A 72,089-nucleotide genomic window follows, 5' to 3' on the forward strand; every position below is an offset into this window, starting at 1 on the left:
TGTCTTTGCCAAAAAAAGTAGTTAAAAGTGTTTTATAATAGATTTATAATCTATACCTATAGTAGACTAGTTATTTTTTCCTTAATTTAAATTAGGCACAATTGTTTTTAAAGAATATACAATGTATCTACAATATATAAGGCACTCAGCCACAGGTTATACAGAGGTATTTAAGTCATAACTCCTCCCTCAAAGGCCTTGTGCCCTGGCCGGTTGGCTCAGCGGTAGAGCTTCGGCCTGGAGTGCGGGGGACCCGGGTTCGATTCCCGGCCAGGGCACATAGGAGAAGCGCCCATTTGCTTCTCCACCCCCCCTCCTTCCTCTCTGTCTCTCTCTTCCCCTCCCGCAGCGAGGCTCCATTGGAGCAAAGATGGCCCGGGCGCTGGGGATGGCTCCTTGGCCTCTGCCCCAGGCGCTAGAGTGGCTCTGGTCGCGGCAGAGCGACGCCCCGGAGGGGCAGAGCATCGCCCCCTGGTGGGCAGAGCGTCGCCCCTGGTGGACGTGCTGGGTGGATCCCAGTCGGGCGCATGCGGGAGTCTGTCTGACTGTCTCTCCCCGTTTCCAGCTTCAGAAAAATACAAAAAAAAAAAAAAAAAAAAGGCCTTACAGTCTAGCTTGGGGCTAAGATAATAGATTAATACCTATAATAAAAAGCCCAGATATTACATATTTCCAGAACATGCAAAGTATTATGGGGCCTCAAAGGAGGGTAGAATTTCGTAAGATGGAATGACAGTAAATTACAAAGGGTTTCATGGAGAAGTCTTAAAAGTTTCAGATTGGGGCCATGGCTGGGTAGTCAGTTGGTTCAGAGCATTTCTCCACATGCAGAGGTTGTGGGTTCTATCCCCAGTCAGGGCACATACAAGAACCAACCAATGAGGCATGAATAGTGGAACAACAAATCGATGTTTCTCTCTTTTTGTCTCTTTCCCTTCCTCTCGCCCTCTAAAATTCAAAAATAATAAAAAAGGTTGAGATCGGGAGTGGGATGGGCATTCAAAGGGAAAGAAATACTGTGTGAAAATAGGTCAGTGGACCAGTGAGAAGCAGTGACAAATGTAGTTGAAGCATGTAGGATTCCTAAGCAAGAAGAGGAGGTGGAACTATGCAGAACATTTAGCTAACTTGTGAATAACCTTGACTTGGGCTGTGCAGGAAGTGGGGCAAATTAGCAGAATTTGGGAATATGGCCATAGTAAAACTATAATTTTTTTAAAATTAGCCATATGCATAGAGATGTGTTGTAGAATTGGGCACCTGAAACCTATATAATTATATTATCCAGTGTCACACCAATGAATTGAATTAAAAAATAAAGATTGTAAAAAAATTAGATGTATGTCTAAATTGAGGACATTGATGGGCATTTATGCCCATTCACCAAGTGCTCAAGAAGCTATTTTTTTTTTTTCTCTAAGATGTAAGAAGAAAAACACCATCTCTACCCTTTAGGAACTTCCAGCTGTGGTGTGTGTGTGTGTGTGTGTGTGTGTGTGTGTGTGTGAGAGAGAGAGAGAGAGAGAGAGAGAGAGAGAGAGAGAAATTATGTGCAGGGAAGGGGTAAAAGTAAAGGGTTGATGAAATGGAATCTGAAGCCCTCTCCCCAGATACTGGTCTCTGCTACTGTTGCAATATTTAAAAACAGGTAATTAGTCTCGTAGATTATTTCAACCTCATTTTTGTACTTTACAGCTCAGGCCAAAGATTATGATGTTGCCATCAATTCACAGCACAGTTTTTGAGGAGAGGCACTTGGCATGTCCGTAACCATACCCATCTGCATCTGCGCTGTCCCCTTGAACCTATACTAGGAACTGAGTCAGAAAAGGTGTTGACAGATTTTCAGGCCAACATAGGAAGTGTGTGCCGAGTTGTCTGGATTCTTGCCTAACTTTTCTCCTTCTGAAACCGGGATGACATATGACCACAAATATATTTAAGAAAAATATATTAAATTAATAAATTAAGTGAATGTGGTTAAAAACCAAAAATAAATGATCAAGCTGTGTTCTAGTTAGCTTTTACAATTGGAATAATTAGGAAATAGACAAGAGGGTGGAGCGCTCAAAGTGAATTCTTTCCACATCCTTTTTTAGTAACACACTCCTTCCCTGAGCCTACACGTTGTAATTTATAAATGTGCCTCCCTACCCCCTGATCATTAATCATAGCTGTCTTTGGCTGGTCTGATCACCAAAGTTCAGAGCTGACATTTCCTGTAGCACCTGGAAGTCTCTGTTAATTTCTTTTTATATTATTTCACTGGAATATCATTCCTGGGAGAACGGGAGCATGTGCGAACAGAGCCCTTTAAGTACAGCATTAGCACTGCCTTTGGAATAATGTAGCTAAAGCTCGCACTTCTAGCCAATCAGTGAAAAAGGGAGAAGCGTGTCACAGAGACATACAAACAGCACAGCTGGCTGTGTCTATGCTGAGAGGGTAACCTGACAAAGGAAGTGATTAATTTAAAATAGATCTGGTTTAAAAGCTTTCATTGGCTTTGGGAATTTCAAAAATTTTGGGAATAATGTCTCTAAATTTTTTTTTTTTTTTTTTTTTGCTTGTAATGGAAAGTCCAGCACTTTGCTGTGGGAGGGTTAAAAGATGATGAAGAATGAATGACTTTAGACAGGGTGATGCGTCTGTGTGGAGAAAAAGACGCGTGCACTGTGTGTATTCGTGTGCGCAGGACCTGGACTTTCTCAGTGTAGCAGTTACGTTTAAGTGGGCAGGGACAGAGGAGGATTTAGCTCAGAATCAAGTCCCAGAAATACAGAAAGTGGAAACCGCTGAACCTCTTGAAGCAGGTGATTGAAGTCCATGGTTAGCATAGCCTTTCTTTTTTCTCTCCTTCCTTCCTTCCTTCCTTCCTTCCTTCCTTCCTTCCTTCCTTCCTTCCTTCCTTCCTTCCTTCCTTCCTTCCTTCTTTCCTTCCTTCCTTCCTTCCTTCCTTCCTTCCTTCCTTCCTTCCTTCCTTCCTTCCTTCCTTCCTTCCTTCCTTCCTTCCTTTCTCCCTTCCTCCCTCCCTCCCTCCCTCCCTCCCTCCCTTCCTTCCTTCCTTCCTTCCTTCCTTCCTTCCTTCCTTCCTTCCTTCCTTCCTTCTCTTCCTTTCTTTCCTTCTTTCTTCTCTCCTCCCTTCCTCTATCCCTGCCTTCTTTTGTTCTTCCTTCTTTCTCTTTTTTTCTTGTGTGTTGAAGAAATTAACAAATAAAAATTGTTTATATTTAAAATATACAGTATGATGATCTGATATACGTATATATTGTAAAATGATTACCACAATCAAGCAAATGATCATATTCACCACCTCGCACAGCTACCTATCATTTAACATAGTCTTCCAAAAGGCCTGATATCTCTCTCCAACACACTGTGATATATTTAAAAGAGAAGGTGTTAGTAGATTAACTTGGGAACTGTCAGTTGTAGAGTTATGGCATTGAATGAATTGATATCGTTAAGAATATTTTTTATGACTTAGAGATTAAATTACTAGATATTATATTTATTAAATGTTTATGTAGTTGATGTTATAAAGAACAAATGCAAACTTCTCCCAATACAATGATTAGAGATTTTCTCCAAAACAATGGGTTATAAATTTTGGTGGGGTTCTGTTCTACTCCAGGGTTGAGAAAGCACATACATTTTGATAGAAACAGTAAATAGTATGTCTCTAATGATTTTCTAGTTTCTAATCATTTTTTATTTTTTTCTTCACAAAATAAAAATTGGGTACATCTTTGTGTAAAAAATTATGTTTTGATTCCTTTGACTTGTGAAAAGGATTTGTTTTGCTTTTTCCTCAGTTTACTTCTGTGATTAGCATTATGCCAAAACTTTCTAGCTTTGGCATACCAAAAATGTGTTGTTCTCTCTGGACCATGAGACTTCACTCTTCACTTTGATACTGAAAATCATGCCAAGACCACTTTGGAAGTAGGGTCTGCCTCTCTTAGGTCAGTAATGGGCAATCTTTTGAGCTTGGTGTGTCAAAATTTGCCAAAAAACTGAGCATAACTCGGGTGGTGTGTTACTTCTAGAAAAACGGTCTAACCGGAAGTCCCAGAACTAGACGCTCTGTGCCGGAGTTCTGTTGTTTTGGCCTACAGACCTCCGGCACAGAGTGTCTACACTACAGCAAATGTTTTATCCTTGGCTACTGCACCTGGCCGTGCAGGAGCTGAGGATGAAATGTCCTTCTCGCATGCGGCCCCATACTTCTCTGGTATGCGGCTGCATGCGGCCACGTGTCATTGAAAATGGCTACGTGTGTCAGTGCTGACACATGTGTCATAGATTCGCCATCAGGGTCTTAGGTGGAAAATAATCTAGTATTTGGGATGCGGTGGCTCCAAAGTATACTTTTGCAATCCAGCATTTTTAGTTTGGGTGAGATAAAGAATTTTAAAAACTATATTATTTAGGATTCAAAAAAATGTCTAAAGTGGATGAACAAAGGCTATATTTGATTGAGCCAGGAGCAGGAGAGAAGAAGGAAGATCATTAAGTAACAGAAATGGAGGAAGAAGATTAGAAAGCAAATGCAGTATCCTGTTGACTGCAGGTGTGAGAAGAGATTCCGGGGACAGAAGGAGGCTGCTCATGTGGGAGGCTGACTTGGTGGAGGGACTAGATAGTGAGCTGATCATATTATATTATAAATAACAGGATTCCTTCTGTCTTTGATCTGGATCACTTCTAGAACCAAAGGTCTAGAATGACAGAAGTCAAGTGTAAAGGGGAAGGCAAGAACACAAACACCCATGCCATCCTCTACAGGAAAGTGGCATGTATCGGTACTGTTCTCAAGTGCTCTATAAGCAGTCACAAAGTTTTTATCAGACCCGTCTTATACAGCACCTCAAGATATAGCTCAAAAATTTCCCCACAACCTGATTGGGTAGGTACTATTACCTCTCCATTTTAAAGATGAGGGCATCAAAGCTTAAAGAATTTAAGTAACTTAGACATAGCTTCATTATTAAAAACGGTAGGGATGGGGTTTGAATATAGATCTATAAGAGAAGAAGGCTCTTAATTATTATTCTGAATTGCTAGGACACTAACAGTATAAAGCATTTTTAAAAGAAAATTTCCATTAAATATGTACTATTTACACCTTAAAATGAGATTTTAAAGAAGAGCAACAGGCATCCAGATGCTATATTTTATGCACTTAATAATTTGTGCCTTCTGGTTGCTATCAGTGCCCATACAATTAACCAGGCATTATTGAAGCAGTTTTGAAATTTACAGATGTGTTGGCAAGCAATTATATGAGAGTCTGTAGTAAAAGTCAGCAGTTTTTTTAGCAGAACAGAAAAGATTTAGAAAGAAAACTCCATTATAAAATCATCAGCTTCTCTTGCTTAAGGTAAAAATCTTACAATACACTGGGAGAATATATTAAAAATAAATGCAAACCATCATTTAAACTTTTGCTCTTGTTGTGTTTATGCCTGAGGCCTTTTAATTTGATCATTGTTTTATTAATGGACTTGAACCAATGAACAAGCTGTTGCAAGCTGCAGTACCTGTCTTTTCTTTTTCCTTACATCCAGATGTAATACATTGCAGAAAGCAGCTTAGCATGGGTCATGTTACTATATGGTTGAGAGCTAGAAAATTTTTCAGGGATATAGCAAAGCCAAATTAATCCACATTGGAAGAATAATCCACCAGATTGGAGAGCCCTTCTCCAATGCATATTTGGTTACATTATTTTTTTTTCTGTGGGAAAGACAGAGAGAGTCAGAGAGAGGGACAGATTGGGACAGACAGACAGGAAGGGAGAGAATTACATCAATTCTTCATTGCGGTTTCTTAGTTATTCATTGATTGATTTCTCATATGTGCCTTAACCAGGATGCTACAGCAGACCAAGTGACCCCTTGCTCGAGCCAGCGACCTTGGGCTCAAGCTGGTGAGCCTTGTTCAAACCAGATGAGCTCGCGCTCAAGCTGGCGACCTCGGGGTCTCAAACCTGGGTCCTCTTCATCCCAGTCCGATGCTCTATCCACTGTGCCACTGCCTGGTTAGGCTGGTTACATTATTATGTCCAAACTTTTATTTTCAAAGACTTCTGCTGTATAAAGGGAAAATTAGACATCATTTATGTAATACATAATAGACTGTGCATTCAAGTTCAAGAAATAATTTATCGTGTTAACTCTAGGATGGTTAGACTTTGAAACTTCTGAAAATACAGGTACTATGGTGCCAGAATGAGGTCCCTTGTTGAAGATAGGGATGTAGAGGAAATCTGGTTTGTTTCTTTAAATCTCCTATGGACCTGGCACATACAGAGCAAGCGTTCAGTAACTAGTGAGTGCATCAAAGAGCGGCAAGGAAGTGAAGATGAGAGAACTATGTAAGGGATGGTGCCGGGGGTCAGAAATCATGTGCATAATATGTGACTGTAGAGCAATTATTTTACATCAGGATTTTAATATATTAACTGTCTGTATTTTAGACACCATGCTTTGTTATAAACCAAACCCACATAATTTATATCTTAATGAAAATTTTTGAACATCAACCACGTTAGTCCCCATATTTCACAGATGAGAAAATAAAGGCTCAGAAAAGCTAATATCATATAAGTTTACCTTTTAGAAAATAGAAGAGCTGAAATTAGAATAAAGATTTTCTGGCCTTCCCTTTAGTACACAGATTTCTCCACCTCCAATAATTTGAGCCCATAGAATAGAATAAAATAGAATGTAGTTTTTCTCCAATTTTGATGACACGTGAAAAGACAACTCACAGTGTGGGATAAAATCTCTGCAAAGTGTCACACACGAGGGACTTGTACCCAGAATGTATAATCCTTACAACTCTATAGTGAAAAGACATATAACTCAAATTAAAACTGGAGGATGGATTTGAATAGATATAACTCCATTAAGGATATACAGATGGCTGAAAAGCACAAAAGAAGATGCTTATATGATTAGTCATTAGGGAAATGCAAATAAAAACCACAAGCCACCAGTTCACACATGCTGGGATGGCTAAAATAAAAACAGACAATAACAAGTGTTGACAATGATGTAGAGATATTGAAACCCCATACCTTGTTGGTGGAATTCTAATATGGTGCAGCCACTTTGGAAAGTAGTTTGCCAATTGCTTAAAATGTTAAATATAAAGTTATTATATGATCCAGCAGTTCTACCCCTACGTCTATACCCAAGAGAAATGAAAACCTGTGTCCACACAAAAACTTGTACAAAAATTAGAAGCTTTAGTCATAACAAGAAAAAGTAGAAATAACCCAAATGCCCATGAACTGATGAATGGATAAATAAAATGTTGTATATCCATATACTGGGATTTTTTTCAGCCATGATAAGGATGAAGTACCAATATGTGATACAACATGGATGATCTTTGAAACATTATACCAAGTGAAAGAAGCCAGACACAAAATATCACATCTTGTATGATTCTGTGAAAAAGAAACAAAACCCACTCAAATGAGAATAAGTAAAAGCTATTTTTGTAGAGCTTGCTATAGCAAGGAAAGTAGCCCCCATCACTTACATTTGGCAGAGAATGAAAGGCAAGGAGAGGAGTGGAGAATCTTTATGGTGAAAAAAGGGAGGGCTTCAGCTATGCACTAATTGATACTGTAGACCAGGGGTCCCCAAACTACAGCCCACGGGCCATATGCGGCCCCCTGAGGCCAATTATTCAGCCCCCGCCGCACTTTCAGAAGGGGCACCTCTTTCATTGGTGGTCAGTGAGAGGAGCATAGTTCCCATTGAAATACTGGTCAGTTTGTTGATTTAAATTTACTTGTTCTTTTTTCTTTTTTTTTTTTTTTTTAGTTTTTTTTTTTTTTTTTTTAATAAATTTTTATTAATGGTAATGGGATGACATTAATAAATCAGGGTACATATATTCAAAGAAAACATGTCTAGGTTATTTTGTCATTAAATTATGTTGCATACCCCTCGCCCAAAGTCAGATTGTCCTCCGCCACCCTCTATCTAGTTCTCTGTGCCCCTCCCCCTCCCCCTAACTCTCTCCCTCCCTCCCTCCCATGTCCTCCCTCCCCCCACCCCTGGTAACCACCACACTCTTGTCCATGTCTCTTAGTCTCGTTTTTTATGTTCCACCAATGTATGGAATCATGTAGTTCTTGTTTTTTTCTGATTTACTTATTTCACTCCGTATAATGTTATCAAGATCCCACCATTTTGCTGTAAATGATCTGATGTCATCATTTCTTATGGCTGAGTAGTATTCCATAGTGTATATGTGCCACATCTTCTTTATCCAGTCTTCTATTGAAGGGATTTTTGGTTGTTTCCATGTCTTGGCCACTGTGAACAGTGCTGCAATGAACATGGGGCTACATGTGTCTTTACGTATCAATGTTTCTGAGGTTTTGGGGTATATACCCAGTAGAGGGATTGCTGGGTCATAAGGTAGTTCTATTTGCAGTTTTTTGAGGAACCACCATACTTTCCTCCATAATGGTTGTACTACTTTACAGTCCCACCAACAGTGGATGAGAGTTCCCTTTTCTCCGCAGCCTCTCCAACATTTGCTATTACCCGTCTTGTTGATAATAGCTAATCTAACAGGGGTGAGGTGGTATCTCATTGTAGTTTTGATTTGCATTTCTCTAATAACTAATGAAGCTGAGCATCTTTTCATATATCTGTTGGCCATTTGTATCTCTTCCTGGGAGAAGTGTCTGTTCATGTCCTCTTCCCATTTTTTTATTGGATTGTTTGTTTGTTTGTTGTTGAGTTTTATGAGTTCTTTGTAAATTTTGGATATTAGGCCCTTATCTGAGCTGTTGTTTGAAAATATCATTTCCCATTTAGTTGGCTGTCTGTTTATTTTGATATCAGTTTCTCTTGCTGAGCAAAAATTTTTATTCTGATGTAGTTCCATTCATTTATCTTTGCCTTCACTTCTCTTGCCATTGGAGTCAAGTTCATAAAATGTTCTTTAAAACCCAGGTCCATGATTTTAGTACCTATGTCTTCTTCTATGTACTTTATTGTTTCAGGTCTTATATTTAGGTCTTTGATCCATTTTGAATTAATTTTTGTACACGGGGACAGGCTGTAGTCGAGTTTCATTCTTTTGCATGTGGCTTTCCAGTTTTCCCAACACCATTTGTTGAAGAGGCTTTCTTTTCTCCATTGTGTGTTGTTGGCCCCTTTATCAAAGATTATTTGACCATATATATGTGGTTTTATTTCTGGGCTTTCTATTCTGTTCCATTGGTCTGAGTGTCTAATTTTCTGCCAATACCATGCTATTTTGATTATCGTGGCCTTATAATATAGTTTAAAGTCAGGTATTGTAATGCCCCCAGCTTCATTCTTTTTCCTTAGGATTGTTTTGGCTATTCGGGGTTTTTTATAGTTCCATATAAATCTGATGATTTTTTGTTCCATTTCTTTAAAAAATCTCATAGGAATTTTGATGGGAATTGCATTAAATTTATATATTGCTTTGGGTAATATGGCCATTTTAATTATATTTATTCTTCCTATCCAAGAACAAGGAATATTTTTCCATCTCATTGTGTCTTTTTCTATTTCTCTTAATAATGCCTTGTAGTTTTCGTTATATAGGTCCTTTACATTCTTTGTTATGTTTATTCCTAGGTATTTTATTTTTTTTGTTGCAATCGTGAAGGGGATTATTTTTTTGAGTTCGTTTTCTAATATTTCATTGTTGGCATATAGAAAGGCTATGGACTTTTGTATGTTAATTTTGTATCCTGCGACCTTACTGTATTGGTTTATTGTTTCTAATAATCTTTTTGTGGAGTCCTTCGGGTTTTCGATGTATAGGATCATATCATCAGCAAAAAGTGATACCTTTACTTCTTCTTTTCTGATATGGATGCCTTTTATTTCTTTGTCTTGTCTGATTGCTCTGGCCAGAACTTCTAGCACCACGTTAAATAAGAGTGGAGAGAGTGGACAACCCTGTTGTGTTCCTGATTTAAGGTAGAAAGTCCTCAGTTTTATGCCGTTTAATATGATGTTGGCTGATGGTTTATCATATATGGCCTTTATCATGTTAAGATATTTTCCTTCTATACCCATTTTGTTGAGAGTCTTAAACATAAAATTGTGTTGTATTTTATCAAAAGCCTTTTCTGCATCTATTGATAATATCATGTGGTTTTTGTTCTTTGTTTTGTTGATATGGTGTATTACGTTAACCGTTTTGTGTATGTTGAACCATCCTTGAGATTCTGGGATGAATCCCACTTGATCATGATGTATTATTTTTTTAATATGTTGTTGTATTCGGTTTGCCAGTATTTTGTTTAGTATTTTAGCATCTGTATTCATTAGAGATATTGGTCTGTAGTTTTCTTTCTTTGTGCCATCCTTGCCAGGTTTTGGTATGAGGGTTATGTTGGCCTCATAAAATGTGTTTGGAAGTATTGCTTCTTCTTCAATTTTTTGGAAGACTTTGAGTAGAATAGGAACCAAGTCTTCTTTGAATGTTTGATAGAATTCACTAGTATAACCGTCTGGGCCTGGACTTTTATTTTTGGGGAGGTTTTTAATAGTTTTTTCTATTTCCTCCCTGCTGATTGGTCTGTTTAGGCTTTCCGCTTCTTCATGACTCAGTCTAGGAAGGTTGTATTGTTCTAGGAATTTATCCATTTCTTCTAGATCGTTGTATTTGGTGGCATATAATTTTTCATAGTATTCTACAATAATTCTTTGTATATCTATGATGTCTGTGGTGATCTCTCCTCTTTCATTTTGGATTTTATTTATTTGAGTCCTGTGCCTTTTTTCCTTGGTGAGTCTTGCCAAGGGTTTGTCAATTTTGTTAATCTTTTCAAAGAACCAGCTCCTTGTTTTATTGATTTTTTCTATAGTTTTTCTGTTCTCTATTTCATTTATTTCTGCTCTGATTTTTATTATCTCCTTTCTTCGGCTGGTTTTGGGTTGTCTTTGTTCTTCTTTTTCTAGTTCCTTAAGATGTGAAGTTAAGTGGTTTACTTCGGCTCTCTCTTGTTTGTTCATATAGGCCTGAAGTGATATGAACTTTCCTCTTATTACTGCTTTTGCTGCATCCCAGAGATTCTGATATGTCGTATTGTCCTTTTCATTTGTCTGTATATATCTTTTGATCTCTGCGTTTATTTCTTCTTTGACCCATTCATTTTTAGAAGTATGTTGTTTAGTTTCCACATTTTTGTGGGTTTTTCTCCCTCTTTTTTGCAGTTGAATTCTAGTTTCAAGGCTTTATGATCAGAAAATATGCTTGGTACAATTTCAATTTTTCTAAATTTGCTGATATTGTCTTTGTGGCCCAACATATGGTCAATTCTTGAGAATGTTCCATGTACACTAGAGAAAAATGTATACTCTATCGCTTTGGGATGAAGTGTCCTGTAGATGTCTATCATATCCAGGTGTTCTAGTATTTCGTTTAAGGCCACTATATCTTTATTTATTCTCTGTTTGGATGACCGATCTAGAGCCGTCAGCGGTGTATTGAGGTCTCCAAGTATGATTGTATTTTTGTCAGTTTTTGTTTTAAGGTCAATAAGTAGCTGTCTTATATATTTTGGTGCTCCTTGGTTTGGTGCATATATATTAAGGATTGTTATGTCTTCTTGATTCAACTTCCCCTTAATCATTATGAAATGACCATTTTTGTCTCTGAGTACTTTTTCTGTCTTGTAGTCAGCATTATTAGATATGAGTATTGCTACACCTGCTTTTTTTTGGATGTTATTTGCTTGGAGTATTGTTTTCCAGCCTTTCACTTTGAATTTGTTTTTATCCTTGTTGCTTAGATGTGCTTCTTGTAGGCAGCATATAGTTGGATTTTCTTTTTTAATCCATTCTGCTACTCTGTGTCTTTTTATTGGTAAGTTTAATCCATTTACATTTAGTGTAATTATTGACACTTGTGGGTTCCCTACTGCCATTTTATAAATTGCTTTCTGTTAGTTTTGTATCTTGTTTGATTCTTCTCTTTTGTTTTTCTATCATTTGTTTTTGTTTGTTTGTGTTCCATACTTCTTTCCTCTGTTGCTACCTTTTTTAAGTCAAGTGTTTTTGTGGTGGTTTTTTCAAGGGTGGTTACCATTAAGTAATGAAAAGGGTACCTACCATATTCATTGTAGTACCCTATCTTATGAGTATTTCTGCACTTCATCGTCCTTTGCTACTGTTAATCTCCATCCTCTCCCCCCTTTTTTTCCTTTGTTGTCACAGTTTAAGTTTGGTTTTATTGTGTTCTTGGTGGAGCTGTTACTTGTGGTGTTGTTTTCTTTTGTTCTTTGAATTTGGTTGGAAAACCCCCTTTAGTATTTCCTGGAGTGGGGGCTTTCTGATGATAAATTCTCTCATCTTTTCTGTATTTGTGAATGTTTTTATATCTCCTTCGTACTTGAAGGATAGCTTTGATGGGTATAGTAATCTTGGCTGAAAGTTCCTCTCTTTCAGGGCTTTAAATATTGGGGTCCACTCTCTTCTAGCTTGTAGACTTTCTGCTGAGAAATCTGATGATAATCTAATAGGCCTTCCTTTATATGTTGTACTCTTCTTTTCCCTGGCTGCCTTGAGAAGTTTTTCTTTGTCATTGGTTTGTGTCATCTTTATTATGATGTGCCTTGGAGTGGGTTTGTTGGGGTTAAGAAAACTCGGTGTTCTGTTTTCTTCTTGAATTTGAGGCTTTAGTTCTTTCCACAGGCTTGGGAAGTTCTCGTCTATTATTTGTTTGAGTATATTCTCCATTCCATTTTCTTTCTCTTCTCCCTCTGATATACCTATTATTCTTATGTTATTCTTTCTGATGGAGTCAGACAATTCCTGTAGAGCTTTCTCGTTTTTTATTATTTTTGAGTCTCTTTCTTCTTCTCTCTGTTGTGCCTCAAGTTGTTTGTCTTCTATTTCACTAATCCTATCTTCTATCTGGGCTGTTCTGTTAGCTAAGCTTGTTACCTCCTTTTTCAGCTCGTGAATTGAGTTTTTCATTTCTGTTTGATTTGTTTTTATAGTTTCAATTTCCTTGGTAATATATTCTTTGTGTTCATTGAGTTGTTTTCTGATCTCCCTAAATTGCCTTTCTGTGTTTTCTTGTATATCTCTGAGTATTTTTAAGATTTCTATTTTAAATTCTCTGTCATTTAGCTCCAAGGCTTCCAATATGTTAACTCTTTTCTCCATAGATTTTTCCACATCTATTTGTGTTACCTCTCTTTCTTTTGTATCCATAATATTCGATTTCCTCTTTCTTATTGGCATCTGAGGGTAGTCTTGTTGATAGCACTAATTACAATTAATAAAGAGTAAAAAGTAAAAAAAAAAAAAAAAAAAAAGGTAAAACACCCCACAAAAAAACCCAGTAATAATTTATTATTTCCCCCTTTTTTCTTTCTTCTCTTTCCCTCCTCTCCCCTCCTCAGGGAAATATCGTGATGACCTGTGAATTATATTATGCTAAATGGAACAAAAACTGCCTATAATGGAGGGCCTGATTTGGGGTGAAGAGTTCAAGGGGCAAAAAAAGGGAGTAGGGACCTACTAAATGCAAAAAAAAAAAAAAAAAAGGAAGAAAATCTTAGACAAGCATAAGATGATTTGCTTGTAAGTGATGGTCAACTAAGAGATATAATGAGAGGGATAAGAGGGAACCAGAAAAAAGGAGAAAAAAAAAGAATAATAAAGAAGAAAAAAATAAAAATAATAAGTAAAAATCTGTTGTATTAAGTGGAGCGAAGACTAAATACAATGGAGACCTTGGGTTGGGAGGAATGCTAGTGAGTTAAAAAGCAAGGTAAAAAGTACCCTAATGCCACAAAAATAAACAAACAAACAAACAAAAAACAAAAGCGAAAAAGAAAAATAAAACCAAAAAAAACCCCTTGAGTCCCAAATTAACTAATTTGTTCGTGATTGAGGATTAAATGGGAGGAAAAGTAAAACGAGAAAAAAAAAATGAATAGAAAGGAAAAAATAAGAAAAGAGAAAAACAAAGGAAGAAAAAAAAAGGAAGAGAAAAAAAAACAAAATAAAGCAAAACAAAAAAAAACAAAAGAGGAGAGAGTGAGAGTTAAGTGTTTTGGAGTAAAACCTTAAAGGAGGGTGAGGATGAAGAAAAGAAATAAAATGTAACATTCATGGGTAGTGTAGTTCAAGAAAAGGGTAGCATAAGATGGGCAGAGAATAGAAGGACCGAGGTGGAGGAAATAGAAATAATAATAATAAAGGCAATAAGATAGAAGAAACAAACAACAACAACAAAAAAAATTAGTGGAACAAGTTGTAAAGTCTGTGGATTTTTCTTGATTTTGAAAGGTTAACTTCTTCCTTTTTCTTTTCTCTCCCTCTTCCTGGTCGGTGACTCTGTATCCCAGGCTCTGCCCCTGTGTCACACTTAGGTAGGGATTTGCAGTTGATGGGATTCTATGGCAATGTCATATAATTGGCTTTAGTCTTGCTGGTAGTCAAGGCTTGTTGGCGTTTGCAGGGTCCAATGATGAGAGAGTTTGCTTTCCTGGAGTCTCTCTCCTAGTCCCCCCTTCCTGAATTAGCAGCCTGTTGATCCAGCTATAAGGCTGCTACTGCTTCTGCCTGGGGAGTAAGAGGCTGAAAGAGCTAGGAAATCCCCACTCTATCCCCACTCAGTGCAAGGCTTTGGGAAAGGCTCTGGCAGTCTGAGCCTCCAGTGTAATCAGGTGGGGGTGGGAGTCAATTGTTGTCAAGGTGACTGTTCAGCGCCTAGCATTCAGTTGGACCTCTCAACCCAGGCTTTCCACACTTTGTAGCCTGTTTTGGCTGGGAAGAAGAGGCACTAGTCTCTGCTTGCGACTAGTGTAGTATAGATCTTATTATCTGCCAAGTCCCTCTTGTTAGCGTTTATCCCTGAATATGGTGGCTCTATCAATCAGAAGTTGCCCCCGCCCCTTTAGCGAGAGGCACTAAAAAATATCACGCCTCTTGTCTTGGATTGCTGAGCTGAGAGAGATCTTATCAATTAGAGCCCGTGGGTGCGCAGATTTCATGGGTTAAGCTAATTTCAGTGATTGGGTCCGCAGCTGTACTCCCGAAGGTATTTCAGGCTGCCTGCGCGCCCCTCCCCCAACGCTTGATTGTTAGCTTGAATGGCTGGGTGAGGTGCCCCGCCCACGGAGAGAATCTCCCAAGTAGGGAAGACCGCCCTGGCACCTCTCCTGCTCGCCCCGCCGCTGGCGGCTGGGACGCACCAGCCGCAGGATAATGGGGCACCCTGGGTGTGCGGGCCAGTAGGGCACGCGCGCGAATGGCGTGCTCCGGGCACTGGTGGCTGGGGACTCTCACTCGCAGTGCGCGGCCGCTGGGAACATTAGCGGTGCTCGCTCTGCAACCGGACCGGGCGCGCGCCGGCGGCTGCTCACGGCTCCCGAGTGTGGGCCAACTCACCACAGGCGCACTACCTCCACGGCTTGAATGAAGGTCTTTGCGGTAGTTAGCTTCCTCCACACCCTCGTCTCTCAGATTCAAGTGATAACAGTCCTTTCGCTTTCAGTTTGTGTGGAACTCCGGAATGCTTCGAGGATAAATTTTTCTGTTTCTAGTTGATAAATTTGTTGTGATTTTGGGGAGATCTGTTGGACGCACTGCTCACGGCGCCATTTCCGTGATGTCACTCTCTGTTCTTTATTTTAAATATTGCATTTGTTCCTGTTTTGTTTTTTTACTTTAAAATAAGATATGTGCAGTGTGCATAGGGATTTGTTCATAGTTTTTTTTAAATAGTTGGCCCTCCAATGGTCTGAGGGACAGTGAACTGGTCCCCTGTGTAAAAAGTTTGGGGACGTCTGCTGTAGACTTAGGGAAGTTGTTGGTAGGCTAATTAGAAACAGGGAATTCTAACTAATTGTTTAAGAGTGAATCTTTGGCTTTCTCTGGTTGGTATCAAGTTGGAGATGGGAGTAAGAATTAGAAAATTGTCAGTTATTAATCAAGTCCTGGACATTTTAAGCCTATCGTCCTGGTGTTTATTGTCTGACTTCCTGGACTGATTACTTTAGATTGTAGGTTGGCTTCCTAAACTGATTGCTGTAGGTGTGGGTCAGATTTATATTTTTATAAGTAATCTGTCTCTATTTTTGTGTATGTGTATTCTGCCTCTGAGTTTATTATATAAAAATCTCCAGAATAGGTAAATGCATAGAGGGAGAAAGTACATTAGAAGTGTCAGATTGATGAAAATATTCTAAAATTAGATTATGATAATGGTTGCAGAACTCTGCAAATTACTGAAAACTACTGAATTGTACACTATATATGTAAACATTGTTATTTAAATTATATACCAATAAAGCTTTTAAAATAATTTATAACTTTTTCATTCATTTGAAATTATAATATTTTGAATGTATTTGGTTAAAAACACTTATAATTAAAATTAATTTTGTTTTCCTTTCATTTTTCTTAATCTGATTACTTGAAAATTTTAAATTACATATGTGGCTAACATTTGTTTCACACTTTGGTCAATAGAAAATCAGGCATTGAAAATATAATTACAAGTGTAAGCAGTGTTATGATAAAGTTTATTAGGATATGTGATGTTATTTTTGTTTTTTTAAAGGATAGAAGAGGAAATCAAAATTCCTAAGAATTTGTTAGGAAAATGCAGGACCAACAACCTGTACCTTTTTATTCCTGGTTTAGAATTTTATTTCCCATTCTGTAGCTACTTTCATTATATGTAAAAAAAAAAACTATAGGCTTCTCCCAATTGTCACAACTTCAAAGATTTTGGTCCACAGTGAATCTGATGAAAGCCATGGACACTCTTTTCAAGGAGATAAAAGTAATATATTTATGAACAATGGTGAAATCTGTTGTTTTGTCATAGGATATCATTCATACTTCTGGTAACAGCAGGTACACGTTTTGCGGGAGGAGAAGCCCCCCCTCCCCCACTTATAGTCCTTATGATTTGGGAGTGTGGGTTAAGAGATACTCATTTTTCTGGTCACTGTGATTAGTTCAGGAATGAATGCTTTATTTTAATTGGCCCAACCTAGAGGTTTTAGGAAGAAGAAGCCCCTCTTTTGCTGAAATCAAAGTAGGAAAAGTCTAAGACAGAAGACTTTGGGGACTGTCACATGGAGACAGGTGATCGGAGAGATGGAAAGTGACACAGATCTTTTAATGTTGCTTTAGCCTCTGGATCCAGCCCTGCCTTAAAATGGTTGGTCAGTTAAGGAAGTCAATACATTCATTTTGGGGGTAAGCTAGTTTGAGATGGATTTTCTGATGTTTACAACAGAAAGAACCCTGTTATCCAAACTAAACATTAGGGATTTTTTACAGATGTAACTCAGCATACCCACAGACTTCATTTTAAGAATCTCTTGATACAAAAATATTAGGGAATTTATCATCAGAAAACCCCCACTCCAGGAATTACTAAAGGGGGTTTTCCAACCAGATACAAAGAACAAAACAAAACATAACCACAAGTAAAAGCTCCACCAAGAACACAATAAAACCAAATTTAAACTGTGACAACAAAAAAATAAAATAAAAAAGGGGAGAGGATGGAGATTAACAGTAGCAAAGGATGATAGAGTGCATAAGTACTCATAAGATAGTATACTACAATGAACATGGTAAGTACCCTTTTCATTACTTAATGGTAACCACCCTTAAAAAAACCACCACAGAAGCACATGACTTAAAAAAGATAGCTACAGAGGAAAGAAGTATGGAATACAACCAAACAAAAACAAAGGATAGAAAAATAAAAGAAAAGAATCAAAAAAGATACAAAACTAACAGAAAGCAAGATATAAAATGGCAATAGGGAACCCACAAGTGTCAATAATTATACTAAATGTAAATGGATTAAACTCACCAATAAAAAGACACAGAGTAGCAGAATGGATTAAAAAAGAAAATCCAACTGTATGCTGCCTACAGGAAACACATCTAAGCAACAAGGATAAAAACGAATTCAAAGTGAAAGGCTGGAAAACAATATTCCAAGCAAATAACATCCAAAAAGAAGCAGGTGTAGCAATACTCATATTTAATAATGCTGACTACAAGACAGCAAAAGTACTCAGAGACAAAAATAGTCATTTCATAATGATTAAGGGGACACTAAATTAAGAAACATAACAATCCTTGATATATATGCACCAAACTAAGGAGCACCAAAATATATAAGACAGCTACTTATTGACCTTAAAACAAAAACTGACAAAAATACAATCATACTTGGAGACCTCAATACACCGCTGACGGCTCTAGATTGTTCATCCAAACAGAAAATCAATAAAGATATATTGGCCTTAAACAAAACACTAGAGCACCTGGATATGATAGACATCTACAGGACATTTCATCCCAAAGTGACAGAGTATACATTTTTCTCTAGTGTACATGGAACATTCTCAAGAATTGACCATATGTTGGGCCACAAAAATAACATCAGCAAATTCAGAAAAATCAAAATTGTACCAAGCATATTTTCTGATCATAAAGCCTTAAAACTAGAATTCAACTACAAAAAAGAGAAAAAAAACCCCACAAAAATGTGAAAACTAAACAACATACTTTTAAAAAATGAATGGGTCAAAGAAGAAATGAGCACATAGATCAAAAGATATATACAGACAAATGAAAATGACAATATGACATATCAGAATCTCTGGGATGCAGCAAAAACAGTGATAAGAGGGAAGTTCATATCACTTCAGGCATATATGAACAAACAAGAGAGAGCCCAAGTGAACCACTTAACTTCCCACCTTAAGGAACTAGAAAAAGAAGAACAAAGACAACCCAAAACCAGCCAAAGAAAGGAGATAATAAGAATCAGAGCAGAAATAAATGAAATAGAGAACAGAAAAACTATAGAAAAAATTAATAGAACAAGGAGCTGGTTCTTTGAAAAGATTAACAAAATTGACAAACCCTTGGCAAGACTCACCAAGGAAAAAAGAGAAAGGACTCATATAAACAAAATCCAAAATGAAAGAGGAGAAATCACCACAGATATCATAGATATACAAAGAATTATTGTAGAATACTACAAAAAATTATATGCCACTAAATTCAACAATCTAGAAGAAATGGATAAATTCCTAGAACAATACAACCTTCCTAGACTGAGTCAAGAAGAAGCAGAAAGCCTAAAGAGAGCAATTAGTGGGAAGAAATAGAAAAAACTGTTAAAAACCTCCCCCAAAATAAAAGTCTAGGCCCAGATGGTTATACTAGTGAATTCTATCAAACATTCAAAGAAGACTTGGTTCCTATTCTACTCAAAGTTTTCCAAAAAATTGAAGAAGAAGCAATACTTCCAAACACATTTTATGAGGCCAACATAACCCTCATACCAAAACCTGGCATGTACGGCACAAGAAAAGAAAACTATAGACCAATATCTCTAGTGAATACAGATGCTAAAATACTAAACAAAATACTAGCAAATCGAATACAACAACATATTAAAAAAATAATACATCATGATCAAGTGGGATTCATCCGAGAATCTCAAGGATGGTTCAATATACATAAAACAGTTAACATAATATACCATATCAACAAAACAAAGAACAAAAACCACATGATCTTATCAATAGATGCAGAAAAGGCATTCGATAAAATACAACACAATTTTATGTTTAAGACACTCAACAAAATGGGTATAGAAGGAAAATATCTCAACATGATAAAGGCCATATATGACAAACCATCAGCTAACATCATATTAAATGGCATAAAACTGAAGGCTTTCCCCCTTAAATCAGGAATAAGACAAGGTTGTCTACTCTCTCCACTCTTCTCTTATTTAACTTTGTGCTAGAGGTTCTAGCCAGAGCAATCAGACAAAATAAAGAAATAAGAGGCATCCATATTGGAAAAGAAGAAGTAGAGGTATCACTTTTTGCAGATGATATGGTCCTATACATTGAAAACCCCAAGGACTCCACAAAAAGATTACTAGAAACAATAAGCCAATACAGTAAGGTCTCAGGATACAAGATTAATATACAAAAGTCCATAGCCTTTCTATATGCCAACAATGAAACATTAGAGAACGAACTCAAAAAAATAATCCCCTTCAACGATTGCAACAAAAAAAATAAAATACCTAGGAATAAACATAACAAAGAATGTAAAGGACCTATATATTGAAAACTACAAAGCATTGTTAAGGGAAATCAAAAAAGATACAATAAAATGGAAAAATATTTCTTGTTCTTGGATAGGAAGAATAAATATAGTCAAAATGGCCATATTACCCAAAGCAATATACAAATTTAATGCAATTCCCATCAAAATTCCAATAACATTTTTTAAAGAAATGGAACAAAAAATCATCAGATTTATTTATATATGGAACTATAAAAAACCCTGAATAGCCAAAGCAATCCTAAAGAAAAAAATGAAACTGGGGGCATTACAATACCTGACTTCAAACTATATTATAGGGCCACGACAATCAAAACAGCATGGTATTGGCAGAAAAATAGACACTCAGACCAATGGAACTGAATAGAAAGTCCAGAAATAAAACCACATATATATGGTCAAATAATTTTTGATAAAGGGGCCAACAACACACAATGGAGAAAAGAAAGCCTCTTCAACAAATGGTGCTGGGAAAATGGAAAGCTACATGCCAAAGAATGAAACTCGACTACAGTTTGTCCCCTTGTACTAAAATTAATTCAAAATGGATCAAAGACCTAAATATAAGACCTGAAACAATAAAGTACATAGAAGAAAACATAGGTTCTAAACTCATGGACCTTGGTTTTAAAGAGCATTTTATGAATTTGACTCTAAAGGCAAGGGAAGTGAAGGCAAAAATAAATGAATGGGACTGCATTAGACTAAGAAGTTTTTGCTCAGCAAGAGAAACTGACAACAAAATAAACAGACAGCTAACTAAATGGGAAATGATATTTTAAACAACAGCTTAGATAAGGGCCTAATATCCAAAATATACAAAGAACTCATAAAACTCAACGACAAACAAACAAACAATCCAATAAAAAAATGGGAAGAGGACATGAACAGACACTTCTCCCTGGAAGAAATACAAATGGTCAACAGATATATGAAAAGATGCTCATCTTCATTAGTTATTAGAGAAATGCAAATCAAAACTGCAATGAGGTACCACCTCACACCTGTTTGATTAGCTATTATTAACAAGACAGGTAATAGCAAATGTTGGAGAGGCTGTGGAGAAAAAGGAACCCTCATTCACTATTGGTGGGAATGTAAAGTAGTACAACCATTATGGAAGAAAGTATGGTGGTTCCTCAAAAAACAGAAAATAGAACTACCTTATGACCCAGCAATCCCTCTACTGGGTATATACCCCCAAAACTCAGAAACATTGATACGTAAAGACACATGCAGCCCCATGTTCACTGCAGCATTGTTCACAGTGGCCAAGACATGGAAACAACCAAACAGCCCTTCAATAGATGACTGGATAAAGAAGATGTGGCACATATACACTATGGAATATTAGTCAGCCATAAGAAATGATGAGATTGGATCATTTACAACAAAATGGTGGGATCTTGATAACATTATACGGAGTGAAATAAGTAAATCAGAAAAAACCAAGAACTGCATGATTCCATACATAGGTGGGACATAACGAGACTAAGAGACATGGACAAGAGTGTGGTGGTTATGGGGTGGGGGGAGGAGAGAGAGGGAGAGGGGAAAGGGAGGGGGAGGGGCACAAAGAAAACTAGACAGAAGGTGACAGAGGACAATCTGACTTTGGGTGATGGGTATGCAACATAATTGAATGACAAGATAACCTGGACATGTTTTCTTTGAACATATGTACCCTGGTTTATTGATGTCACCCCATTAAAATTAATAAAAATTTAAAAAAAAGAAAGAAAGCTAAAAAAAAGCATCTCTTGAATATAGGCCTGACCTGTGGTGGCGCAGTGGATAAACTATCAAGCTGGAATGCTGAGGTATCCAGTTTGAAACCCTGGGTTTGCCTGGTGAAGGTTCATATAAGAGTTGATGCTTCCTGCTTCTCCCCTTGTTCTCTCTATCTCTTTCTTCTCTCTCTTACTCTCTCTAAAAATGAATAAATAAAATCTAAAAAAACATTTTTAAAAAGTATCAGTTCTGGCCCTGGCCGGTTGGCTCAGCAGTAGAGCGTCGGCCTGGTGTGCGGGGGACCCGGGTTTGATTCCCGGCCAGGGCACATAGGAGAAGCGCCCGTTTGCTTCTCCACCCCCCCCCCCCTCCTTCCTCTCTGTCTCTCTCTTCCCCTCCCGCAGCCGAGGCTCCATTGGAGCAAAGATGGTCCGGGTGCTGGGGATGGCTCCTTGGCCTCTGCCCCAGGCACTAGAGTGGCTCTGGTCACGGCAGAGCGACGCCCCGGAGGGGCAGAGCATCGCCCCCTGGTGGGCAGAGCATCATCCCTGGTGGGCGTGCCAGGTGGATCCCGGTCGGGTGCATGCGGGAGTCTGTCTGACTGTCTCTCCCCATTTCCAGCTTCAGAAAAATACAAAAAAAAAAAAAAAAAAAAAAGTATCAGTTCTGTATTTAAAAAAAAGAATCTCTTGAGTATATCATTGGTGAACTGGAAGAGTTGTTTTGTGGGCTTTAAGCATAAAAACGCAGCTTAAACTGTATGTCTTCTTTGGGAATCATCCTGTGTGCCTGTTTGGTCAGGATGAAATGAATCGAAAGCCACAGCTATAATCTCTTGGCATCAGTTTCTGGAAGTCATCACAGACATTTATTAAATGCTACCTGTATTCAAGGCTTTTGCTAAGTCCAAGAATGTAGTCAAAGATGTTTGAAATCAGGACGGAGACTGAGCAGTCTAAGAGCCTCACTTACCCAAGGGGGGATACAATATCTGTCTGACAGGGGTCCTTGTGAAAATACAACCTGCAATCTTTCGTAATATAAAACAGTCCTGCAACATGGTAAAATCTCAACAAGGGTGTGGTTGATGATGATTACATTCACCTCCTGGTGAATCAAGGGATGGAGCATAATCTGTGTGCTCTTGATCGGAGGAGTGTTGGACCACTGGTCAGGAGGTTTGCTTCAGTTGCAGAAAGGGGAGATGAGCTCATTGAGAGCGTCTTTGATTTTATTGGATTCACTTGAGAGTGGGGGTGGTAGCTTCTTCATTCACTTCCAGACATTTTCTCAATTCAAATAAGTGTGTGTGTGTGTGTGTGTGTGTGTGTGTGTGTGTGTGTGTGTGTGCGTAAAACACTCATCCAAGAAATTATAATTGTTTACTTGGCAAGTTTCCCAAAGATGACTAGGCTAATACACAACTTATGTGATATGTTTTTCTGGTGACTGACATTTATTGAGCTTTCATTCTGTTCCAGGCACTGCATTAAGAATACTTCTTCTTATGTAGCGTTTATATAAACTATATGACATAGATACTATTGATATCCCTGTTTTACAGATGAGGTGAATGAAGCTAACTTTCCTAGTCACATAGCTCGTAATTACTAGAGCTGGGATTCAGTCCTCGCCATTTCCATTCCAGAGGCTGCATTCTTAATCGTTGCACTTCCGTGATACCTTGTTGGATGGTCTCAGGTTCTTTGAGCTTTTGGATTAGTATTTATTCTAGTCTACGTGTTTGCTCTTACTGCTTGGGCCACTCCTGGTTCTATAGATACGGAATAACAGAAACGGCAGGATTTTGTGGCACGCTGATTAAACTTGACTCCCCTCTTTTGCAACACAAGGAAGGTCCACCCACACCTGCCCCCTGCCCCTGCCCCCCCCACGTTATCATCTGCTTAATTAATCCTAGACAAGGTTAGTCCTTCCTTCCTTCCTTCCTTCCTTCCTTCCTTCCTTCCTTCCTTCCTTCCTTCCTTCCTTCCTTCCTTCCTTCCTTCCTTCCTTCCTTCCTTCCTTCCTTCCTGCTTGTGTGTTAAAATCCCAAATGCATGATAACTGAATGGGCTACTATATTAACCATACCCTTAGAGTGATACATTCTACAGCTTCCAAATAAAGTCTCACACTTGATGTTTGCACCAGCCCTAAAGAAAAGAGAAATAATCAGGCTCAAAAATCTTCAGTGATAATTAGCAACAAGTGAAAGGAGTAAGGAGGAAGGGCCCTGGTCTCCTGTCTGTCAAGCACTCCTCCTGACACACCAACCTGCAAACCAGGGTCTGAGGGTGGACATCACAGTCCCCGGGACACCAGGGAAGAGATTTTGTCACAGGAAATTTCTTTATTGTCCCTTCAGTCTTAACACCAGGCTGTTGCCTTACTCTAGGCCAAGCTTCCCTTTAACCCAGGTTAAATTGACATTGGATGGTGTTCTATCAGCAGTGTATCAGGGTGTGTATTTTTGTCGAGTCCTGGAGTATTTGGCAATAAAAACTCCACTTCTTTGTTGTACAGAGCATTTATTTAGTTTCACATTTCCTTTATTTTTTATTTCCGTTTCTTTTGTCATGCTAAATTAAATTTAAATTTGCAATTAAAATATAATTTCATTAAGTTAGATTTAGTAAATACAGCTATTTTTCTGTTTGTCGATACATTCTTAATGACTAGAAAGGCAGTGTAAATGATGTTCAACAAATGGTAATACTGTTTTCCCCTCCTTGGGGTGTGAAACTTCCAGTGATTTTATTTGAACTCTCCTTTTTTTGTGTGCTTCTAGATGACTTAATTTTCAAAGTTTAAGAAATATTTTCTTTTTAGGAATCATTACTAAAGAAAAAAAAATCATTTAATTACTGTGTTAATTTCCCATGGCTACTGTAACAGATTACCACAGAGTTGGTGGCTTAAACAATTGAGATTTATTTTCTTATAGTGCTGGAGTCTAGAAGTCTGAAATCAGTATCACCGGGCCACAGTGAAAGGGTCAGCAGGGCCCCACTCCCTCTGGAGATTGTCAGGGACAGTCTAGCCTTGCCTGTTTCAGGACCAGGTTGCTAGCATTTCTTGGCTTGTGGCCGCATCACCTTACCCTCACGGCCAGCTCCAGGTTCACACTTCCTTCTCCTCTGTATGTGGTCAGATGCCCCTCTGCCTTTCTCTGATAATGGTACATGTAACTGCAATCAGGGCCCAGCCCGATAACCCAGGATGGTCTCTTCAGCTCAAGATCCTTAATTTAAAACATCTGTAGTCTTTGCCATAAGGTAATATTTACAGGTGCCAGGGATTCGGACCCAATATGTTGGGGAATTATTATTCAATGTATTATAAGTAGTTTCCAAAGGGAGAATGATAACCAGTAAAGATATCCCATATGCTTTTTAAGTGATTTCATGCAGCACAAAGCCCTAATTTCATGTCTTGCTTATAGCCAGGGGTCCCCAAACTACGGCCCGCAGGCCACATGCGGCCCCCTGAGGCCATTTATCCGGCCCCCGCCGCACTTCCGGAAGGGGCACCTCTTTCATTGGTGGTCAGTGAGAGGAGCTCATTGACCATCTCATTAGCCAAAAGCAGGCCCATAGTTCCCATTGAAATACTGGTCAGTTTGTTGATTTAAATTTACTTGTTCTTCATTTTAAATATTGTATTTGTTCCCGTTTTGTTTTTTTACTTTAAAATAAGATATGTGCAGTGTGCATAGGGATTTGTTCATAGTTTTTTCTTATAGTCCGGCCCTCCAACGGTCTGAGGGACAGTGAACTGGCCCCCTGTGTAAAAAGTTTGGTGACCCCTGCTTATAGCTATGTTTAAATGAACACATGGCCAATGTATGTGGGATAGTTCTAGTTTAGATCCGCTACCTATAGAATTATTAATATATTCTCTTTATTTTCAATAGTGTCTTACTTTGTGTGATAAGTTATATGATCACCAACCATGTTCTGCAGCATATGTCTCCACAGCCAGGCTCTTTTAGTTTTATGGGAATCATGATCTTGTAGCCAGAGAACCTTGCCAGGGACAAAGTATGGTCACCACATTCCACCCTACACCTCCTTTAAAGCAGCTGCCAAATGATAATGAGAAGGCATCTCAGCCAACTGGGGCTGGAGCCCACCTGCCTCCCCAGTGGGTCTGATGTTGTGTGTAGGCAGAGTGGCTGATGATGAGAGTTTAAACTGCTCTCTGTGCCTTTACTTTTACTTGATCTTGTAATGGTATTTGTAATTGAAGATCAAGGGCAAGGTCATTCATCTGCCAATGCTCTCTGCTCAGTCACATCTCAGCACCCCCCCCACACACCCCTCATCAATACATGTGCTGCATGTGTTTGGTACTTGAATGGCCTCAGGGCACATGCTCTTAGAAAGCGGATGCTCCCTTCATATTCATGTCCCCTTCTATCTTCTAATTTATATTGCTCATACATTACCGGTGAAATTCGAGAACAAGAACAGCTCTGGGAGGAATGCTCTGGGAAAAACATCTCCAGCCCTGGTTGCAGATTTTTTGAATAAACAGTTGACTTCAGACATTTCTCCTTGGTTCCTTCCTCCCTTCCCCTCCCTTCCCCTCCCCTTCCTTCCTTTCTTCCCCTCCCCTTCCTCCCTCCCTTCCTTCCTTCCTTCCTTCCTTCCTTCCTTCCTTCCTTCCTTCCTTCCTTCCTTCCTTCCTTCCTTCCTTCCTTCCCTCCCTCCCTCCTTCCTGCCTTCCTTCCTTCCCTTTTTTTCTTTCTTTTTTCCTTCCTTTTTTTCCTCCTTCCACTAAATATTCTTTCCCATAAACCTAATATAGGCAATGTTACCATATCCTTTTTATGGGTAAAGTGTCATAGACTCAAAGATTTTAAATACTTTACCCAAAGTTCACTCAGCTATAGGCTGAGCTGAGATTCAGACCTCCTCTGTGGACTCTGGATTCTACACAGTTAGCTATTTTGCTCTACTTCTTACCTCCCAAATGGGGTATCAATTTAAAAATGGACAACGTTACTAGCTGTAAGGTCCAGGGAGGGCACCTATGCACTAACAATGGTCAGGGCTAGCTCTGCTCTGGAAATTACAATAGTTGAGAACTAGGCTCATGGATAGCAATGGGATCAGAGATCCTAAATGAAAAGAGGTCAATTGATAGCACTTAACCCCAATAAACAGCCTCTAGGCCAGGATTTAGGGAAGGACATGTGCTACAGAAAAGTCCCAGGACAACTAGGCATTTGAAATAAAGGTGGGAAAGCCTGAAAGGAAGACTTCCCAGTTAGCTTATGAAGAGGCTCTCATCTCTGACAGCAGGAGGGCATGGGAGAAAGGCTGAGGACCAGGTCCTGAGTCAGAGTGGCTAAGCTCCAGAGAAGGTTATAAGCCCAATCAAGGGAGGTCAGCTTTGCTGAGAAATCACAAAAAGAATGGGACCCTTTCTAGGGAGCTGTTGCTGATCTAACTTTCAGCAGACAGACTTTAGTTGTCAGCTTAGTTGTGACTAGCTTTACCCCAGAGATACCTCAGAGATACCTTATTTCAGGGCATGACCAACAGCCTGGCCATTTTGGCCCAACATGGGATTACTCAGAACATGCTATATCTATCCAACACTTCCAGTTGGGTTGGCGAAGGTTTTGTATAGCCTGCTTTGCAGTTAAACTTCTCCCTCTTGTCTCACTTCCTCCGATACTCTTCCACAGGTGTTGATACCCAACAGATATCTAGCTTGTCCAGTTCCATCCTTCTATCTGCTTCTGGAATACCAAGTGCTAATAAATCCCGAGCACCCTCAGGCCCAGCTGTTCAGGACAGAATGAGTATTCTTCTATCCCTTCTGCTAGAGAAAAATCCTTCAGTTGGAAGGATAGAGAGTCCTAGATAAGTGAGAGAAGAGGACCCTTTTGTAAACCACCTTTTCCCAGACACGGTCTGAACTGCCACCCAGGGACCTCATTCCTGTTTTTCTTGGTTAGGTTCTGGTTTCTGAGCACGCTTTCTGGGAGCAGACAGACGGAATACAAATTGTAGAAGGGTCAGTTTGCTAGAACATGATCATTCCTGGATTTTCGACGGCTTATTCAAGAGTGTGCTAGGTCTAAATATTTCCCAATCTGACACCTTCAAAATGCTTTAATACCCATCGCTGGGAGCTTCCAAATTTGGGAAGCAAAACATCAACTCTTCCCGGTCTTTTGGATAATACCAGAATCATTAACCAATTCTAGAGAATGGCGTGACTCTGAGTTTTGTTTTGTTTTACCCACCCTTCCCAACCACTGAAACGTGTAAGAACAAAGCACAGTCCAGTTGGACATTTGCCATAGCTGCCTGGGTTTGGTGACACCAGGTTGCTTTATGAAGAGGACCCCTCCAGGTGGGTCAGTAATCTCAAATGCCCCATCCCCTTTTAATCTTAGAGAATGGCCTTCCTAACAACCTTGCTGTCCTCTACCATAAAATGCCACATGGGATGACATGTTTGTCATCTTTAGAGCTGCTACAACTCAGGGTCTCAGGCTGCTACCGTTTATGGCATCAAGTCAGATTTAATAGGTCTCTATTTGACAGATTTAATGTCCAACAACTCTTGGGGAAAATTTATCCAAAGGACCTGACGATGAACAAATTTGCCTGTCTACACAGAGGAGTGAAATATTTCCGCACAGTGTTCAGCAGGTTATAATCCATAAATCTTCCAGCAATCTTTATCCTCCATGTACGTGAAATTATGCAAGCTTCTTCTTTTTTCTTTATTGTCATTTTGAATTATGTACTCCGTGTTGTAGATAGATCAACTCTGCCTAGGCAGCTAACGGAGCTGTTAGAAGAGAGGGATGTGTTTTATTTTCACATCAACCTGCTCTAATTCAGTGTTTAGGGTGACATATAATCAGGCATTGAGTTAAAAAAAAAAACCCGTATTCAGTTGAATTACTTTCTGTCATGACCAATGAGATGTAATTGGTGCTATTGGCAGCACTCTGGGCTCCACTGGTTTTCCTATCAGCCTGAAACCTTGACGACAACTTGATTTTTTTTACCTCAACTACATTTATGTGCTGCGCAGGGAGGTTCCAGTCAGTGACAGACCGCCTATATAACAGTCCCGTAAGATTATAATAGAGCTGAAGAATTTTTAGCACCTGTGCCTTTGTGGCCATCATACCATATCACAACACATTATTCATGTGTTTGCTATGATGCTGGAGTATAGTGTGTGTAAGGTCCCCGGTAGTGAGCAGTCGTGTCCCAGTCCCTCACATTCACTCTCCACTCACTCGCTGACTCGCTCGGAGCAACTTCCTGTCCTGCAAGCTCCACTCACGGTAAGTGCCCTATACAGGTGGACCATTTTTTATCTTTTATTCTGTTTTTACTGTACATTTTCTGTGTTTAGATACACAAATGTACTTACCATTGTGTTACACTTTCCTACACTTTCCTAGTCTTCAGTACAGGAGCATACTATTCAGGCTTGTAGCCTAGGAGCAATAGGCTAGACCATACAGCCGAGGTGTGCAATGGGCTCTACCACCTAGGTTTGTGTGAGTGCACCCTGTGATGTTCACACAATGACAACATCGCCTAACCAGACATTTCTCAGGACATATCCCTGTTGTTAAGAAGTACATCATTGTACTTAATTAGTTATGAATCATCACTAAGGAAAAATTATGTAAACTTTTATATACATTATATAAATAATTTAGCTATACTGCTTTACCCAAAGAACCAAACTTGCACCTACATTATCTGCTACAACAATGTAATAATTACCATTTAGTGACTGATAAAAAAGATTCCCATGTCCTTGCTCTTTAGAGACCCTACTTGCTAATTGTTTGCCCAGAAGAAAAATATATTTTTCTCATTCCAATAAGGGCTTGTAGAAGACCTGCTACTAAATGCTGGCAAGGGCAGCCCTTCTAGTTGCCTTCAAGTAATAGTTTGTTTATACTTTTCTTTTTGACCGAGAGAGAGAGAGAGAGAGAGAGAGATAGGGACAGACAGACAGGAAGGAAAAAGATGAGAAGCAACAATTCATTGTTGCGGCACCTTAGTTTTTCATCGATTGCTTTCTCATCTGTGCCTTGACCAGGGATCTACAGCAGAGCAAGTGACCCCTTGCTCAAGCCAGTAATCTTGGGCTTCAAGCCAACGACATTTGGACTCAAGCCAGTGACCATGGGGTCTTGTTTGTGATTCCATGCTCAAGCCAGTGACCTGGTGAGCCCATGCTCAAGCCGGGGACCTCAGAGTTTTGGACCTGGATCCTCTGTGTCCCAGTCTGATGCTCTATCCACTGTGCCACCACCTGGTTAGGCTAGTTCATTTATACTTGATAAGATCCAAGGACATCTCCATCATCCACCACCTCATTCAATAAAATATCTTGTTAACTAAAACAGTGATGCCTGAAATGCCTATTGATTCCAAAGCCTGTCACCATGAACCAAGCATAGTGTCACAATTAGCTAAATAAGCCAGATGTGCCCCAATTAGTTAAATAAGCCAGACATTGACATCTCATGCACAAGCGAACGAAGAAAATACTCTTGGGGAAATCTTTGCAAGAGCAAAATGGGAAACACCAAGGTCTGTGTCTCCTTGTTGGATCTTGCATCCTCCTATCTTATGCAGATTTAATGTCCCTGGCTCAGCGTGGAAAAGGAAGGCTAGCATTTCATTATGTGTTATTGGTGCTTTATTTAGAAGAGTACTTGAAATACCTGAAGAGTAGAAAAATATGAAATTTAGTAGGTACTTAGCCAAGAAAACTGAGATGAGATTTGTGTAAATGCCAGGGTCCCAAAGCCATCATATGTCACTCTTGCTTGGGTGGAGAACTCTTAGAAAAAGGCCATCAGAAGAGTTTGATGGTTATTTCTCACAGCTGCCGTTTGCAGAACTATTTCACGAGGGGATCTTCAGTGCACTTGAGAAGTCATGAAACTACTGCTTTGTTGAAGATGATCTGTAGACTTTCTTTGGACCAATAGAGTCAAGAGAGTTTCTTTCAAAAATATATATTCTCTTGGAAAATGAAATGAAAACAGAGTAACAGTTCAGTGAATAATAATAAAGAATTATATAAAACTTAACAGAGTTCACTTCCGTTACCTTGCTAGGCCATCCCAATGAAATCCTAGAGAGAGGTAACATGAGGTTGCTAATGCTTTGTTTCTCAAAGAGTGCCTCCAGATAAACTGCAGGAAAATGACTCACATTTGGGGGTGTGGGGAGTGGGGGTTGAAGTGAGGAGATTAGGGGAATGAGATGGAGTGTACAACTACTGTAGCTGAGAAAAATATTTGCATTTGTTGATGATCAGGCATGAACCAGGCAACAAGCTGCTCATATCTTGATTATAAGGTCATATTAAGACAAGGTCATTTAATTGCAATTAGTATAAAGTGATTTAGGTATAAACTGTTATTATATGCAATACCATCCTATAAAACATTGTATTCCAGCCTGATACTATTAGGTGCCTCTTTGTATTTATATTATAAAGCACAAAGTCATTAACCTGCAATTTTACTTGCCTTCTTGTTTACTACATGGTATTCTCTTCTGTTCGGTATAGACTTGTTAAGCCCTGTTAGGTTATTTACTTGCTATGACTTAATTTCTCTGTGAACCTCTAGAAGGCTCTAACCACAGCTACTTTAGCAAGTGTCAGCTGCACCATAAGCAGTTGGCTCTCCTTAAGTAACCGGAGTGGGTTGATAGTGGGTCCCGCTTTTCACCTGTCTCTGCTTTCTCATAGTTTCCCCAGGTGCTAGTGATTCTGAAAGCTCAATACATTTTCCCAAGTTCTGAAAAATCAGTGTTCCTGGCACCTCTGTGAACGCTTGGAACACAGCAGAGGGAATTGTCAATAAACTCTGTAAGCAAAAGATCTCATTTTTTTGAAGCCAGGGCATGACTAAGCTTTGGGTGGTCTGGTTTGGTGAGCTGAGAATGTATGGTTTATGTGTAACAACTTTATAGAATGCAGTGGAAACTCCCATGTTGACTGTATCTCTCAGACAAAACCTGTTTAAGGATCTATACATGCAAACTGAGTCAAGAGAAGCTATCTCTTGGCCTTCTGGGGATCAAGAATGTGGATGAATCAACACACACCTGCTTCCACTGCTGGTAGAGTGACCGACTATTCCTATGAATAGGAGGGAACTAATGTTGATTGAGGTTATGCTATCTACATGCCAAGAACTGCTGAGCTAGCCAATTTTCACTGGGTGTCTCAATCCAGTTTTCCAACACTCAAAGCAAGGTATTATTAAACTCTTCATTTTATAGCCAAGGAAGCTGTGGCTGAGAGAGGGAAAGTTACTATTCACGGTTGCACAGTTCCTGGGTAACTGAGTTAAGTTTCAAATCTGGCTTCCTGGACCCAAAACTCTCTGAAGAACAATACCCCACTCCAGCTGTCCTGCTGGTATCACTACCACCATTTTTCAAGAATTCGTTTTCTTTGTTCCTTTCCTCTACAAGCAGAAAACGGTGCAGGACAGTAACAGTGAAAGTCCAGTTCTTGGTCACTCTTGGAGAATGAATATTTCTGAATAACCAAGTTTTCTTTATTTTTGAAACAGTATGCCCATATTGATTCCTTCAAAATTCAATACAAGATCCTTTGACTGTTTTTTTCTAAGTTGAATTTTACTTCCTATCTTTTTGAACGTAACAACTTTACATAAGTATTTTTTTTAACTATAATATATATGTGCCCTCACCACAGGATGGTAATTCCATAACGGATGTGACACTGATGGCAATATTAGTGATATATCCCCCCCGCATCAGCAACAATGCGAATGTCATCCTCACATGGTCAACAGCTGTTGGATTAATGAATGCCTATTCTGGTAATTATTTATTATTCTGGATGGGACTGTAATGTGCCTTTAAGGATATCAAAAGGGATAAGACTATCTGTTTCTCATCCTGAAGCTCTATGTTTATTGTTCTGTCTATTTTCCATTGTCTTGGAGTCCCTTTCTTCACTGTCAGCTCGTACCACCCCACTGTCATTTATTTAGTGTTCAGCATGTCTGCCAATAGGAGGCATCTGCTGCTTCTAATATGAAAGCAATAGTGAATGAATGAGCCAGATGTGTTTCATTATTCAAATTTTGTAAAGATTCAAAGCCTCTCCTGGGAGTGAGCAAATATGTTTAAGTGGAAATTTGTGGCATCGTTCACAAGGAAAGAAGCTTTGAGCACTCAAGGACACGTTTCTTAGCTAGCTTCCTGGCCTAGATCTATTTTTAGAGATTGACAAATAAGTGATTATAGAAGACATTGTTGGAGCCCTGACAACATCCCCTTGGCCCTTAGCCATTTACTGCATGCTGGTCCAAGTTCTACCTGCCTTACCTGCCTCTGTCTTTCTGAAGCTTTCTCTGACCACCAGAGCCTGCTCTGCCTGTAGACTCAATAGGCCAGATGTGCTAAGGAACCACCGCTCTCAATGAAAGGGAGGATCCTCACCCAGTGACTGATAGTTATTATAAAACATTTTGTGAGGTTTTATCACTACTACTTGGGAAAGAGGAATTGTTGACCTTCTTACAGTCATTTCAAAAGTCTCTACCTCTATGTTGCCTTTTTGTTATCCTGTCTCTTTTCCTATGAGCTCAGGGAGGCAAGATAAAACTTGGACTTCCTTCTATTGCAAACTCCCCATAAATATTTCCTTGGGTGTATTTCTAATGTATAAAGTAAGATTTGCTTGTACTAGAGTTTAAAATAATTCCAGAAGAATAGTGTATTATTCCAACTTGATTTTATAATTTATACCTTATGATTTACACTTTGGAGAGCATATCATTTATTTGACTCTCATGATATCAGAATTTATTTTAACTTTTCAAATGAGAGAAGTTGTGACTCGGGGACAGCAGAAATAAGATTGGAACTTGAGTCTTTTGACTTCCTATTCCATTTTATGTATTTCCTCCTATTAATAATCTTTATTTTTATAAAGTGGTGATAATAAGATGGTTAATGATAATAAGGAGATATCTTTCTACTAATTTATGCCTTGGTATTATTTATTCTTACAGAAGAAAACCCTGATTCACTCCTAAACATATATGAGTTTATGATTTTCATATCATTATCTAAAGAAAAAAAATGTTCTTCTCTTTTCTCCTAACTTTTTCCCCCCACTCCATGGAATAGTTTTCAGTGCTAGGATTTCATAACTTTAAATAATATTACAGCGTAAGCATTCAACCATAACACTTCTAACTGGCTACAAACATACTCCGATATCCTAATTTTACTATATTGTCAGAAGAGTTAATTGAACTTGCATTGCCACCAGCAAAATATACTGGTTAAAGCAAACAGAGAATCTAATTCCCTCCATAAACATTCCTGTACAGGAAGAGTACAGACTGAGGAGTAAGGCGAGAGGTTGCTCAGGGTAACTTCAAAAGATTAATTTGGTTCCAATTTTCTACTCACGATAGATAGATGTGGAATGAAATATCATTAATTTCTTGTAACACATATTATTTTTCTTAAGTTGGACCAGACCAACAAATAAAGAAATGACAAGTTTTGCAGTGTGGTCCAGCCCAGCCAGAGTCAAGGTGATGGGACTCTTTCCTTCACATCCCAACACTTTATATGTCAAGTCCCTAAGAATCTTAAGAAATAACACAAAGAATTTTTTTCAGTCATCAATATATATCTCCTTTTAAAAATAACCCTATTTATTTAGACCTCACTGACTTAGACTGGGTGGATTTTCATCATTGTTTATTGATGAAATGAATGAGTTCTTAGGAGAAACTTGATTCTATTGATTTCTGGTCCCATACCCTATGTGCACCTGTCCTTAGGCAAGTAAAAAAAGACTCTTAAGCCTCCCTACTTTGTTCATGAAAGTGGTTTTACTTACCTCTTGAAGATAAGCAATGATTAAATGAGAATGTCACCTTCAACTTTAATATATAGTACATATTCAAGAAAATAATTAGAAAACTCAACAAACAATAATGGTCGACAGCTGTAAGAGGGAGAATTTAACTTATTTCAAAGAACAAGCTGTTTTTAGTCATACAGGGATCATTGTTTATATTCTAACAATAATAGACTAATGCCAAATCTTTATGATTAATTTGCTAAAGAATGCTTGCTTGTATGAATCATTTTCTGGTTACATTTTGTTATTCATATTGAAGTTATTTTACCTTTTAAATAGTCTTTGTAATTGTGAGTTTTTAAAAAATTTACATTGATTATTATTGTAGTCAGAATTATAGAGCTGGTATGTTACTATTTTCAATGACTGATTTGACAAATCTCAACATTAGAAATCTATGTTGAAAAAGAAACTTCCTGGATGTGGCCCGGTGGCTCAGTGGATAGTGTCAATTCAATGCACCAGAGGTTGTAGGTTTGATCCCGGTGAGAGCACCTATGAGAAACAATCAATGAGTATACAACTAGAATGGAACAACAAAGTAAAAAACAATGAGTTAATGCCTCTCCCTCTCTCTCCTTTCCCCCTCCTTTCTTTCCCCCCTCCCCCTCAAATCAATGGAAAAATTAAAAAAAAAGAAACTTCCTTTGTCTTTTGGAACTTCACTGTTCTGAAATAAGCCCTAAATAGATAAAATGCAGAAAAAATAGGGCCTGACCTGTGGTGGTACAGTGGATAAAACATTGACCTGGAATGCTGAGGTTGCTGGTTCAAAACCCCGGGCTTGCCTGGTCAAGGCACATATGGGAGTTGAAGCTTCCTGCTCCTCCCCCTTCTCTCCCTCCTCTCTCTCTAAAAAATGAATAAATTAAAAAATAAAATAAAAAATATGCAGAAAAAATAGAGTTATGGTCTTCCTACTCCATGATCATTATTAGTGTAATATTTTAACAAAACACTATCTTGTATATGACAAACACCATGAGTTTGATCACTCAACCTAAGGTGATCCTTAAGGATATTATTCAGACTGGGGGCCAATTATGTCTCAGCAAAGAGTCAATTACCCTGAAAGTCAACTCTCCTTCTTGCTGTGGGGCTATTCAATGTATTTCATATAAGCAATGCTAAACCTTTTCTTCCTCAAATTTGTTCCTAATCATAAATTTACTACAAGTTTAACAAGGTTTGAGGTACAAATTACTGATGATACAACGAAGATAATTTTGTTTCTTAATTATGCTATAAATAATAATTCTTAATTTTTAAGGATCTGACAATCTATAATAAATGAAGAATACATAAAAAACAATGGATAATAAACACATTTTGTCATCAATGAATGAAATGGGTAAATATAATTATAATAATTATTATTTTTGAAGTTGGGGGAAAAGATTGCCAGCTATGAATATGGCACTTTATAAAAACTTCAAGGAAGGAGAAATAAATGCATTGAATATTGTGGGGAGAACAAAATTTAAACAGAATAAAATGTTAGAGAAGGGCTATTCATATGAAGTTGAATATGGAACCACAGGATCAGAGTTATTGATGATTTTGCCTGATTATATAAACCATGCTATTCTTTTTTTTTTTTTTTTCAAGGACAGAGAGAGAGTCAGAGAGAGGGATAGATAGGGACGGACAGACAGGAATGGAGAAAGATGACAAGCATCAATCATCAGTTTTTCATTAACGACACCTTAGTTGTTCATTGATTGCTTTCTCATATGTGCCTTGACCGTGGGCCTTCAGCAGACCGAGTAACCGACCTTGGGTCCAAGCTGGCGAGCTTTTTGCTCAAGCCAGATGAGCCCGCGCTCAATCTGGCGACCTTGGGGTCTTGAACCTGGGTCCTCCGCATCCCAGTTCGATGCTCTATCCACTGCGCCACCGCCTGGTCAGGCGCTATTCTTTTTTTTTAAATTCTAGTTTCCTAGGGAGGCACACTCAATTACATGGCTGATGTAGGACCTTCCCTTGTATATTTAGTTATAATAAATACTTAATTATTTAGTCTGACCTATACTCCTCCATTTTCAGGGGAAAAGCAACACAACCTTTCCTAAAATATTAGCCTTCAAAACCATTTGGTTAAAAAATATGTGACTTTTAAATAGTATTCATTGTATGACCCACTCTCTTGGCAAAGTTTCCTTTGTTTAAAGGGTGGAGTAAATGATCGTTCTGCCATTGAGTCTCTCCATATTTTTGAGACAGACCACGAAGAATGTTAGACCATGAAATGAAAGGACTTGCAACTCTTTTCTTACCACCAAGAGAAACAAACAAGGCCCCCAACAAACAACAAACAAAATCCCACTAAAGTACCTGGACATTTGTTTACCAACAGAAAGGCACACCGTTAGACTTGGAATCTTATAAGAAATACTTCAATATCCTAAAATCAGTAAAAAGGAAAATAAAATTCATGAACTATTGCAGAAAATCTGGAAATAAAATTTTTTCATACATCAACTCAGTAAAATTTTTCTAAACCTCATAGTAACCACTATAAAAGTAATTTTAAGATATAGTAAAATAAAGGGTAGAGGATTAAAATAGTTGACTAGAAAATATTTAACAATACAGAAGGCAGTAATGGATGAATAGAAAAACAGAAAAGACATGAGACGTAAATAAAACAAATAGCAAAATGACAAATGGAAATTCTACAATTAAAATAAATGAACTGAACAAATAAAAAGAAAAAAAGAACAAATAAAAATATGATCCAACTGAATATGTGTAAGACACACACTTGAGATTTAAAGACACAATTAGATTAAAATGAAATGGAATTATACCATGCAAATAATTGTTTAAAAAGAGCTATCGAGTAGCTATACTAACATAAAATAGACTTCAAGAAAAATGTTATTTGAGATAATAATAAAATATTACAATAATAAATGGTTAAACCCATCAGGAAGATAAAACAATTAAAATAGATATATACCAAACAATAGAGCCACAAAACACCTGGAAAACCCCCACAAAATGTATCAGATTTGAAAGGAGACATAGGTAATACAGCAATAACAGTTGGACACTTCAATATTTAACTTTTTTTTAAATGAGCTGAAATTCAGATAGGATATAATTTACCCTTTTAAAGTATATAATACATAAATGTGTTTCATTCTCTGACGCTGTGTTCTCTTACCTGATGAACAGGGTCTGGGGCATGCATGGGGCTTTGGAAGGCTTTGTGAGCCGCTGCCAGAAGTAGTTTAATAAATTATCTGGATGTTATTGGGGTATTCTGAAAAAGTGCTGCTGTGGTTTACCTGTGAGCTGGGGCACTGTTTGTACCCACCATGTCCCCAGAGGGTGTGGGTCCCAAGAGCAGGTGTCTCTGCTCGTGCCTTGTGGTCTGTGTAGCATCATAAAAAGAAGGAAGGGGAGCTTGAAGGTGACCAGAAAAAAAGCTCTAGTATTTATTTGAAGTTTGTAATTACCTACTCTAATAACAAGCCTGGTTTGATCATCTCCTCTGTGCACAACCTGAAGGTGAACTATTTATAAAAAGAGGTTCTGCAAACATTCATCCCCTTCGTCCTCTGTGCTGTCACTTTCCTTTGGTTTTATTTTAGGTGGAGTCTCGGGGGATGTGAGACACCATTTGAAGTTACAAATGACTAATTTTATGCTGAGACTTTCACCATCTGCATTCTACAGAAACATGCCAAAGAAATGCAGTCGATATCTTTCAGTGATTTACCTTTACTGACCTTCCAAAATATTTAACTAATGCTATAATTAACAGGTGACAGATCCAATTATCCTCTAGTAGAGGAATAAAGTCATTTTATATCACACTGAGCAATCTGATTGCATATCTATACCGATTGGAGAAACAAGCGCCCTTATTAGAAATCAGTTTGCAAGATCCCATCACAGAAAGCTTTCTCCCAGACAAAGGCTTTCTCCATCCATCCTATTTCCTTCCTGATATGTTGATACATAATTTTTAATTTTATGACCCCATCATCATCTTCATCTTCCCTACTGTCATAACAGTCATGGAAAAAATTAGCGTTTACTATAAATGATAGAGCACTTTACGTCATTTTTTTTCCATTTAATTTACACGAAAATTCTATATAGTAAGAAGCACTCCTATTATTCTCATTTTACAGATGAGCTTTAAAGAAGTTAAGTAACTTGCACAAGGGCCTCATCGCTGGTGATGTTAGAGTGAGATTGCCTATCTTTTTGGAGAATCTGACGCGATAAGCATTTTGCACTCCTAGCTTTCATCTGAAAGTATCTTTTTTTTTTATTAGTTTTAATGGGGTGGCATTGATAAATCAGGGTACATATGTTCAGAGAAAACATCCCCAGATTATTTTGACATTTGATTATGTTGCATACCCCTCACCCAAAGTCAAATTGTCCTCCATGCAAGTGTCTTTGTGCCTGTGACAGTATGAACTGATTTTTTTGTTCTATCGTTAAGAAGAAAGGAGCATCAGCCAAAATAGGGCTAACAAGTCAATGGACAGAAGATATTTTCTTGATCAACAGAAACAAATCAACGTCAAAGTTGGGAAGAAAATCCAGTGTACTTGATGACCAACATCTCAGCCATAATAATTAGAACTTATTGCTACCTTGCAGTGATGAAATACTTTTTAATTATTTTTTCCCTTTAGCAACAGGGTTTTTTGAAGAAAATTTAAAAGTATTTATTTTACATCTGTTATGTTCTGGGTACTTTTTATATCCTAGATGTTTCTCTCACAGCTATCCTGAAAGGTTGACTAATACCGTCACCATTTTGTGGTGCAACAAGCTCATGGCTTTCCTTAGATCACCCTTGTGGTAGAGTTAGGGTTCCCACCACAACCTTGATTGCCAAAGACCACATGCTTATTTTCAAAACCAGGTGGTTTTTCTGATGCTGCTGGTATTGTTTACCGAGCTTTGATGTGAACATTAAGGAGGAGAGATGAAGTGCATTGAGAAAACTAGGAAAAACACTTAGAGACACAGACAACAGCGTGGGGATTGTGGGAGGGAAAGGGTGGAGGTGGAGGGAAATAGAGGGGGGAATGGATGGTGATGGAGAGGCACTCGACTAGGGGAGGTGAATATATATTACAGTATACAGATGGTGTATTATAGAATTGTACCCCTACAACCTGTATAATTTTATTAACCAATGTCACCCTAATATAGACAGTAATTTTTTTAAATGGGAAAATATATAGAAGAAGTTTGGGGTAAGGTGTGTGTAGCAACGTGGAAGAGGAGGGTGACAATGAGGGGGAGGACGGAAGAGTATGTTTGTTTGTTTTTTTTTCCCTAATGCTGAGTTTGGGCATGACTCAGAGAAGGAAAATAATGGTTTAATGCAATGCTGCTTGTTCTAGACCAGGGATCCCCAAACTTTTTACACAGGGGGCCAGTTCACTGTCCCTCAGACCGTTGGAGGGCCGGACTATAAAAAAAAACTGTGAACAAATCCCTATACACACTGCACATATCTTATTTTAAAGTAAAAAGACAAAACGGGAATAAATACAATATTTAAAATATAGAACAAGTAAATTTAAATCAACAAACTGACCAGTATTTCAATGGGAACTATGGGCCTGCTTTTGGCTAATGAGATGGTCAATGTCCAGTTCCATATTTGTCACTGCTAGCAGTAACAAGTGATATGACGCGCTTCCAGAGCCGTGACGCATGTGTCCCGCATCACCGGAAGTAGTACTGTATGTGAGCGAGGCTGTGCTTTGCGGCACCACCACATACAGTACTCTCACTGACCACCAATGAAAGAGGTGCCCCTTTCGGAAGTGCGGTGGGGCCAGATAAATGGCCTCAGGGCGTTGCATGCGGCTCACGGGCCGTAGTTTGGGGACTCCTGTTCTAGACACTTCTCTGTTGATCCCTGCTTTCTCCATTAAGTGCCTTAAGTTAGAGTTCATATTTTCTGGAGTGGGTCACTCAGTGCAGCCAGGTTCATGATTCAGCACTAGAGGAAGGAATATTAAAAAGAAATTTTATTTTATTTTATTTTCCTTTTATTATATTTATTGGGGTGGCATTGGGTAAAAAGATGATATAAGTTTCAAGTGTACAATTCATGATATATAATCTGCATATTGCATTGTGTGCCCACCAGCCAAAGTCAGATCATCTCCAGTCACCGTATCTTTGAATATTTGACCCCCATCCTTTTTCTACCACCTACCCACTTCTCCCTGGTAATCACCTTGCTTTTGTCTGGGTCTATGAGTTTTCATTTGTCTGCTTTTTAAATAAGGATGTCCATACACTTAAAAAGATAAAAATGGTCATTTCTGGAGGTTGAATTTAAGTGAGGCATTAGTGCAAGATGGTTTTGTCGATAAGAAAATAGTGTTACAATTTGTTTCTTTTAACAGTGATTTTCACTGCATACTTGACATATTATGAAATTTAAAACATAGTCCTACAGAGAGTTAAACATAGATAAAGAGCATAGTCAAAGGAGAAAGACATAATATCTCTTCCTATCTTTCAGAGATGATGCTGGGGTAGTGACTGAAAGATGGTGTGACCTATCCTGAGTGACATCCCAGCAGGTGGTGGCCACCAAGAAGGGGTTCGTCTTTTGCACATTGTAGATACTCAATACATAACTACTGAACTCATCTTAATTAACTATTTTTAGCAAAATGTAACAGCCAGGGGAGTTCACTCCTCCACCAAACATCTCTCAGAGCACGCTTGCCCCCTCCCCTGAGAAAAATGGAGTGCTCTTAGAATCAGAAGCTGTCTCATAGACTGAACTTAGTTGAGAAAGGAAATATTCTCTAAGTAAAGAGGCTCCGAACAAGTACAAATGATATTATGGTTCATCTGTAGCTTTGCTTTCTTGCCCATTTTTTTTTTTTTTTTTTTTTTTTACAGAGACGGAGAGAGGGATAGATAGGGACAGACAGGAACGGAGAGAGATGAGAAGCATCAATCATCAGTTTTTCGTTGCAACACCTTAGTTGTTCATTGATTGCTTTCTCACATGTGCCTTGACTGCGGGCCTTCAGCAGACTGAGTAACCCCTTGCTCGAGCCAGCGACCTTGCATCCAAGCTGGTGAGCTTTGCTCAAACCTGATGAGCCTGCGCTCAAGCTGGTGACCTCGGGGTCTCGAACCTGGGTCCTCTGCATCCCAGTCTGATGCTCTATCCACTGTGCCAATGCCTGGTCAGGCTCTTGCCCATTTCTACCAGGTAATCCTGGAGCTGAGGAATTTGTCCTGTTCAAATTTAGAGTCAGTTGACTGAAGTCCCATTTATATCTTGAGAAGAAAACAGTACTTAGAAAAAAAAACCCTTAGATACTGCTATAGAAACACCAAATTAAAGTAGTTCAACTGAATGAGCTTATTTTGTCTTTTTCATCCAAAATACATTTTTTCTTCTAAGACAGAGTACAATGCAGTGGAAAATACAGCAAAACCAAATTAAACCAAACCAATAAACAAAAACAGTACCAGGCAGATGGGCACTTTCAGACTAAATAAAAAAAAGGTTTCTATGAAATTGTGGAATCTTATTTCAGGAAAGCGAGGAGCACGTGTCATGTTAGCAAGAAGTGGGCGATTCCGCTGTGATATTTATATGGTGAACGGAGCATTCCCTCTAGACAGAGCGTCTGAGCACCATTCTGACTCATGGCAAGTAATGGCCTGAAGACAGGTACACACATTTTTTTCAATAAATCCACTGATTCAGAGTATGATATTGTCATGCAGACAATGAATGTCAATAATATTGCTGAGAAGGCAGAGAGAGAAAAATGAAGTGTACATTCTGGAAATGGAGACAGCCTTTGTGAGAAAATAGCTAGACGCTTATGACTTGGAACTGAAGAGCACTGTGTCTGGACCATCGCCATCACCAGAATGGATTCCTGGACAGTCACATTTTGATCATGTGCCTCTTGATCCTCAACACTTATTTCTTGAAATAGGTATGGGAATAAATTGTAGAGGCAGCAGGTTTTTATTCACTATTTCTACATTAGAAACTTTATATTTAGTTTCCCAATAAACCTCTTAAATGGCTATTTTGATTATTTTTCTGTAAATGTGGAGTGGGATACTCAAATAAATTAAATAATAGATACACAGTTGTGTTTTTTTTTTAATTCAGTGAGCAGAGGAGAGGCTCAGACAGACTCCTGCATGTGTCCCCACAAAGATCCACCCAGAAAACTCACTAGGGAATAATGCTCTGCCCATCTGGGGAGCAATGCTCCATTGCTCAGCAACTGAGCTATTCTTAGTGCCTGAGGCAGAGGTCATGTGCCTGGGGCCAACTTGCTCCAGTTGAGCCATGGCTACAGGAGGAGAAAAGAGAGAGACAGAAAGAATAGTGAAGAGGAGAAGTGAGGTAGGGAGGGGTGGAGAACATTCTAGGCAGGCTTTTCCTCCCTGAATGGGAAAGATGTGGTCAAAGTATAGCAGCAGCTTAGAGCAATGAGTGCCATGAGGGTCGCCATGAGGGCTTCCATCTGCCAGGTGATCTTCTCTCTTTTAAGTTTATTCTTTTATACAAATAGCTGGAGTCATGGTGCCTCTAGTTTGCTGCCTTTCTCAGCTCATGTTTAGCAGACAAAGGCGGTGTTATGACAGGAAGCAACATCTGAGAAAACTTAGCTGAGTGGGGACCAGCATTTGGGACATTATGCTTTGCAGTAAAAAAACTTTGAGTAAAAAGTATAACTTTGAAAATAAGATATTGGGGTCCTAGCCTGTGGCTCAGTGGATAGAGCATTGGCTTGGCATGTGGACGTCCCAGGTTCAGTTCCCGGTCAGGGCACACAGGAGAAGTGACCATCTGCTTCTCTTCCTATCCTTTTCCCTCATCTCTTCATCTTCCTCTTCCCCTCCCATAGCCAGTGGTTCAATTGGTTCAAGTGTCCTGGGCACTGAGGATAGCTCAGTTGGTCCAAGCATGTCAGCCTGAGGTGCTAAAAATAGCTCAGTACTCTAGCATCAGCCCCAGATGGGGGTCACTGGGTGGATCCCAGTTGGGGCACATGTGCACATCTGTCTCACTATTTCCTCTTCTCTAACTTTAAAAAAAAAAACAAAGAAAATAAGATATTGGAAGATAGATATTTGAAAAAAAGAGTGTGTTAAAAATATGAGCCACAAAATGAAGTTTAAATATAACAGAAAATAAGATGGGAACATGTATGCCAATGGGTGGGAAGTGGGTTCTACCTATCAAGGGGTAGTCCCATACATCTTAGTATATTGAGCAGAAGTTGACACACAAAAGATTCATGAAGGGGAACAAAAGCAGGAAAGCAGAGTTACGCTCAGGGCTTTGGTTTGCTGTATAGTATTCTAACAGGATGAAAGGAGAAGAGAGCAGGGCCAAAGACAAATCTTCATGTCCATTTATGTTTCTTTCTTTTCTGACCGTGTTTATCTGCTTTTTGCTTATGTGATGGGAATGCCAGAAAAATACACATATATGTTTCCAGGAGAAAAAGCTTTTTAAAATATATTCCTAGAATTTCTTTCTTCTGGGGATATCTATATGTAATATGTATGTGCAAAGCAATGGGGATGCTGTTGGTGACGGGCTCTGTGAAGACTGAAGAAGAACGGTGTCTAGTCTGATGGTTCGTTTTAACCAGCCTCCCTGCCAGGTGTCTCTTGTGCTTATATCTAAGCTAGCATCCCATTAGTCTGCAATGTACTTGGACAAAACTGGCTCAGTGATAATGAAAGGGGACAAGAAAATGTGTAAACAATGACATTGAGAAAAGCTTGAAGATCAAGCATTAGTGATATTGGGGCCTGAGAATCTGCTTACCAAGATCTCAGTGACCCTCTGACCCTCTGAGCTTTGCCTACTGTTTTGATTCGACTAAAGACATTTGAGAGAGAGAGAGAGAGAGAGAGAGAGAGAGAGAGAGAGCTCACACAGAGGTGACAGAGACTTTATATTATATAGAAGATAATGAATGCATCCAAAACCAAGCAACGGAATGTTTAGATGTGTTGCCTCTGAAGATATAGGAAGGAAGGCATGACTGGTGTTTGGTTGCATTGGTTTCCTGGAGTAGTAAACAGGTTCCATGAACACTTAATAAAGTAATGAAAGAAATGCAAGCCCTTCTCTACAAGATGGACTTTGTTTTATATTCTAGGATTGGGCAATTTGATTTACTTGCAAAAACTTTGACTCACAACCAGATTATTTATTTCATTATTAAGTGGGGGTTCACAAAGCACCATCGATAAAGATGTGGCTAAGATCTATACGCAGGGAGAACACTCAGTAATTTTATGATTTAAGGGAGAGAGAAACATTCTGCAATTTAATGAAACAGGAGCTGGTTTAGATTCTGTTGTGGAAGAAAATGCACTTTTTAAAAAATGTTTAGAGTTAAATATAGAAACATAAGTAATATGCAAAATGAAAGCAGATGTATCAAAACAGAACCACATTTTAATTTACTTAAGAGACACTAATGGCTTTGGATAAGACAAGCCTGTCCACTGATTATAAATGACTGACTTCAACGAACAAAAGTGTGACTAATGAATTTGATCATTATTCTTTTCTGCTCTAGAGGTTAGATAATCACTGCTCTCTGGCTGTGACACGGATTTCACGCACTTGTCACTTGTCTTTGCTGTTTGAGGATGATGTTGGGGAAGGTTACTGTCTACACGTGCAGTGCTAGGTAGGTCTTTAACTGGTAGGTCTTTAGCTTTCTTTTCCCCCTTATGATTATTGAGTGACTATCTTTAAACCTGGGGTAGAAATTTCTACTTTGAAGTTTGTCGCTGTAGCCAGCTCTGGGGCTTGCAACTCTACTGTCTTAAACCTCTTCATTATACAGAACAGAGGTTTCCTTATTATTGTTCTTGACACCATTCTTCAGCTTTGCCTTGAAGTTGGCATAGAGGCACAAGAATATATTTAAAATGTTCTTTCTTTTTGGTCTGCTGCCCACACCACAGTGGTTTGGTCTAGATGCAATGAGAATTGCAATTGTAGTTCATGCACTACTGTACTGAGCATTGTGTAACTCACTAATTGACCTCTTCACATCCACTGCAAGGACACTGAGAAACAAAATTCATTTCTCACAAGTGTCTATCTAGCACTTTGTGGCAGTCCTTTCTGAAATGAGGTGGGCTAGTAATTAACCAATTAGGTAAGGGTTTGGTGCCACGAGCTATGTATTTATGTCCTTCATATTTTGTGGCCGTTGCTACGCTCTTTAATAATATTCCCTCTAATCCCAATAACCCAATGAAGCAAATGTGGGTAGGTATAGCTGCTGTGATTTGTCTATTTGGGAAATTTACTATACTTTAAGGTTGTGGTTTGATGATAGTTTACTTTTGTGGTTGCTTACATTCCTAGGTGCTATTTTACTCTGCTGGTTAGATGAGAAAATCACACTTGTAGTTGATGATCCAATGATCTATTTCTTATTTTCTTTCTTTTCTACCATTTTGAATCGTGACAACTTTCTTCCATCATTGTCCTTGACCTTACGAGGAGCTTATTTGTTTTCCTGAAAAGAACGCTGTGCTGGCCTTCCAGGTGGGTTTGCTCTCAATAATTCAACCAGTAGAGTTATTGTGGGAGGCAGTCCTGAATGGTGCCATGTGCTAAGGCAGCTGAGTTTTCTTATTGAGTCGCAATGCTGGCCATGGAAATGCTTCAGGTTTGGGAGCACATCCTCTGCCTGGCACTCCTGCTCTTAGTTGGTAGTGGCCATTGTTTGTGAAGGAGAGATTTTGTTCAGTTCATTATGGAGATACCAAATGTAGGGCACTGTTTGGCTGTCCCAGGAGGAAGGTCTATAGTGGTGCCCAAGATTACCAAAGATTGACCCAAGGGGCTATGTAAAATGTCACTATAAACTAATTTTCTTTTTTTTTTGTATTTTTCTGAAGCTGGAAACCGGGAGGCAGTCAGACAGACTCCTGCATGCACCTGACCGAGATCCACCCGGCATGCCCACCAGGGGGCGATGCTCTGCCCATCTGGGGCGTTGCTCTGCCGCAATCAGAGCCATTCTAGCACCTGAGGCAGAGGCCACAGAGCCATCCTCAGCGCTCGGGCAAACTTTGCTCCAATGGAGCCTTAGCTGCTGGAGGGGAAGAGAGAGACAGAGAGGAAGGAGAGGGGGAGGGGTGGAGAAGCAGATGGGCGCTTCTCCTGTGTGCCCTGGCCAGGAATCGAACCCGGGACTCCCGCACACCAGGGCGACACTCTACCATTGAGCAAACCGGCCAAGGCTAAACTCATTTATATTTCACTGGAAAATCTAATGGGGTTAAGCAAAGGAAAAAAAAAAAACTTATAACACAGACAACAGTGTTGGGATTGCAGAAGGGAAAGGAGCTGGGGGAGTTGGAGGAGGGTAGAGGGGGAATAGATGGGGATGGGAGACTTGACTTGGGGTGGTGAACCCACATTACAATATACAGGTGATTGATGTATTGTAGAATTGTACATCTGAAACCTGTATAATTTTATTAACCAATATCACCCTGATAAATTCAGTAAAACTTTCAAAAAACTAAAATAAAATTCAGGGGTCCACAGAAAACTGGTTTCCAATAATAGCATACACAGCTAGAGGAGAATATGACAGTATCTGAGAATAGTTTTTTAAAATTTGTTTAATTGAAGCTTTTCCAAGAACTGCTTGGAATAGCCTTCCTGATTTGCTAGTTCCAGTCAGGGGCTGTGTTAGTATTTAATATGCTGTAGCACCATAACATGGCACATAGTAGACATCCCCCACCCCTGTCAAATGAATGAATTAGGGATTTTTAATTTGCTAAGATGCTATAGTGGTCTTTACATTCCTGATAGAGCCATCTATGGGATATAAATTAGACTTGTATGTCTTGCTAGGTACTTATTCCAGAACAGTGAGTGAGATTTATATATGAGAGTGTTCAATTAAAAATAAAAAGTGTAATAATGTCATTTCTGATTTAGTTATATTTTCCATTCAATTCACACCTCCCTGTGGTAGAGATCTCTTGCTCACTGTTGTGTTCCTAGCCCCTAGCAAAGTGCCGGAAAAATGGTAGAAATTTCATAAATTTCTGAGGTAATGCAGAAGTGATTGATAGAGCTTTTCACATGGAAATAGTGAGCTCTCCATTATCAGAAGTATGGTAGCATTGCCTACGTGACTATACACTTGTTAGCCTTATAGCAGAGACTTAAGAAAAGGAGCTGAATTAGATAACATGAAATGATTATTCAAATCATGGAAAATGTGTTAGTCAGGGTTCCCCAGAAAAACAGAACTAATAGGATACATCTGTGAAGGGATTTACTATAGGGATTAGCTTATGTGGTGATGGAGACTGAGAAGTACTATAACCTGCCATCTGTATGCTGGAGATCCCAAAACCTGATGTTGTAATTCAGTCTGGGTCCAAAGTCCTGAGAACCAGGAGTTCTGATGTCTGTGGTCAGGAAAGATGGATGTCCCAGCTCAAGAAGAAGGAGAGAGAGAATTTGCCTTCCCACCTCTTTTTTGTTCTCTTTGGGTCCTCAAACGATCTGATGACGCCCACCACATAGGTGAGGGTGGATCTTCTTAACTCAGTCAACCAATTCAAATGCTAATTTCTTCTGGAAACACCTTCACAAATACACCTAACAGTATATTCCCAGCCATCTGGGCATTGCTCAGTCTAGTCAAGTTGACCCATAAAATCAACCATCTCAGAACTCTTAAAGGAATCTTTCTAGGATTTACTTAAGTTCTTTTAAATTGGAGCAGATGTTTTGTCTGTATATATCAATCTCGCCACATAATTTTTAGAGAAACATTCTTCCTGTAACTCTAAAGTAGTCTACAAGGAAAAAACCGTAATTCCTCGGGTTATGGTGAGAAAAGATTGCTGGGTGCTCCATCCTGGGAAGAGGGGAAAAAAATCTAATGTCTTGAGGAAATTAAGTGGCTCTTTTTTCTCTTCACCAGATTGTTATCTCAGGATAGCTTTCCCCGTTACCTGGCTTTCTGAAGCAGCGTGTTTCTCAGAATATTGTTAGAAGCACCCCATTTGCACAGAGGATGGTAACACAGTAGAATCTTGTTGTCTGCTTGTGAAGCATCCACTGAGAATGCAGGCCAGACTATGGTCCCTAGAACTCATACTATCAGATGTCCCTTAAGTATTGTCTCTGAGAGCCAAGAGTTTCTCTGATGTACTTGTGTGTACGAGTGTGCGCTCGTGTGTACATCTGTGAGCACATGTGCTTCTCACGGGCAGAGCAGTAGAGCCATAGGAACAGTCGTGACCATATCATTGGTACTTCATGGAGACTTCTTCTTTTGGGGCAAAATCACATTAACTGGAATTTCTTTTTAGTGGAGATAATTCTGCTATTGGAGTGCAGCACTGAAGCAGCCACATAGCATTGTTTGTTTCCTTAGAGCAGCTCTTAAAACAGCACCTTTCTGAAATTTTTTAGATCAGTCTGGACCACAGGGCGACATTCAGTGTTACCTGTTCACATCCATCTCTCATCTCAAAGTTGGTAGGCAGAAATGCATTTTATGGTTTTTATTTATCCTTAATTTAAATTTTTCTTGGCTGTTGGAATTATAATTTTTAGTCAACAGTGAGCACAAAACACTAAAATATCTAAAAAGAAAAATATGTAAAGCCTTGCGCAAGTGAAATTATATAATTTGCCCCAGAGAACATTTATGACCAAATTTTACAAAATAGGAAAAGAGCAAAAAATAATAATAATGTATCTATAGCACTTTATATCATTCAATCTTGCCTTTGTTGAAGATTCATCAGAGTAGAATTAAATTATTATTTAACAGGAGGGAAAACTGAGGTATAGTGTGGGTAAATGACTTGCAGAAGGTCACATGGCAAATTAGTACTCAGGCTGAGCATATGGCTCTTATTTGGGGGGAGATATGGAAAGTTTTAGGATTCCTGTGAAGAGAGAGGGGGGGGAATGTATCTCTGTGCACATGTGGTTACCTACAGTTGGATAATTTCAAATTATTACAAGGGCTAGTCAGGGGATTAAAAATCTGGTAGTGTGCACAGTGTTTGAAAGCCATTGGCATGACACCTTCCAAAAAGCATCCTATGCATAGTTGACAGTTATGCTCTTGTTGTACAAGTTCTGTAACTTTAGTCTAGAATGAGAAGTAAAAACTTCCATAAGGCTGGGATCTTTGGGCCAGAGTTCCTGAATCTAGTTAGTAGGTGAACGTATGGCTTTAACAAAGTTTTCATCAGTCTACAAGGGAATTAAAAAGAATTTAAAGGACAAGTGAGAGTTTTACCCAGTAGTATTAGGGCCACTTTGCATGTGGTGCTCATGAGCACAAGCTCGGTGCCGAACTCCCTGGGTCCACAGTTTGGCTCCACCCTGAGGTTAGATTGGGCAGTACACCTAACCTCTTAGTGTTTCAGTTTCCATATTGTAAAATGGGAATCCTAATTGTACTTATCTCTTAAGGTGTATTGATTAAATGAGTTAATAGGTAAAAAACACTGAGACGAATAAGAAGTCAGTAAATTTTAGATAATATTAAGAGTGGATGGCTTGAAACATATATAGCCTAACATGGCAAGCTATTTTGCAACTCCCTAAGGCAGTGGTTCTCAACCTTTCTAATGCCATGACCCCGCAATACAGTTCCTCATGTTGCGGTGACCCCAAACCAAAAAATAATTTTGGTGGCTACTTCATAACTGTAATTTTGCTACAGTTATGATTCGGAATGTAAATACCTGATATGCATTATGTATTTTCCGATGGCTTTAGGCGACCCTGCCGGGGTCGCACCCCACAGGTTGAGAACTGCTGCCCTAAGGTATTATTTTTGTTGTTATATTGAATTTATACTGATTATGAAAATTCAAATGCATATGTCTTATGTAAAAATGGGGAAAAGAGGGAGAGGAATAAGGAGAAAGTAAGCAGGAGTGAGAATAAAAGTAACTGTTTAATTCTTTTCTGAGAAATACATTAATTTTAATTTTATTAATAATAATTATTATTATTTAAACTATGTTTATTAAACTATGTTTATTATTTAAACAATTATTTAAAGCTATGAAGTTTTTTATTTCCTTGTCAGTTAACATTTCTTAATGTCCTAAAAAACTGGCATTGCCAAAAACTGCCTGAGAATTTTCGCTTGTGTAATATATGCACATGTATCTAATAGATAAATAGATATATGGGAACACATAGAGAGAGACTGCCTGATAGCGTTGGTGGCCAGTGTTGTAGCACATACTGATGGGAGATTCAAATAATAATAAATAATAATTATTTTATTAATAATAATAATAATTATTATTATTTTGTCTAAAAGGGGGTGGGAGGAAGAGGATTAGGTAAATTGGGTTCCATTAGAACTCCTTTTATTTGAGGGCCTTATATTAAATTAACACTGTGTATGTGTGTATGTGTCCCCTTCCAGAGTGTCAGCTTTAAAATCATCAGTCTTGTCTGTTTTGCTCACTGCTTACTGCTGCTTCCCTAACATGGAAGAGTTTGTGGAACTCAGTAATTATTTATTGAATGAAAGAGTGGTTATTGGATGACTCCATTAGTGCCAGAGGCTCTGACAAGAAATTATCTTAATGTTGCAAATGCTCTGTCCTCCCTTGACCCTTGCATCCCACTTGATAAGGGGACAGCCTCTGCCTGACTCAGTCCAGGGGACCGCGGTGGGGGAGGCTTGAATCTCCCATCAGTATGTGCTACAACACTGGCCACCAACGCTATCAGGCAGTCTCTCCCTATGTGTTCCTATATGTCTATTTATCTATGTAGATACATGTGCGTATATTACACAAGCGAAAATTCTCAGGCAGTTTTTGGTAATGCCAGTTTTTTAGGGCATTAAGAAATGTTAACTGACAAGGAAATAAAAAACTTCATAGCTTTAAATAATTGACTTTATCCAGATTTTCCCAAAATTAAACAGATGAACATAGAGGGTGCATCTCGTGTATTGTGAATTCCCAAAGGGTGGGTGGTTCATACAAGACTTCCAAAGTTATTTGAACATAGACCCACTCCCTTTTTTGATCTCTGTAGAGTGTTTGTTCCACAGGAGAGTGAACAGCCCGTAGAATATGTTTTGGGATATGCTGGTATAGAATTTGGCTCTGCTCATTTGAAGATTGAAATCTGGCAGAGTTGCTAGCCGACCGTGCCTCAATTCTGAACACCCTCCTCAAAAACAGCACTCTCTCCTTCCATGGGAAGCTGTGTATTTGCTATTGTGGGGGACTTCTTTCTCAACTCCCTCTTTTTGTGTTTAATGGGTTGTTACAAATCAAACTCTACAGTATAATAGGAAAGCTTTCTCTAAACAACCTAATTACAGGACAAGTGAATCAATCGCTAAGCATCACTAGCACTGCTAATAAATAACAAAATCATTTAAACAGGGTTTTAAATCCCAGAAAAAAAGAGGAAGAGTGGTAAATATTCTAACGAGCGTCCCTGTTGCTAAAGGCTTAGCCCGACATAACATACGGGCACTTCTTCGGGCCTCTGTATATGCAGTTTCCTGCGCACTGATCACATGGTGGGCGATGTGCTAGGCATCTCCGCATCTTTGGCGTGTCTCATTTAGTCCCCCCGTCAGACCTCTGAGATGAGTCTTGGCATTTTCTCTTGATGAGGCTTAGAGAAGTTAATGTTTGCCCCAGTCCTAGAATTTGTATATGCAGACAGGGATGAGAACGGAGGCTTCTGACTCCAAACTATAGTAGTTCCAGCAACTTCTCCAGCCACACCCTGACCACACCCACAGGCCTTTCTTGATGGCTGGATAAGGGACATTATGGTGACACACCGATATTACTATTTTTCCAGGGAAAATTAACTGCTTTAAGAGCTATGAAACATCATGTTTGAGAAGAACAGGCGACTAATTACAAGTAAGACTTAAAATATCTATTAATATATGTTTTATTAAGGAAACAGATACTTGGGAAGGTGCTTTCAGAGGTTATGTCATTTAATCTCTATAATGACCTCATGAGAAAGTTTTTAGTATCATTTCATTTTATATATGCATACTTAAAAGTTCACTAAGGCTCATAATGATTTAAAAGCAGGTCAAAGGTCACAGGGCTTAGGATCTCAGGCTAACTTCCAAGCAGCCTGACTCTAAGGTCAACCAAGATCAGACCCCTCACCCACAGTAGGAGTAAGGAAGTCTGACCTCTTGTGCTAGAGCTGCCAACGACCCAGGCTTGGGAATTGAGTCTAAACTAAAACCCACTTAATTTTTTTAATCTGTGAATTCAAAGAATTTGATTAGAATACGTGATATTTAGAGAGACTCTGCCCTCGCAAGTGCATATTTATATAGTAACGTTTTCTCAAAAATATAATTTACAATCTTCACTGGTATTGGTCTAGTGTCTAAATGCCACATAATATAGGTACATTAGAAAGATCCTTTACTTTGTTTCTACATGGATATATAGCCTCATCTCACCTAAACCAGGGATGCTTTTGTTCAAGAAAAGATATAATTGCCTGATCTATAGTGGTGCAGTGGATAAAGCATTGACTTGGAAGGCTTGAGGTCACCGGTTTGAAACCCTGGACTTGCCCTGTCAAGGCACACATGAGAGTTGAAGCTTCCTGCTCCTCCCCCTTCTCCCTCTCTCTCCTCTCTAAAATGAATAAATTTCAAAAAATAGCAAAAAAAAGGGCAAGGAAAACTTAAAAAAAAAAAAAAAAGAAAAAGTATAATTAAACACAAAGAGAAAAGAAGACATAAAATTTACCTGAGGAAATGGAGACAATTTTTTATTTTTGTTTACTTTATCCTGTCTTATTCAAATTTTCTGCAATACACATATTACTTTAATTCTTATAAAGCAGATATACAAGGGAATGATTTGCAGATTAATGTTATTCTTTTTGCCTTTCTGCTCATGTAAGTTTTGCTTTTGTATATTATTCTTAAGTTTTTATTATATCGTATTATATTATTCTTGATGTTTTTCAGTATGTGCTTTGCCCCTTAAATTAGGTTGTATATTCCTGAAGCTAGGCCATAAAATCATTTTTGGTGTGCTACTTCATATTTCCTTCTTGTGTTTAGTCATTGTTTTAACATTGCAAAACTATCATGCGTTAATTTTAAATAATACAAATACCTCATTTAAATATTTTGACTGAAAAGTACAAGTTTTTGTATTTTCATATAAAGTTTATCCTGCACGTTGGACTGTTTTCACAGAATAGACTCCCATCATTAACATTGTAAGGTCTGTCTCTGAACATTTTTAAAGCTTGAATATGATTTTTCTAATGGCTATCCTGTTACATAGTATATGCTCAACACAAACCTGAGTGCTAGCTGAATTTTTCTCATCATTGATTCTCTCAACTACAAAATAGTATGGCTAGCATGATAAATAAAAATAGGCTCTCATAACTAAATAAGATTTTTGAAGGTTGGACACATTTCTGCATACTTAATGTGCTAATAAATTTTCTCTTGTGAGTTTTCTTTTCCTCGTTTGATTTTCATTTAGTTTGGCCTTGGGTATTTTTAATCTACTTCTGTTACTTCTTATGGCAAAACATTTTGGCCCTTTGATCTATTTCCTAGCAATGCTTGTCTCCGTCTGCGTTCAGTTAGACAAAATGGCATTTTAAATTTTCCTTAGCAAAATATTTACACTTTTCTCTCTTGCTTTCAGATTTATTACATATATTTACAGTTCTTATACTTTTCAAGGACAACTCTGTGTTTACTCTAGGATGTTAAAGTGGAGAGCACAATTTATAGTCAAGAAATCAAATAAAACTAATTGCCTGGAATAAATGGCGAATGCTTAGGTTATGGGAGTGATTTATGTGTTTTGCTTTCCCCAGGGCTAGAATGACATCTGTTCCTTCCACTCCAGTTAGTTGAAGTCAAGCCAATCAAGAGTTTGTAAAAACATAAGTGTATCCCAGTACTTAAAAAAAAAAAGTTTGTCAGGCATTCTGTCTTAAGCTTATATAGATAATACCATTTCATATTTACAGTAATCCTCTATGTGATTCTTATTACTTTCATTTTATAGATGGGAAAACTGAAGCATCTAAATAAGTTATACAAACACAAACAATTAGTAAGGATTGCTGAGTTATATGGTAATTTTATTCTTAATTTTTTGAGGAACCACCATACTTTCTTCCATAATGCTTATACCAGTTTACATTCCCACCATCAGTGAATGAGGGTTCCTTTTTGTCCACAGCCTCTCCAACACTTGTTATTACCTGTCATGTTGATAATAGCTATTCTAATAGGTGTGAGGTGGTATCTCATTGCAGTTTTGATTTACATTTCTCTAATAGCTAGCAAAGATGAGAATCTTTTCATTTATCTGTTGGCCATTTGTATGTCTTCTTGGGAGAAGTGTCTGTCCAGGTCCTCCCCCCATTTTTAAACTGGATAGTTGGCTTGTTTGTTGAGTAGCTGCTTTTTAAAACTGCCTTCTGGATGCCTCCAGCTGTCACATCCTTTGTCACTCCCTACCTCCACACATCACTACTGTGCATCACTGTCTGGGTTTGTGAGTATTTAAGTTCCAACACCAACCATAGCTTCTCCACCTCTGTATTCTCAAAGAACCCTGTAGATCAGGGGTTGGGAACGTTTTTGGCTGAGAGAGCCATGAATGCACATATTTTAAAATGTAATTCCTTGAGAGCCATACAATATGTTTAACATTAAATACAAGTAAATGTGTACATTTTATGTAAGAATAACACTTTTAAGGTACAATAAATATCTGAATTGTTTTTAATAATGTTGTTATGCTGTTGCTAACCAATGATGAATAAAGTACTTCTTACCATTAATGCGACTTTTGGTGCTGCATGATTTTGCTGATGGCTTTTGTAGTCTGGTTGATACGTAGTGAGGTTAAGCTTCATGCAGGCGTTGAGACTTCCATCTGTTAAACATGATCATAGGTTGGTCTTAACATTCTTTAGATGTGAGAAAGAATGCTCACGTGCATATGTAGAGCCAAACATTGTCAGTACAGCAATACACACACACTGCAGTGTGTGGTATGTGATGGGAAGCGCGTTCTAAGTGTTGACAATCAGCTGGTCCATAAGTTGAAGTTTTTTTATTTCTCCCCACTGTGTTTGCTCGCCAACTCTGCTTACTGTCGTGCAAGTCTTTCCAAATTTTCATTCAGTGACTTGAACTTACTCACCCACATGGTGGAGGCCTTCACGTCAGCAGCTTGTAGCTCAAAATCTCTGACGGAGACGCCAGGGATGTAACTCAGGTCGGCGCTGTCCACTGCACACTCGTGTGGATGGGTGATGAACTTAAAAAGATGAGTGCACTCACGAAATTCTCCAAAGCGCGCTTTGAATGACTGCAGGAAATTAGATGTGGAATCCGCTAGCTACTGGAGATCAAGATGTTGAGCAGGGTCACTTGCTGTGCATGCATCTTTAAACTCTCCCAGTTTTTCAAAGTGTAGTAAATGACCTTTTTCAATGTTGGCAATGAAGAATTCCAGCTTGTTTTTAAATGCAAACACTACTTGTTGAGGGCATAAGACTGTATTTCCAATGCCTTGCATTTTCACATTGAGCTGGTTCAGATGTTCAGTCATGTCCATGAGATGGTAGAACTTCAGGAGTCACTCAGTGTTAGCTAACTCAGGATGCTCGACGTTTTTCATTTCAAGAAAAGTCCAAATTTCACTCAGACAAGTCGTGAAATGGCTGAGCACCTTCCCTCTTGACAACCAGTGCACATTGCTGTGCAGAAGCAGACCAGGATAATTATTCCCAACTTCATCCAGCAGTGTTTAAAACTGGCGATCATTTCAAGCTTGAGCAACAATAAAGTTGACCACTTGAATGACCAGTGACATCACCTCACCAAACTGCTTGCCACACATCTGAGCACAAAGCGCCTCCTGATGTAGGATGCCATGAAAACTTAGGATGAGTCTCTTTTCATGTTCACAAAGACGCGCTACAAATCCTCTGCTTTTCCCCACCATGCACGGAGCACCATCAGTACACACCAAAATAAGTTTATCCATAGGCAGATTTTTTTCTTTAGCAAACTCAGTGAATGACTTGAATAAATCCTCCCCTCTTGTTGTCTTTTTCATAGGCAAAACAGCAAGACTTTCCTCACGTAGTGTGTCACCGACAGCATACCTTGCCAGCACGCTGAACTGGGATAAATGGCTTACGTCTGTTGACTCATCCAAAGCGAGAGAAAAGAATGGTGCTGCATTTATGTTCTTTACTTGTGTTGCCTCAATTTGATTTGCAAGCATGATTGTATGATCGTGAACAGTTCTTGCTGACAGAGGCATGTCCTTTATTCATTTGATTATCTTGTCTTTATCTGAAAAGTTGTAAAAAAATTCATTGGCAACATCAAGCATGAATTTTTTGGCATACTCCCCATCTGTGAATGGCTTTTTGTTTCTTACAATTGCTAAAGCACCAGCAAAGCTAGCCTAATTCCAGTGACCTTGTTGGGTCCAAACACGGAGTTGCTGCTGACTAGTTTGCACTCTGCACAGTAGCTCTTGACATGCTTTCTTCCTGCGGTCCCCCACTGGATATTTCGATGCAAATGTAGTATGGCGTATATGTCGAAGTGCTGCTTTATATTTGACCATTCCATTGATGCAATTTTATCATTGCATATTAGACACACTGCAGAACCTGCTCTCTCCACAAAGGCGAATTCCTCTGTCCATTCCTGCTGAAAAGTACGATACTCCTCATCTTTTTTTCATTTAGCCATCTTCTTCGTCAAAAGGGTTTCTGCAATTAGCTAGCTGACTACTTGATTAAAAGGAGGGAAGGCCTGACCAGATGGTGGCACAGTGGATAGAGTGTTGGACTGGGATGCAGAGGACCCAGGTTCAAGACCCCGAGTTCGCCAGCTTGAGAGCGGGCTCATCTGGTTTGAGCAAAAGCTCACCAGCTTTGACCCAAGGTTGCTGGCTCGAGGAAGGGGTTTCTTGATCTGCTGTAGCCCCACAGTCAAGGCACATATAAGAAAGCAATCAATGAACAACTAAAGTGTCACAACAAAAAACCTGAATATTGATGCTTCTCATCTCTCTCCGTTCCTGTCTGTCTGTCCGTGTCTATCCCTCTCTCTGATTCTCTCTCTGTCTCTGTAAAAAAAAAAAAAAAAAAAAAAAGGAGGGAAGTTTACTTTCTGACCTCACAATGACACATGTACCTTATGCATTATCCAATAAAAATTTGGTGTTGTCCTGGAGGACAGCTGTGATTGGCTTCAGCCACCCGCAACCATGAACATGAGTGGTAGGAAATGAATGGATTGTAATACATGAGAATGTTTTATATTTTTAACGTTATTATTATTTTTCTTAAAGATTTGCCTCTGAGCCAGATGCAGCCATCAAAAGAGCCACATCTGGCTCATGAGCCATAGGTTTCTGACCCTTGCTGTAGTTGGCTGGAGTGGGGAGCTCTGATCACTACCAAGGAACTGACTTGATGACTTTCCCTTGATTTATTTCCAAAAAAGCAATTAGTCCTCAGCTTAGGGGAGTCTTCCAATTTTGCAGACTTGAAGATGAAGGTGCCAAGACATTCCCAGACACACAGCTGGTGACAAGGTGCACACAGCAGCCATTGGAATGTTTCAACCCATGTGAGTGTCCATCAAATGGACGAAAAAGAGGACTGAAAATGAGACTCCTGTGGTCTTTCAGATCCTCTTGTCCATAAGGTTTGCATGTTGCCCTCACTGAAAGGCCCTGACGACTGCTATGTATATTTTGTAATTATCTTGGAAGCTAATATGAGATGCTGTCAAATAACAAAGAGCAAAGAAAAGTTAGACTGTATTTTTTTAAGTCCCTTCTTTTAAACTCACATTACTAAAAAACCAGATGATCAAGCATTAAAGCAGGTTTCTCAGCTTCCTTTGAAGAAAGACTGTTGACTAATTTTCACACCAGAACAATGTCTCCAACAAAAACAAACAAAATATATATAATACATTTTAAAAATAAACTTTGTATATTTACTGATGAAGTAATCTCTGTGTGTGTGTATGTGTGTGTTTTGTGTTTGACTCACCGCCAGGAGGTAGTGGCGGTGGGTGGTGTGCTTCATTCTAGAGTCACGTAATGGGAGTGAACGTGAGAGTTCTAATCCCTGCTATGAAAATTACTAATTTGGTAATTTTGGGGGGGTGCTGCATAATTGCTCAGAGCCTCACTTTCTTTATTTGCTAGAATGGAAATAATGCTATCTACCTCTAAGAAGTTGCACACACTACTGTTGGGTTGAGAAAAAGAAAGCATAAGGATACTAGCCTGCAGCTGGTTTTTAACAGAGACTAACTAGTTCATTCCTGTCATGAAAGCAGCATTTTCTGAGTTGACAGCACATAGCTGTCCTAGGAAAATTCAATGAGGAGAGCTGGGGGTTTGACCACTAAACTGCTTGACCCTTCATCCTAATCCCAACTCCAGGCTTTCAAGTACGGTTCAGATTTAAACTCTCCCTGAGAAACAGGGATCTACTCACGGGTCAGTTCAGGGTGACTGAGTCTCATCCTGACTCAATCCTTTTCTCAGAGTAGCTCACTTCTTGGGACCTCATCCTTTTCATCTGGTTTGTGTAACTTCAGTAAGAACAGCATGTTTTAGAGTAGTAATTTATTTATTAATTCCAACTGTACAGAGCAAATGTTGCTCTCTCTGCTACAGTTAACCCCCCCCCCCCTGAAGAGCCTTTACTTTTCTGAGCATGTATCCAGCCACCTTAGACACGCAACAAAATTGTGTGTTGATCATCATTTCAGTGGGTGTAAGTGGACAAACTCTCTATTGACCTGATGAACAAGGTCCCATTCAACACTTAAAGTTCCCAGGGCACTGTAAACTCACAGATTATTGCTAAGGCAAGGTTTGGGATTGGGGCTTGGAATCAGATAGATTTTATGTGATTTGACTTCTGATGTTATGGGTATGAGAATAGATTCATTAATTTGTGAGCTTCAGTCTCCTCATCTGTACAACAGAGAAATGCTGCGTCACTCACAGAATCTGTGTGAAGCTGTGAGGGAATCGCACACGTAGCATGCAGTCCCGTTCCTGGAGTACAGAAGGCCCTCAGTAACGGTAGCTAGTACGTCCTTATCATCATTATCAAGTCTCCATCAACCCCCAGTTTACAGCCTCTGCTCTGGCTCAGTAGATGTGGATTAGATGGGATTTTGCATCAATGAAGTCTTCTGGGACAGCTGACCCACCTGTTAGGTGAAGAGGCCACTCGATGTGGGGGTACTGGGGAGTCAGAAATGTGTGACAGAAACGGGACAGTCATGGAAAAAAGACCTTTCATTGCCTTGGTCTCACTTTCTGTGCTCTTTGAGATTCATTTCTCACCAGCGTGTATGGTCAGCTCTAACATCAGAAGTAAATGTAAGTTTCTGAGTGTGCAAAATGTTGACAGTTATTGATATCTACATAGCAGGAACCTTTTTATTCCCAGAGAGATATTACTCCTCCTACACAAGATTTTCCAGATCCATGCATTTCTTTACTAAATCAGTTTGGATCCTTTATTTTAGAAGCAGCAGAAACCTTGACCCAAATTATTTTGGGCCAAGGAAGAATTTCTTTATCCCAGAAATTCAGAATGGACATTTTATATGAATTGATATCAGGCCCAAATGATATCATCAGAACCCAGACTTCATTTCCCGCATTTTATCTTTGTTCTGGCTTTAATTTCACTGTTCTCGTAAAAGCAGGATGACAAGCAGCAGCCTCAGGCTTATATGCTCTCCTACTCAAGGGCATTGCCAAAGCAGATGTCTCCTTTTCAGTCACTAAACAAAAGTCCTCTATGAGCTCTAAGTACCTAAACCAACTCATAAACCCATCACCATGGTTAGTAAAATGGGATGATAGGCCTGGGTTTCATGCCGCCAGTAACATCGAAACCATCCTGAAACTTTGAATTAGGGTAGGGTTTCTTCAAAGGAAAATCAGGGCTGTTTGGCCAGGAAGAGGGTGACGGTATGTCAGTCAGCAAAAACAAGGTCACACACGTTCTTTGTTTTCTGTGGAGACTCTTCCTTCACCAGCTCCATCTCTGAGTCTGTTTCTTCCAGTCCTATCTAAAGTGTCATTTCTTCCATACATAGATCTTGATTCAAGTCCCATTGTCCTGGGACTTAGCTCTCTTCCTCCAGTTAATGCAAATGACACTTGTGCTTCTCATGTGGGTTTTATTATAATGTGCTTTTTCTTACTTCGATGGGTTGGGACATTTTTCTTCACTAACTAAAAGCTCATAAAGAGCAGAGGCTCTTCTTCTTCATCATGAAATCCCTTGAAGCAACCGACACAGCCAACTATACCCAGGAGATCCATTGTTAATACTTTTTAATTAAGATTCCATTAACAATTCCGTGTTCCTAAAATCATAATTATATTTCAACTGGAAAATTAAAACAAAACAAATACTAAGCTCCAAGTCTGTTTCTTTGGTGGAAACATCATCCTAGGATTTGCTTTGACATATTGTACAGCCTGGTCTGAGAAATTGGCAGTGATTTGAATTTACAGATTTGAGTGATAGGAAAATGAGGGGTAGCTTTTCAGTTACAGAGCCATCCATGTAACTGCCTTCCAAATCACAATCTTAACATTATGATATTTTTTATGTGAACTGAACAGATTTCTTGAGTCAAGAAGTAGATGAAAGTCTGGGAAAAGACATATGTTTGAATGAAAATAATGTTGCCTTGTAAATATTTGGGCTCCTAAGAGTTTCTATGTGATTCATAAACATGAGGGATAATTGGAAGTGATAGTCTAGCTTAGATGTTGGTGTATCACAGATAACAAGAACAACAAAAACAAGTCCAGTCTCCTCATTTGAAATCTTATTTTCTTGTGGTGTAAATTAACCCACAGTAGAATCAATCCTCATCAATAACAGAGATGAACAAATGAGGTTGAATTATTATTTAAGTTCCAGAGTTTCAGCTTGTGATTTATTTCCTGGGGGTAAAATGTAGGTCTCAGTTGAGGATTTTCTATTGCTTTTGTGAGTTGATTAAGACATTATAAATTGACATGAATTAAAATGCTATACATATTAATATTTTTATTTTGCAGTGGAAATGAAACAATTCATTAAATTTTTACTGAGTATGTTCAATGTGCCAACTATTGAATTGGATACAAAGTAATGGAATTAATTATCTTTTATTTTAAGGAGTGTATAGTTTTATCAGGGGATTTAAATTTACATGTTATACACTTCGGTGGCCCAATTTCTAATTTCTATCTGTTAATTTCAACCAGACTGCCATATTCTGCCAGAACTCTTAACTCTCTAACTCATGTCATGGTCTCGAAAGCACTAGGAGGCATAAATCTTGAAGAATTGAGGGGCTAACCTAATGGGTTTTCCCTCTGTCAAAGAGGGCTGCTCTGTGGCACCTGTAGACCAGGGTCTAAAAATGGTTGCTTCATATGTTTTGTTGAGTTTTATATATTTTTATGTGATGGAAAGGCTACTCCAGAACTAGTTTCTCCATCATGGGCAGAAACAGAAGTCATTATAATTATGTATAATTTTGTCCAAAGGTTGATGAACATTTCTACCTTTACATTTGAATGATGATATCAGGAAGATTTAATCTTATATTGCAATACTAGTTTTTCACTCTCTCCTTAGGAATTATCACCAGGATAATAGATTATATTGTTATATTGTTGGTTTGCATATATAATATAATATGCATTGTCTTTAAGACACGAATAAAGAGGAAATTCAATATTATTGATGTGATAAAGTAAAAACAATTAATAAGGAATGTTCATCATACTCATTATCTGTGAGTGGATTGCAAACAGCAACAATATGAATTAAAATTTTATTACAAGATGAATCAATTCCCATTTGCAGTTTTGTCTTAAGAAATTAGTATAAATTATGATGACTGCTTTAAAATACATGGATACTGAAGAAAATGGAAAGTCGATGATGTGAAACAAAAAGATAATTTATTTTTCAGTTACAGATGAAATATTGAGTATGGAAATATGCACATCAGATAGTTTATGATCCATTTTTAAATTATGTTTATTAGTATAAAAACAAATATATTATCTTAATAAGGCAGTGATGGAGAACTCTGCTAACAACAGTAAACTCTCACGCCCACCTGCTACGTATGTGCCTTAAACAGACCCATGAGAACGGATAATGTTTACAGAGCCAAGTGCATCTGAGAGTAGGAATAGCAGACATGGTCACAGAAAAGGACAACATTGTCATTTTGAGAGAGGTTATTAATAGTTGGTAAATTTCCTTACCAGAGAAACATTCTTAGAAATCTGTGTGTCTTTAGGATATAAAATAATAATAAAAAATACATATGAATATTACTTTAAATTAAAGTGGATATATGGCTGAACATTTCAGAGAAGGAGGAGATATACTTATTAGTTTCTCCCAATCAGCAAAATGAATAATATCAAACTCAAAGGGCTCACATGAGATTTAAATTATCCCACATAAAAATGCATCCCAAAAATCACTGTGAGGCCCTGGCTGGATGGCTCAGTGGATAAAGCATCGTCCTGGGGTGCCAAAGATTGTGGATTTGATCCCTGGTAGGGCAGGTACAAGAAGCAATCAATGAGTATACAACTAAATGGAACAAGTCATTGAAACAACGAGTTGATGCTTCTCTTTCTCTTTCACTCTCTTTCCCCCTTTCTCTCTCTCAAATCAATGGAAAAATTTTTTTAAAAATCACCTTGCACATATTCCTAATTAAATAAATGTTGATTAAAAGGACAATTGCACCCTGGCCGGTTGGCTCAGTGGTAGAGCGTCGGCCTGGCGTGCAGAAGTCCCGGGTTCGATTCCCGGCCAGGGCACATAGGAGAAGCGCCCATCTGCTTCTCCACCCCTCCCCCTCTCCTTCCTCTCTGTCTCTCTCTTCCCCTCCTGCAGCCAAGGCTCCATTGGAGCAAAGATGGCCCCGGCACTGGGGATGGCTCCTTGGCCTCTGCCCCAGGCGCTAGAGTGGCTCTGGTCGCAACAGAGCGACACCCCGGAGGGGCAGAGCATCGCCCCCTGGTGGGCAGAGCGTCACCCCTGGTGGGCGTGCCGGGTGGATCCCGGTCTGGGGCATGCGGGAGTCTGTCTGACTGTCTCTCCCCGTTTCCAGCTTCAGAAAAATATAAATAAATAAATAAATAAATAAATAAATAAATAAATGAATGAATGGACAATTGCATGAAGGTGCTACCATTATCTTTTTGTTATAGGTGTGATAGAAACAACGATTCTGTAAGAACAAGCACACCTAGCACAAGATCTTTGTTTCTAAGACTATTCCTTGAACACATGGCACCCGGAGGGCTGCAGGGAGGCGCCTCACGTTCCAGGTTTTGATCTGGCCATGGGTTGCACTAGTGTGCTCAGTTTCTGAGAACTTAGCAAGCCGCATACTTTATTAAGTGCGGTTTTTATGTATATGTGTACACAGGCACTGTGCATATGTGTGTATACATGTACATATGAAATAATATATTCAGAAATATGTTAGAAATACCAAAACTTTAGAGAACAACTCAAAGAGCACCTACAGCAATTAAAAGCAGCGCAACAAAACATCAAAAAATCATAAAAACCAGATTAAAAAAATCTAGAATCACATAATGATAATAAAGGTAAAATGAAAGAAGAACCCCTCTATCAGAAAATTAATGTTTAAGGAATGTATTATTATGAGGTATAAAATCAAAGAATGTGTTTCCTGAGCTCCATGGCCAAAATTGAAGTAGTAGTTGTATGTAGTTGATAATTTAATTATTTTATGTATTAAGCCAGTTTTGAATTCAGAGAAATATGGCAATTGAGTCTTTATGTCAGGGACACTGAAGAGCCTAATACAGTATACAGCATTTTTAGTGTTTAAAACACGTGTGCCCTACATTGCATTTTCTGAAGAAGGCTCTGAAAACAGACAACGCCTTCTTGGATATAAGCATCGAAGACCCACAATTAGGAGCCCTGGTGGTGGGGCGCTGTGTTGGGTAGCCATTGACCCAGTCTGGGACTCATAGTTATTAATTATTTCACACTAGCAAGGCAATGGCACTAGTTTTGACTGCCCCCTAGTTCTGTGTGAAGAACAAATCAAGGCAAGAGATACATCAGTTGGCTTTGTGTTTAAAAGACAAACGATTTTTCTACAAACATCATTATGCAACTTTCAAGGTTCTTGGAAAATAAAGCTTGTTTTATGTTGATTTAACTTGATACAAAACAGAGAAATACCCGATCTTGTGATATATGGTCAGAACTATTTTCAAAGGGTGATTTATTTCACAGTTTTCTTCTGCTCACTTCTTTTTCTTCCAAGTCCATATTTATTCATTGTATTCGGGTCTCTGAGCAGGTGATTGACAAGTGCAATGACTCTGTGGGAGACAACATTGCTGTGAGCAGAAGAAAAGCACAAGGAGTATTGGATACTCTCGTTGTGTGTACAGACAGCCGATGAAAGATTGGAATGTCACTGCAGCCAGACAGCAAAGGAAAAGGGAAGTTCATGTTTGTAATTGGAGTGGAGGGAACTGAAGGGGTTTAGAGGTGATCTTAGCCGTGAAGGAGGGGCTGAGGAAGAAGAATTAGAGGAAATTCACATTTTTATTAAAACTATTGAAAGCCTCACTCAGCTCCCAATAACAGGCCTTGCTGAGCCCCCCACACCCTCACTACATTCTGCCCCTGTAGAAGGGTCACATGTCAATACTGACTCTTCCGTCCTGGCAGTTTGGCTTGCACATGCGTGCAAGTGCCTAAGAGGCTCAGAGAACCCATCACGATTCCCTGTAGGTAGGAGCATTCCTGAGGGAGGCAGAGAGAACAGAATCTGTGTGTCCCACTCGTGGAGTCAACATAACTGAGGGTCAGAAATGATCTTTAAGTCAAAGGGCAGGCGGATGAGAGATTCTGGGTGGATGTGGTGGGAGGTCGAAGGGTTGGCAAATGAGAATTCAGTTCAACTTCCCATTTATCCACCTATCTACCTCATGAGTCCTTGATGTCTTGACCCAAACTGCTTCCTAACTTCCTTAAAGGTTTCAGAATGACATTGTTCAAATTGTAATTTTCTGAGGACATGAACTGCCGTCATTGCACAGCTATGGCAGTCCTTCTCTCCCTGTCGCTGTGGATAATTCTGAGCAGCAGAACCCCCCTGAGAATGTACCCCAGCAACCCTGCGAATTAGCAGCAGTATCTGGAGCACGGTTAGCCGTCACAGGCAGCCTTGTTTGCTGTCTTTGAATCCTACCTGGTCATTAAGTCACGACTTCTCCAGGTTCACACCTTTGATCATTTCAACTCATGTAATGGTTTCTGTCTTATTTGTTATAGAATTAACTAATTATATCATCACAGGTATCTTAACTTGCCTTGGATTATTGCCATCATATAGATATTAAAATAGCCTAGATGTATATTTTTCTATGTGTATTGACTTCTGTGTGTGTTGCATTTTTATTGTATTGTATTCTATTTTAGCAGGTCCTCAAATGTGTGCGAAACCAGATGCCTGCCCCTCGGCCCAAAGCTCCAGGACAAGCAGGTAATACTCTCCCACACCATGTCTGGTCACCCTCACATCGATCGCTTCTGCTCTGGAGCCTAGGACGGGTGAGTTCCAGCGCTCTGGCCCTTTAAGAACCATTTCTCAGATTACTATTGTCTTTAGGTCTAGATTCTGTGGATGTCAACCCCATTTGTTTTCAAAACTGTATGTCTTGGGGGCTTGTCTCTCGGCTGCAGGTCTGAAAAGTTGGGGGCACCTGCTGTGGAGTTGACTCTCTTTGCTGCTCTGGGATGGGCTGTGGGGTTTGAGATCCCTCTCACCTGCGACTCACTGGGCGGGGGGTGGGCTTTGTGGTGAGGCTGTGTCTCAGCCTCTCCAACCTGCTTTGACGTGAGGAAAGTTGCTCGGGCAGTTGTGAGGTTTCTTTCGGAGGAAGTTTTTCCAATAACTGCAGATTCCGTGTGTTGGTGAGAGGAGATGAGTTCAGGAGTCTCTTATGCCTTCATCTTGAACCAAAATTTGTTCTCTATTAATAGGTGTATCTTTTTTTTTTTTTTTTTTGAGAAAATTGATAGGTGTATTTTAATGCGTATTTTTCTATATGTGTTTTTTTACTTGACTTTTTCTAGGTGTTGCAATGCCATAATTAAATTGTTCCCTCCATAAAAGCATAGGATGGTGTGTCAGAAACAAGTAATATCTGCATTAAGTTTTCAGGTTCCACAACCTCAATCTCATTTTACTTGTGTGCCCCACAAATCCTGTGGGGTGGGAGTCATTACTGGTTTTACATTAACGATGAAGCCACTAAGGCTCAGAGAGGGAGTGTAAAGCCAGTAGCCATGGCCACTATCACAGCCGCCAGGCCAAACCACAGCAGGTTTGCATTAGATTCGGACAGATGGTGATGAAACAATGGAGCCAAAAAACTGGTGGGTCATCATCTTTAATCCTAGCTTGCACCCCAGAGTCGGGGGGGGGGGGGAGGCAAGTAAAAACACACACTGGACTCCAAAACTCACTTATTCAGTGCTCACAAAGCTACTGACTTACCCATGTTTCCTAGAATCAAAGGTGTCTACCTCACCAGCCTTATTCACCTCTGTTCCCCATCTCCTTCTCTCTGCACAAACTGGCTTCTCCTTGAGCACTCCGCCATCTTGGCTGCTTCTCCTGGCCTCCTCCACGTGGCCTTTCTCTGCTCTCCTTTCTCTGCTCTCTCCTCTAATGCTAATCTCAGGAACTGAGAGAGAGCAAGCTCTCGGTCTGCCCCACATTATAGTGTAGAAACCAAAAACCTTTAATCCAATATACAAACAAGGAAGTCTCTGATACAAAGTCACTTATCTGAGGCATAATGGATTCCTCATGAGAGTGCACCCACCCCACATCAAAAAGGGTGGGAAAGGCTTAGTCCCAAAACCAAGCCTCAGGCTACAAGGTTCCTGCCTGCCCACAGCCCGCCCCCAACACACATGAATATAGTCATGCCCATCCCAAGCAAGAAGGGCAACCAATACCATCACCTGGGTGACAGGCTTCCTCGTGGGCACTGCCATCTTTAACAAAGTGAGCATAATATATTTTATCTGCCCAACAGGGAATTTCTTTGTGATTGCAGAACCAACAATAACTCAGAGCTTCCCAGTCTAAATGGCTCAGCTCTCCTCCAGCGAGCACCTTTTCTAAGTTTAATTCCCATCTCTGGGTCAAGTGCAGGGGGCTGGCTCATAAAAGGACTCAGAATTGTCTGTGTTTGAATAAATAAGCACAGATACACTGTGAGCTTGGTAGGTGTGTCTTACTACTCGGCAGGGATACCAAAGTGGGAAGTGGGAGGTCTCTGTTTTTCTGCCTTCAAGTATTTGCTGTCTAATGGGGTCATGTAAATAGATAAAATGTAAAATGACTAAATAGCTTGTTAAGAAACATCCTGAGTTGCTAACAAAGGGCTGTGTGAGCATAGACAAAGGTGATGATTAATTCCCTCCAAAAGAACTGGGGAAGTCGCAGAAAGGGTAAAGATTTCTGGGTTCTGAAAGACGAATAGGAGTTGTAAAGCCAGAAGCCAGGGCCAGGGCCACTATCACAGCAGCCTGGCCTATGCAGGTTCGCATTGGATTCGGACAGTCGGTAAAGAAACAACGGAGCCACAAACTGGTGGGCCATAGTCTTTAATCCTAGCTTGCACCCGGCGGGCAAGTAAAAACACACACTGGGCTCCAAAACCCAATCACATTCAGTGCTCACAAAGCCACTGACTTATCCGAGTTTCCTAGAATCAAAGGTTTCTAGCTCACCAGCCTTATTCTCCTCAGTTCCCCATCTCCTTCCTTATCCCAGATACAAACTCTACACAAACTGGCATCTCACTCAGCACTCCGCCATCTTGGCTGCTTTTCCTAGCCTCCTCCACGTGGCCTCCTTCCGCTGCTGGCTCTACTCTTCTCTGCTCTCTCATGCTAATCTCAGGAACCAAGAGCACAAACTCTGTTCTGCCCCCATTTTATATTGTAGCTTCACAACCTCTAATCCAATATACAAAATAGGGAAGTCTCTAGTAGAGTCACTTCTCTGAGGCATGATTGGATTGTACCACCCCACATCAAGACGGGTGGGAAAGGCTTAATCCCAAAACCAAGCCCCAGGCTACAATGATCCCCAATACACATTAATATCACCTGGGTGACGGCCTCCACGTGGGCGGCGTCATCTTTAACAAAGTGAGCATAATACATTTTATCTGCCCAACAGGAGTTTTCCAGGTGAATAAACAGGGGTGGGCATCACACGAAGGGAGAATGGTAGGTGCAGAAGACATGGAGTGGTGAAGAGCTAGGAAGAGAGAGACCGGCTGTGTGCTTGGAGAGAGAGACAGGGAGGAGCGCAGGTATCAGCACAGCTCGACAGAGAGGTGTGCACCGCTTCCACGTGGAATGATTTGTCTCAAGTCTGGGGTGAATCCTCTACAATCTCAGTTACCAGAGAAGCTATACAGTCCACTTTTTAACATGAAATTAAAAAAAAAAATGAACTCTTTATCAAAGGAGCTATGCAATGTACTTTCTATAATGGAATTTAAAGGATAGTCTGGAAGAGCCATGGCTTAATGATGTTTCTCTTATATAGCTAAGCACTGTAGTAGGTGCTTTATGGATGCCAGAAAATTAGTGAACTAAAATAATCCTACAAAGTGGATAATATTATTCTAATTTTACTGATGATAGATGGGCAGGCAAGAGGAAATAAGTCACTCACCTATGGCCACAAAGCTTGTAGATAGGGCATCCAGAATTTTGTTCTAGATCAACTCTAGAACTTCCTATGAGTTTGCTGGTAATGATTACGAGGGGCACACATGCACGTCGCACATATCAGAAGCTGAGAGACCAGTTGTGAAGAGGGAAATCATAGTATACTAGGCTGATAAGGGTGATATGAGGGACAGACCAAAGGTAGAATCATTGGGCTTAGTGAGAAAGATGGAATTTGAGGGATATTTTTCAGGTTGGCTCATCCCGGCCATTTTCCAATCCAGCTGCCATCACGTTATGGAACATTCTTTTTTTTAAAATTACATCAAATCACATTATTTTCCTTCTGTCTCTTTAGGTAGAATAAAGTAAAACTAACAGTATGGAAAATAAATATCTTCCAAGTTTTCCAACCCCTTTTCTCCATTTCAGGAATATCAATCTCTCAAATTCTTCCAGTGTGATGAGTTCTTTCTGGTCTCGAGACATTTGCATATGTTCTCTCTCTCTCTCTCTCTCTCTCTCTCTCTCTCTCTCTCTCCTCTTTCTCTCTCTTTGTTCCGCAATTAACACTGAGACCCTTTCAATTAGCTAATTTATCCTGTGTTCTCAACCTAAATGTCATTTTGTTAGTAAGGCTGTTTTTTGATGAAGAGTCACTTTCTAATTCAGTGTTTCTCAACCTCTGATTTCGTGTACTGGCCTTCAGAAATTTTGGCCAGTCCATGAAAGAGTTAACCACCCTGATGTTGTATGAAGACTATAGACCCAATGATCTTAGTCAAATTTGCTTATGCTGGGCTGATTTCTGTTTTAGCCGTCCCCAAAATAATTCTTCTATTTTCACTGCCCAAGTGTAAAAAGGTTGAAATGATGTTATAATGATAAAATTTGGTCAAAATGAAATAGGCCTACTTGTGTAGTAGTGAGCCACCTGTCACTAGAAGGATCTATCAAAGATTTGTTTAAATTCCACAGGCTACAATAAAAGAGAATAAAAAGGGCGATGTTGGCTGAAGGCTGAGAAAGAGCCAGTTTTTTTTTTTTTTGTATTTTTTTTTTCTGAAGCTGGAAACGAGGAGAGACAGTCAGACTCCCGCATGCGCCCGACTGGGATCCACCTGGCACGCCCACCAGGGGCCACGCTCTGCCCACCAGGGGGCGATGCTCTGCCCCTCCGGGGCGTCACTCTGTTGCGACCAGAGCCACTCTAGCGCCTGGGGCAGAGGCCAAGGAGCCATCCTCAGCGCCGGGGCCATCTTTGCTCCAATGGAGCCTTGGCTGAGGGAGGGGAAGAGAGAGACAGAGAGGAAGGAGAGGGGGAGGGGTGGAGAAGCAGATGGGCGCTTCCCCTGTGTGCCCTGGCCGGGAATCGAACCCGGGACTTCTGCATGCCAGGCTGACGCTCTACCACTGAGCCAACCGGCCAGGGCCTGTTTTATATTTTTAACGTTATTATTTTTTTATTAAAGATTTGTCTGTGAGCCAGATGCAGCCATCAAAAGAGCCACATCTGGCTTGAGAGCCATAGGTTCCCGACCCCTGCTATATATAATAATTTCAGAGATACAAGGTGAGGAGCACTGGACTGAAACTAAGCTATCTAAGTTTTAGAACCAGCTCTTCTGTTGTATCATTAGTAGGCACTGGCTAAGTCATTGCCTTTCTCGGGCCTAAGTTTCCTCCTACCTCAAATGAGGGGCTTGGTGGTCTTAATCTTTATTATTTCCATTCAAAATGATAGCATATGATTTTGTGACATTTTCATGTCAAAATATTCATAGGCACCTTTTCAAATTCAAAATGATCCCAAGATACATCTAGTCTCTAAATATTAGTATAAATTGAGGAAAGAAATTTAAATGCAATACTATTTTCAGACATTGGGATAAAACACTAAAATATTAAGTAGAGAACACCTACTTTAAAAAATCAGCTAATACAAATATTTAAAGAAAATTATATTGATTTCACCCAGCTTTACTTTTCATATCCATTGGAATGCCAGTGCTCAAATTCCTTTTTTTTCTTTTTTTGGATGTCACACATGTGACCTACAAAGTATTAAGACCATAGGAACTTAGAACTCTCTTGTGCCAAGTTGCCATGACAATCCTAAACTGTGTATTAAGGCATCCTTAATTATTGCGACTTCTTTTTATTTTATCAGGGCTCATCAATAAATCAGTGAACGATCGTGTCACTGTTCACTCTGCCTTTTGTAGGATCCCACTCACTCCTATTCCCTGAATACTTCCGGGCCATTTCCAATTCCTAATTCTATGTAATATCGTGTCGTGGACAAGGTTTCACTGGGATCCTTCCAGGTCTTTCTCATT

Source organism: Saccopteryx leptura, chromosome 13 (assembly GCF_036850995.1).
Source record: "Saccopteryx leptura isolate mSacLep1 chromosome 13, mSacLep1_pri_phased_curated, whole genome shotgun sequence".
NCBI classification, from domain to species: domain Eukaryota; kingdom Metazoa; phylum Chordata; class Mammalia; order Chiroptera; family Emballonuridae; genus Saccopteryx; species Saccopteryx leptura.